A 72089-nucleotide genomic window follows, 5' to 3' on the forward strand; every position below is an offset into this window, starting at 1 on the left:
GTATCTTCCATGTTTAATGGGCTATCCAACTTAAGGACAACCAGAAGATAAATATGGATTTGTCTATTGAGAGGCAAATTTAAATGATCAGAATGATGCTTCAGATCTGTAGTCAATTTTCTGGAGTTTTCCTACCTTCCTTCCCTCCCTCCTTTCTTTCCTTCCTTCCTTCTTCCCTCCCTTCCTTCCTCCCTTCCTTCCTTCCTTCCTTCCTTCCTGTCGCTTGCCACAGCTTGCCGCTTGCCGCAGACCAGCGGGACAAACGACACGTACACTTCAGAGGTTCAAGAAGCAGCTTCCGCTTTATTCAGATAACACCCTCAATATATAAACAGTCTCAAGCATAAGCAATTGTAACCAGATATGTCCATCCAATCCTATTAAAGGTCAAGCGATCACGAGCTCAAGCATACATGTAAGATATATCTGTCCACATTCTAGGCAGCTGAACTAATTATCAAACAGCCAATGGTAAACACTTCCTGTTTTTCTCCAGGTGCATTCAGCACGCCATTTGGCTCTCTGCCAGTCGCCATCTTTGGATGCATGTGGCATAACCCTGGGCCCCGGGTCTAGCCCACCACACTTCCTCCTTCCTTCCCTCCCTCCCTCCCTCCTTCCTTCCTTCCTTCCTTCCTTCCTTCCTTTCTTCCTTCCTTCCTTCCTTCCTTCCTTCCTTCCTCCTCTTTTGGTGGTGCTGAGGATTGAGCCCAGGATAACATGAATGCTGGGCAAACTCTCTGCCATTGAACTACACACCCAGTCCCATATAGTAGATTCTAAATCTTATTTTTCATCAAAATTACTAAGTAAAAGTTAAATGAGTTTTGTTTTTCTGGTTTATATTATTCTCTTGATCTTCATCTTTAGGCCATTTTTTTTTTCAGTTCAGATTTGTTGGTTTCAAGATAATTTTTATAATTTATTCTATCTATTCTGAGAACTTCTCTTGCAAGATCATTTTGTTTATATTTTAAATATCTGTTCAGCATTCCCTATGTTCCTGATCATAGTTTCATTTCATTAGCTTTTTGTCAGTTATTTTATTGCTTCTAGTGTCATATTTTTAAGCCTCCTTGAATTATTAATTTCTTTACATTCCTTATCTTACACTATTTTATATTATGCTGCATAATCTTATCATTTATTATTCCAGATCTTATTTCTTAAAACCAGTACTTTTCAATTTTATGATTACAAAGTAGATAATCTGTAAACTTCATTTCTATTTCCTCAGTCATATTTTTATGTTAAAAATGTACCTCTTTCTTCTAACTTTTGTCTTATATGATGAATTTTTATTGTTGTGGAATATTTTAACAAAGCACTCACTGGTATCTTATCTTTGTTAAGGAATTTGAGTGAAGGCTTTTCTGTGATTTGCATGGTCTTCTCAAATAGTGTTGATTGACTTTTATTTTAACCCTACTTTTCTTCTAAGTTATTCTTGGAATACTTGATTTCCATTTACATAAGCCTCGATTTCCTGTTATCAGCAGTGAATGTGGCTTTTCCTTCTTGGCATCCCGTTCACTAGACCAGAATAATCCAGTGGTCCTGAAAGGCACTGCTGTGCTCCTGCTGTTCTATGGGTGTGACCTGTGACCCATCACAGTGAGAGTAGATGGATTCATTTTCTCTTGATCCCAGACAGACCAAGAAGCTCAACATTATATACTCTTCATTTCTTTCATGATCCTCCCCTTTTCCTTATACCTCTTGGACTTCTAGATTTCAAGCCTTTTGGGTTTCCTTCTGTATTACTTCTTGTAGGATCTCACTGCTTTTCCTCTTCTCCCAGGAAAGCAAAGTTCTTTTTTCTTGAGATTTAATATCAGTCTTTTTTTCCTAATCCATCTTCATATATGCTATAACCAAAAGCAATTCTTTCAATCTCTGATATGCTAAACAGCACCATTTCATAGCTTCTGGGTTTGTTATGCCTTTTATTTCTTTGCTTATATTTCTTTGTTGATTCCAGTCAATATCTCTGATAGTGTTTAGGGGTGGTTATGCTCTAGTTTCTATCTTTGACGGTTTCTCTTTCTTTCATTTTTATTGTCTCCTAATTCTTACAGGAATATCAAATAAAGAAAAATAAACAGTTTGTAAGGTTTGCTTCTGGCCATCACATTAGAGCAAGGGATGAGATCTAATCTTCATAACTTGTAGCCAACATCTCCTTTGAGCCCTAATCTTTGGAACAAGCACACATGTTCAGAGATTTATCCTAAAAGCCTCAATCTTCTGCAATACTTCCCTAACCATCTCTCTTAGGACTAGGCAACCACATTAAAGTGCTACTAGAAGAACCTTTCGGTTCTACAGAAGACAGACTTTAAATGACAAATGAAAGAGATCTTAAAATGTTTAAAAAGTGCTAAAGAAATGCCACTGTGTTTAAACTGTGAAAAAAATCAATATATTACAACATACACTTGGATTTTCAGCACAAATGGTTTAAATGCCAGGGGAAAAAAAGGATGGCCTTATCCCAACTTGAAATGTTGGGAGTCTGACTGTAGTTCCTTCAGCTCTTTAGCTAGTGTTTCTTTTTCTATTTTGGTAGATTCTATTCTCCTCCTTCAACTTCTGTTATCTAGTTCTCACTCTGTAAAAACTAGCTCTAAGTTTGAGATATGAAAATTATGTTGATAAATACCTTCCTCAGATATGGGTTGACTCTTCAACTACCTTGGCTTATCTGAAAAAATAAATCTCAGTAGATCCACATATATTCATCAAATGCTTTTAACTTTTCAGGTACTTTCTAAAATGTTGCTAAAAAAAAAAAAAAGAAAAAAAATACTATTTAAATTGGAAAAAAAAAAAAAAAGAAAGAAAATGAAGTTTATACTGCTGTACTAGTTTTCCAGGGCTTCCATAACAGAGCATCATACACTGGGTGGCTTCAACAACAGAATTTTATTTTCTTACAGTTCTGTGGGTTAGAAGATAGTGATATCAGGAGGGTGTGCTTCCTCTGAGGGCTGTGAGAGAAAGATTTATTCCAAGTTCTTCCTTGGTTTGCATGAGGCCACCTTCTCTCTGTGCTTTCACATTGATTTCATTTTGTTTATACCTGTTGGCAAATTTTTTTCTTATAAAAACACCAGTCATATTGGTTTAGGGCCCACACTAACTACCTCATTTTAACTGTAATCACCTCTAAAAGACCCTATTGCCAAATACAGTAAAAATCTGAGGTTTTGGGAGGATAGAATGTTAACATGAGAATATGAAGGGGGTGCAAAATTCAGCAGGTAATACAACATACTATTTATTGCATTAGTTGATTTGATATTGCCAACAGCATAGTACCACAGACTGGGTAGCATACCAGAGTAGAAGTTTATTTTGGCTCATTATTCTGGTCTCTGATTAAAGTGTAACACTGGTGATGGTCTTCTTGCTGTCAAAGTCCCGAGGTGGCACAGGTCATCATAAGAGGCAGAGAGTGTGTAAGAGACATATCCAAATAGACTTTTATGAAAGATATATTTTTGAGATAACTCATTAATCTGTTAATCACATGGATGGATTAACCCATTCATGAGAGAAGAATCCTAACCAGCTCTTAAAGGTACTTCTTAATATCACTTCGTGGGGGTTAAAATTAAATATAAGTTTTAGAGGAGACATATCATATTCAACACATAACAGTATTCCAACATATTAAGAGAAAAGACTATGGAACACATCTGCCAATATCTGAATCCTAGCTCTTATTCTACCTCCTAGTGGGATTACTCTCAGCAAGATTTTGTTTTGCTTTTTATTTTATTTTTTTTTCTTTTTTAGCTTTTCTATGCTTAATAGTCCACATATATACATTGAAGATGTTATAGCAAACTAAAAGGAATCCCAAGTCAGGAAAACCTATGAATAGATAATACTAGTTATGTCTCATAAATGGTTTAAACCTTGCTTGATTTACAAACACAAGTGAAACTTGAGTTGTTCCTTATAAATGTCGGTATTAAATGAAACATAAGGCTAATCCATCAGAAGCTGCCAATTAACTTATATAGTCAAGAATTTTCCATCAGGATAATAAGAATAAGGCAATTGAATATCTAAGCAATTGTTATACTTTGGATTTTGAGTTCTCCAAAGAAACATGAGTTGAACACTTGGTAGCGTATGGTGCTATTGGGAGGTGGTGGATTCTTTAGGAGACTGGGCTTTATGAAAGGAAGGTAGATCATTGGAAGCATGGTCTTCAAATGAATATTGGGACTCTGACCTTTTCCTGTCTTTCTCTTTGTATTCTGACTACCACTACATGGCTCCTCCTATGTTGTATGGCACTATTACAGGCCCAAAGACAACGGGGCTAAGAGAACTTGGTTCTGCAGCCATAAACCAAGGTAATCCTTTTCTTTTTTAATAAAGTTGATTCATCTCATGTATTTATGACAGCAATGGCAGGTTGTCTAGCACAATAATCAAATACTTTATTTATTTTACTTCTGGGTAAATTCTATAAAATCCTCCCCTTACTTTACCTAGGCAGAGCCTCTAAACCAGGTCTGGTTTGAAACTGTCCAACTCATGAATCACTGTGTGCTCAAACAAACTCTTTAAAATTTTATTGTGCCTCAGTTTAGTTTTTTACAAGGGAAATAATTATTTTATAGGCTCATTTTTTAGATGAATGAGTTAACACTTGGAAAGTGCTTAGAATGAACAGAATGTAAAAAACAATATCCCCTATATGGTTCAATTATAGATATTTTTAATAATGAAATAAAGAGTAGGGAGATGTAGTATACAACATATAAATCAGGCACATACCTGATAGAGCAGTAATTATGCCAGAGTTCAATAAAATTTATTTTGACAAAAATAATCATTTGAAAAACATTTAAGCAAAGACATTTTAGTGGTAGCTCATCAAAAGCATTAAACTCCTTAAACAGGTTCTGGTCTAGTAAAATAGAGTGCTCTTTGCCTTTCCCACTGAATTTAGTAATAAAACAAAAACAGAATGCAAGAAAAAGCTGTTAAAGAGAAAAAAAAGTAATTAGCAGTAGATGGGTTGGGACAGATCAGGATTGAAAATATACAGACACAGAAAGGTAGACTACCTATAGGCAGCAAGGAGAAGGTTCTCCAAGAAAAAAACAAGGAAGATATAAATGCCATCCTCACCTGGAGAACATCCTGTTTCTGTCCCTGACAGTTTCAACCACAATGACTCTTCCTTAGCTACCCCTAGAAACAGTCAACCACAAAAATCTACCCCCTACCCCATGACTTTCTCTTGTGACAACAAACCCTCACATCCACCCTTACATTAATAAAGTCTTGAAAACTACTCGCCCTGGATTTTTTGAAGAAGACAAAATAGAGAGTTGATTGAACTCTTTCTGAATCCTACATTTGCATGTCCTCTCGCCAATCACCAATAGGGACAGATTAGCCCATAAAAATCCTAGACTTGGTATGGGGGCTGGCATGAGAGAAAATGGAGTTAAGAAGGAAAAAAGCAAAAGAAAATTGCTTGGGACCCATCTCTCTTTGGGAGCTTTGCTTTCTTTCTATTACTCTAATAAATTCTTATACTTAGTTCTTCCTCTGATGTCTGTGGGTTTCATACTTTGAAGTTGCAAGACAAAGAAACCCACCCACTTACCTTCTGTGCTACACTACCACACTGATGACCATGATTGTACCCAACCTTAACCAACTAAAGGCTGTGTGTATTTTAGCCCACTGGGAACAGTTGTAGAAGAAGACCTCTTGTTTTGACTTGAGGGGCAGAAAAGTGACCTACAGTATTCAGAGATAGTGGGGAAAACATCCTGGTTTTCTTTTGCTTTACTCCCTCTTGCTTCATTTTCTCTCGTGCCAGCACCCAGACCAGTTCACTCACAGAGTGGGTGGGGACAGCCACAGTGAAAGCAAGGCAGCCACAGGCACCTTCAAGGGAGTGAGGCAAACTTTCCTTTCTAATAGGGGAGCTGTGGTCCCACGTGTTTGGGGTCCACTGCCATTGCTCTTCTCACTTTGTATTGACTCTGCTGGGCCCCAAGGTGACTACACTCAACAGGGAGTATGTGGCAGAGAAGGGCAAAGAAAGTCTCAACTGTTTTAATAGGGGAATTCCGGGAAACTGAAAAATAGGGTTTGATCCAAATTACTGAGGAACTCAGAAAAATGATTCCATAAAGTGATATGAGCCACCCCTGAAATGAGCATTATGGATTTTACGCCCAAGCAACACACCAAATTTTTGAAAATTAAAGAGTAGACCTCTGTCCCAGATTGGCCAGTGGCTATTATATTCATGGAAAAAATTTGAGCAATAAAGGCAGTGACAGTAGAATTGACATTGAAACCAAAATAAACAGAAAACTGATTTGTTTTGTATATCCAAACATGATTGATTAATCAATATTAATCAATACTATCTGTAGAAGATTCAGTCTCACAGCATAACATTCAAAATGTCTAGGATGCAATTTAAGATGAAGCAGCTTTTTTAAAAAATCAAGAAAATCTTGACTTGCAGGAGAAAAGTTAGAAACAGTTACTAAGGATGAGATGGCACTGATGTCAGAATTTACAGTGAAGAGTTAAATTGGTTGTTAGAAAATGCTTCAACAAGCAATTATATGCATAATTGAAATTAATGGAATGATAGAAAATATCGGGAACAAAGTAGACTGTAAAGAAGATCTAAGTGGAAATTTTAGAACTGAACAATAAAATAACTTCAAAAGTACAACCTCATGAAATAAAAGCATATTTTAAATTTAGAGTTAATACATGACTTCCTGCAGGTGAAGAAGGGCCTGTGTAATCCTTGAAATTGAGTTGTGTGTATATCAAATGACTATTGCACCAAGGAGGTGGGTGCACTGTTGAAGATTCTGATGCCTGGACCACAAACTCAGAGATTATGGGTTTAAAAGTCTGTGGTAGGGCCAGCAGAATTAGTGGTTTTAAAAAACTACCTAGACCATTGTTAGGACCAGCCAGGTTTGAGAATCCTTGGTCTAGTGCAATCGCCTTAGTCTTCAGAAGAAAAACCTGAGGTCTAACAGATTTCTCCTTATCACCTCCCCTCCATGCCACCTAGACTGTGAATGTTATTTATTATCAGTTGTTTTTTGAGTAGGCCAGCATAGTAACCAGACTTTAAATCCTATTCATAATTATCCTGTACTCCACCTTTTATTTTTCAGAATGATTTTTTTGAATTATATATTTATTTTTCAGAAAGATGCCAAATTAACTTGATTTATTGACTTTGATTAAAATGTTGGGGAGAGGTGGATGGGGTACTTGCTTTGACATGGAATTTGGGGAGATGTTATAATGCTCATTGATTGAGATAAATTAAATTTAGAAAATATATTTCTAAAAATGAAAATTAGTACAAAAAGGTTCATGATGAGCAAAGTATAAAAAATTAAAATAAAATAAAAATTGCCAAGAGTTGTGTGTGAAGTCATGTTTAAACTGAATCTCCTCACGAGGGAAGGGAGACCAATAGAATCACAGGGAGGACAGAAAGGAGAGGGAAAGGGAGCTATTAGGGATTGAAAGTGATCAAGTTGTGTTATCACATGTATGCATGTGTCATAATGACTCCCACTGCTATGTATAACCATAATGAAGTGATTAAAAAAAAAAGGTCAATCTCTTTCAAAATATCAACATTTGCCCTAAGTTTAATGCATTATATATTACAAATGAATGGTGCATTGAAATATTGTTTGTCTTAATGAGTTCTCTAGTGAGCCTTTGGATTTTTTGCTTTGAGAGTGTGTGTTGATTACCTCATCTTGAACTTTGTCTTGAGCAGTGTACTTGTTAGAAGACCGAGAAGCTCCTGGCCATGAGAGGAAACAGTTTAAATCATTGGTAAGTGAATATTTTGCTGTATTAGCCATCATTTAAAGTTTGGATGTGAGGTTTTTCCCAGAAGATGACTTGTGAGACAATAGGAGAAAATTCAGAGGGGAAATGATTCCGTTGTGAGAGTCTTAAACAAATCAGTGAATTAATCCCTGATGGGATTGACTGAGTGATAACTGGAGGCAGGTGGGGTGTAACTGGAAGAGGTGGGTCACAGGGCACATGACTTGGGGTATATATTTGTATTTGGTGAGTGGAGGTTCTTTTCTGCCTAATCATCAGTAAGCTGCTTCCCTCTACCACACTCTTCCTCTGTGAAGTTCACCTCACCTTGAGCCCTAAGGAATGGAGCTGGCTGTTATGGATTGAGACCTCTGAAACCATGAGCCCCCAAATTAGCTTTTCCTACTGTACAATTGTTCTGGTCAGAACTTTTGCAGCACAGCAGCAAAAAAGCTGACTAAAACAGAAGTTGGTACCGAAAAGTGGGGTCATTGCTGTGACTAACCTAACCATATGCTTCATAAGTTTTTGGAGCATTTTGGAATTATTCAGAGGAATGATGAGGTGTTTAGTAGTATAAGCTGGAAATGTTTTAGATTGTTGTAAGTGGAGCTTAATGACTCATTCTGGTGGGAGCTCAGAAGGCAAAATGCCAATAGGATCTTGGACAGTGAAGACAAGGATCAAGAGGGTTTAGAGAAGAAGGAGGACACTATTGGTAATTGGACTAGAGGCCATTCCTGTTGTGGTCTGGCTGAGAAGTTATCTGCATTTTGCCAATATCCTGAGACTTTCTGTGAGGCTGATTTTAAAAGTGATGGACTTCTTAATCTGGTGGAAGCAATTTCTATCAGCACAGTATTCATATGGTGGCAGGAATATTGCTGGAGGCTTTTAGCCAGGTTTATTGTGATATTCAGGAGCAGAAAGCACAGCAGAAAGATTTGAAAAACTTGTACTTGAAAGTTGGGAGTAAAACTGGGGCTAAGAAAGTTGCAGTTGTGAGACGTTACTGACACTGAAGAAATACTAAAGGCTTTGCCCAGAGACAATGGGAAAGATGGCTTGAGGGTATCTCAGGAGCTGACAAGTTCATATCCATCTCAGGCTCAAGGAAATAAAAGTAAAAATTCTCTTGAAGATACCAGTGAGGTGCCTTTCTTTCATAAGGGGATTGAGGAAGTTTTTTCAACATGCTCAGTTACCCAAGCACTCAGAGACTTTGCACCCAGAGTCCTTGAAGGTTTGGCTCTTGCTCAAGATGGCGACAGAACTTGGCATCAACTATGTGGTGCTGGCTCTGCAGCAATGCAGAAAGCTGGAGTCAAGGGATCAAAGAGACTTCCACCAGTAGTTCAAAGGTAGGCCTGGGAAGCCAGGCAAAGTGCAACAGGGTCAGAATCCCTGTGGGCAACCCTTGAGAGGGAGATGCACTGAGATGTGAGGAGTAAGTAGAAGCTATTGTGGAGATGCCCAAGATTAAATGCCAGTACCTTGAAACATCCGCTGAGGAAGGCTGCAAGAATTAAGCTGAGACCCAACAGAAAGGCCACATGGGTTGTACCCAACAAGGCCATGGGAGTAGAGCTACACAAATCCTTTGGACAGAATATCACCATACTATATACCCTAGATTCTGGACATGGAGCTACAGGACTTGTTTGTCCAGCTTGATATAAGTCTTACTTTGGTTCTATCCCTTATTTCTATGCCCCTATTTTTCTGAATGGAAATGTTTACTCTGTACCTTTATATATGGAATATTTGTAAATCACTTGGTTTTTACAGGAGCTCACAATAAGCTTGCCATGAGTCTCAGAGGATACTTTTGACATGAACTTTGGGGAGATTTTGAACTCTCAATACTATGGGGACTCTTGGAAATGGACAGAATCTATTTTCCACTGCAAGACAAGTGTGAGCTTTCAGAGGCCAGGGGTATTACTTTGGGTATATATTTGTATTTGGTGAGTGGAGTTTCTCTGCTGTCTAATCATCATGTGAGCTGCTTCCCTCTACCACTCTGCTTCCATGATGTTCTGCTTCACCTTGAGCCCCAAGGAATGGAGCCAGCTGTCTATGAACTGAGACCTCTCCTCTGAAACTGTGAACCCTCAAATAACTTTTCCCCCTCTACAATTGTTCTGGTCAGATCTTTTAGTTGTAGCAGCATAAAAAGCTGACTAAAACACCAGGGCATTTTTTTTTTTCTGAAATGAGAGATAGTATTTTATTTAAGGTTACTTTTTAATAAACTGCTAAAGTGATGGTAAAGCTCTGAGCATTTGAGTTATTAGAATAATAATTTCTAAAGCAAATAATGTAATAGGTTGTTTCATCAGCTGGAGAAGAGAAGAGGGACAATCTGAGAAGGGAACAGAAGGAGGAGCATCATTTTGGGAACAGGAATTGCTAATGTCTAGATTGTATTCATTTGAAATGTAGATTTTTCTATCTTTCTAAGCTTTCTAGTGAAGTCCATATAAATGCTTATGTAAATGGGTTTTATTTTATTTTTGTGTTGTGCCAAAGAAGGAAAAGTACCATTTTCTGTCAGTGACAACAATAGCAAGAAAATGAGAGAATACTTAAATTGAACAAATTCAGCAGAAGTGGGAGCTTAGAGCCAGAGAAGAGTATGAGAATATCAGCCTGCTAGAATTCTCAGAAACCTCATGAAAGACCTTAGACTTTCCAAGATGTATAAAGAGTTTATTCCAATGTTCCCAGGATCTTACGCTTCCAATGACCATAGGTCATGTGTCAGTGACCCCTTGTATGACTGCTCAGCATAAGTAGACAGTGTCCACATTTTATTTGTTGGTAATTTTGTAGATCCTGGACATTCTCTGTGTTATCATGCAGCATTTATTAAGTGTTTCTTCTCTAGACATAATCTTATGAACTCAGTTTGGTTATTGAGAAAATTTATTTTTAAAAAATGGAAAGGAGGTAAATAGACTGGCAGTGCTTTCTTTTAACACCATTTTGGAATAACATCCCACAGTAGGTTGTCCAGAGTAATACATTTTCTTTAACACACGTGTTACTATGTCTTAGAATTCCTGGCCTTAGGGAAGCTACATGTAAATTGTCAATTTTTGTCTGGTAGAAATGCAAAGAATAACTGTCTGAAAAAAGATAACCCAACATTCATATTTAATTGTCCTGCAGCACATTAGTTAGTTTCGGGTTAAACCTAGCAATGTTATCCTAAAGACAACTTTGTAAATTCCCTATGAAAATCTAACTCGTCAGATCTCTTTAACATCATTAGTTCCCTCATTAATGAACGAACTGAATAAAATCCTTGACATATGTTTATTAAAAAAATTCAAAGAATAAAATTAAAAAAATAAAAGAGCTCTTGGGCTGATCTCAATACCTGAATTGAGTTTAGTGTAAGAATGAAGATGACAGAGGAAAGAGACTAAGGATGAATCAGGGAATATTATCCAAGTTTAACAACACAGGGAACATTAAAACAAAGAAGCAAACAAAAACATTTCTCAAGGATCTGTGAAAGATCTAACATTTGTGTGTTGGAATTCTAGAAGGAAAGAAAAGAAATATACAAATAAATAAATACGTAAAAACAATGGCACCAAACGACACAACACTTACTGAAACAATAAATTCAGTAATTTCAGTGAACTGCAAATGGAATAAATACAGATCTATGTCCACTCATATTGTAATCAAAGTATTAAAAATTAACAATGAAAAAGATTTCTGAAAACAACTAGAGAGAAATAACATTTTACATACAGAGGAATAATAATTTGAGTGAAGTCATAGTTCTCATCAGAAACAATGGAAGCCAGCAGGAAGTGGCTTGGGTATTTCTAAGTGCTAGAAGAAAACCATTGTCAATCCATATGTCTATATCCAGTGAAAATATCCTTCAAAAATAAAAACGATATGAGTACTTCTCAAATGAAAGAAAACTTAAGAGAATGTATGGTCAGTACACCTCCTCTAAAATTCTCGCTAATAAATATTCTTTTGACAGAAGAAAAGTAATACCCAGACAACTTGGAACATTAAGATGAAGGAAAAGCAAGATAAAAAATAAACTTTGATGTAAATCAAATAGACTATTAATCCTTTTGTGTGAGTTCTTCAAATATATTTGAGAGTCAAAAGAAAACTCCTTCAAATCACCTGATAGATTTTCAGTGCATGTAGATATAATACATAAAGCAAGAACAAAAGGAGGAGAGAAATGGGAACTATCTGGTGGTAATGTAGATTACACTTGAAGTGGTAAAGAAAAATAAAATAAGTAAACTATTTAAAAAATTAAGTATTATATGTAAAACTGAAGGCAACCAATAACACGACTGATAAAATAAAATTTTAAAATTTCAAAATACCTAAAAGAAGACAGGAAAAAGGAAGCATAGGCTTAAAAAACATAGAGAGAGTAAATATGCAGGAAATAATCTTTTAGTAAACTTTGACACCTGTTTATAGTGTGTATTATCAGCAGTTACCAATATAAGGAAACATTGTCTACAAATGTTTTCTTCAAAAAAAATTTAGAATATCCTAAATAATGGTCAATATTGAATGCCTTTCCCCTAAAATCAAAATTGTTTTTATTCAATATAGCTATACATATCCTAGCTATTATAATAAGGCACAAATATTATAAAGAAAGAAGCAAAACTGTTATTATTCATAGAATGATTATGTATACAGATTATTCTATACAATTATGATAGCTAATTAAAAATAGCATTTTCACAGGATTCAACACTAATATCCAAAAATCCATTATATGTGCATAAAATAGCAAGAAAAATTTAATAATGTGTTTAGAATATGATACCTTTTGTTTCAAGAACTAAAATTTTCCCCAAATTAATCTATAGATTCAATACAATCCCAATTAAAATCTTTTATTCTTTTCAGTAAATGATAAACTGATTCTAAAATATATGTGGGTATTTAGAAACCCCATAATCATCAAAATGTTATTGAGAAAGGAGAACAAATGGGGAACTATACTACCTCACTTTTAAAACTTCCCACAGTAACCAATACAGTATACTATTGAGTAAAGATCAAAGTATTCAATGACAAAAAGATCAGTACAGAAAATAATGTTTATTTATAACTAAACCATTAAGTTGACATAGTATAAGGGAAAGTTAAATATTTTTGGTTAAATAATACAAGAAAACTAGATTAAAAAAAACTTTAGTCCTTTTCTGATCATTATATAAAAAAACCGAGATGAACAATACACATAAATATACGAACTAGAACTATAAGTCTTCTAGATAAATACAGAAACACTATGCCATTCTGAAGTAAGCAAAGATTTCAGACAAACGATAGAACAGATTAACAAAAAAGGAAAAATTAGACTTTATCAAAACAGTTTATTTTAAAAAATGAATCAGTAAATCAAATACTTAAAAACATTTCCAATGCATATGTGGCAAGGAACTCAAATTCGTGTCACATAAAGACCTCTAGAAGGTAACATATAAAATAAAAATAATCCAGAAGAACCACAAAGCCTAACAGCATTAGTTCTTATAAATGCAAATTGTAACTACAATCTAACATTTTAGGACACTATAACTCAAATGAACTGCAACAAACAAAATATAAAACGGGTAAGACTTTACAACTTATTTAAGTCAAAATCTGACAAAGACTTTGTAAGTAACCAAAAATCACAAACTTCCCTCAAAAATAAACACAGTAATTCTCCAAAAAATATTGTAAAATTCAATTATATATATATATCCATATATATAATATATATATATATGAAAGATACAGTATTATATGTATGAATAAATAGGATATGTCCCAGGAATAGAAGTCTGGTTTAACTTTAAAAGGTCGATCAATCAATGTTTCACCACATTAGCGGGGGAAGGGAAATTAAAGTCATTCAAATATCTAAATAGATGCAGAAGAAGCATTTGACTAAATTCAGCATCTATTTATTATAAACATTCTTAGCAAAATAGTAATGGGATCAACCTGATAAAAAGAATCTATACTAAATGAGAGTAATAAACATCGCACCTAATACTGAAATATAGAAAGCCTTCCCACCTAACTTAGGGAGCATAACAAGGAGACTACTTACCATTTCTATTTAAAATTGCACCCAAGTACCCTCTAGTGTGATGAAACAAGGAACAGATTTGCAGTGCACAGATTGGAGAAAGGAGAGCAAAATCATCTATGGTTGCAGATTATATGACCACATACACAATCCCAAGATCTGTCCAAAGCGTTATTAGAATTAAAAATTGAAATAGACAAACTTAGTATGTGTATTAAAAATCAATTGCATTTCTACATACTAGTAATAAGCAGTTGAAAATAAGTCTTAAGTAAATAATAAAATCTACACTATCACCTAAAATATGGAATATTTAGGAAAATATTCTTTAAATATTGGCAAGTTATTTACATTAGAAATTACAAAACATTACTGAGAAGACACAAAGAAATGGAGAGACACATGTTATTTATATACTGGAATACTCAATATTGTTGATACATCAGTTCTGCCCAAACTGCTTTAAAAACATGATGGAATTTAAGCCAAATTCCAGAAGACATTTTATTTCTTTTTTTTTAATATAAAGATTTTAATCAAAAATTAATTCAAAAGAGATCACTTGACTCATTTCACTTATATGAGCTATACTACAAAACTTTTAGAATAAAATTTAGGTGAAAGTCTTCATGACCTGGAATTAGGCAAAGACTGATAGACTTAACACTAAAAGTATAATCCATAAAGAAAAATAATCATAAATTATACTTCATCAAAATTAAATACTACTTTTGCTCTGTGAAAACATTTAAACAAAAGAAAAGAAAAATTAGAGTGGATGACATATTTTCAAATCACAAACAAAAAAAATCCTGCAAAAAAGATGTGCATCCACTGTATAAAAAAATCTTCTTAAACTTCAACAATAGGACAATAACCTCTCCAGCTGAAAAAATGAGCACAAGACTTGAAGAGACACTTCACCAAAGAGAATACAGAGAAGGCAAAAGTGCATATGAAAAGATCTTTGTTATCATCAGTCAAAAAAGTACACTAAGATACCACTTTAAGATTAACGCTTAAAAAGAAAAATATCAGGTGCTGTGTCTCTGGAACTCTTCAATATCCCTGATGGGACAAAGCATGGTGGATAGCATGGTACAACCACTCTACAAAACAGTAACAGTTTCTTAATAAGTTAAAAATACACTTATTATCCACCAATTCCACTGCTAGATATTTATCCAAATAAGATGAAAAACTACATTTATGGAAAACATTATACACAAATACTTATAGCAGAATCCCCAAAACCTGGAAACAGTTGTAAATAAAACTATAGTACAACCATCCAACAAAATACTCCTCAGTTATAAAAAGAACAAAAGTATTGATATATGCAACCACTTGAATGGATAACAAAGACAGTATGTTAAGTGAAAGAAGCCAGTTTCAAAAGGTATATGCTTTATGATTCTGTTTATGACTTTTTTCAAAAAGAAAAAAACTCTAGCAAAGAGGAACACATCGATGCCAGAGGTCAGGGGTGGATGAGAACGTAACTGCAAAGGTAGAGCCTAAGAAAGTTCTTGGGATGGTAGAATTGTCTATAGCCTGACTTGGCTGGTGGTTCCATGAATCCACACTTGTGTTAAAACTCATAGAACTGTACCCCCTCCAAACTTGCTATTATCATAAGTTTTTTTTTAATTAAATTTAAAATGAAACAGAAAAACCCTCTCAGTGTCCCATATCCCCCTAAAAATAAATAAATGAATAGCCAAGACAAATTTTCAAAGGAAGAGCTCAGTGGAAGGACTTCCTCTACTAGTATCAAGATTTACTACAAATTTATATTAATCAAAATAAAATGACATTACCCTAAGATTAAACAGACCAGTGGAATTGATTAAAACCCAGAAAGAGGTATACATATATATGGACATTAAATTTATGAAAATGCACTTTGGCAGAGCAATGGAGAAAGGATGGTCATGGTAAATAAATGGTGTTGGAAGAGCTTGGGTATCTGTGAATAAGAAAAATTAATTACAAGTTATACTGTAGGTCTAAAGTGACAAAACAATAAGGCTTTTAGAAGCTAACTATAAGAGAATAGGTTAATAACCTCAGGGTAAGGAAAGATCATTTTAAACAAAATAATTAATAATCCAGATAAGAATATTCATCATGTTATTTATATAATGACAAGAAAGTGAAAACAATCCAAGTGTTCAATAATCTTTAAATCATGAGCAGAATATGTATTATCATACAAGTAACATTTTCAAATAATATTTAAGAATGTTTATGATGTAAAATTAAGTAACAAAAGCCTGATACAAATTATAAAGTTTTTTTTTTTTTTTTTAAGATGAGAAACATTGGAAATAAATATACAAGATCCTATTTCTGGTCTATCAGTCAGGTTCCTGAGAGGGTATGGTTAGCACACTTAGACTGGGTACTTTGACAGAAGACATATTCTATGGAAAGTCATTTTCCAAGAACTTTTTTTTTAATGGAAATGGGAAAAATTAGAATAGCCAAAACAAATTTGAGAGACAAAACCAGAAACTTTCCATGAATTGAGTAAAAGATGTACTATAAATTTACACAAGCCAAAGCAATGTGATTTTGGCATAGGGCAGACATAAGGATCAATGGAATGGAATAATGTCCAGAATTAGCCATACACATAAATTTGTGAAGATATTTTTTTACAAATGTTTTATAGAACCTCAAAGGGAATTGAAAATAGTGATAGCAAACTGCTTATGCATATGAAAAAAAATTAAACTTCACCTCTTCCTTCATGCCATACAAAAATATTTAAACTGGAACTAGACCTAAATACAATCACTAAAACAATAAATACTTTTAGAAAAAAACCAGGAGAAAGCCCTCACTCATTAGTACAGGGGGCAATAAACAAACCAACCCCAAAACAACAACAACATCAACAAAATACCTACATAGGATACAAAAAGGATTAAACCATAAGAAGCTGATAAATTTGGATTTATCATAATTAAAGCCTTTGCCCTTTGACAAACATCATCAAGAAAATGAAAAGGTAACCCAAGGAATAGGGAAAAAGATATTTACCACACATACTAGACCAGGATTTTATAGACAGGTTTTATTTGTAATGTTTTTCAATAATTAAAAGATAGCATCATTTTTAAATGGAAAGCACTTTTGAACAAATACTACAAAGCAGGAGATATACGATGAACCAATACGTACATAAAAATCTCCACAGCATCAATCATCAAGAAAAAGCAAAATTAAAATATTTTGAAACATCTCTACATACTAGGATAACTTAATATTAACAACTGCATGTGTCGGTGAGCACAAGATGGACAGGGGTTTCTCATACATTGCTGGTAAGATTATTAAATTGCACAAGCATTCTGGAAAGCAGTTTGACAGGGTTTTTTAAGTTAAAAATACACAATTTTAAAATTCACAATTCCATTAATCTGATCAAGAGAAATGAAAATATATGTTCATACAGAGACTTTGACTAAAATGTTCCTAACAATTTTATTCATAATAACACCAAACTGGAAAGATCCCAAATGTTCATCCAGAGTACCAGGTAGAGATAGAGCTCAGTGGCAGATGCCTGCCTTGTATGCATGAGTTCTGTCCCTAGCACTAAATAAAAAACTGAGTTGAATAATAAACTATGGTGTCTCTTATAATAAAATATTATGCTTGTAATATGAATTTTCAAACTTCTTTTTTTCTTCCACCTCATTCCCACAAATAGGTGGTGAGCACCTTTTCCAGGTAACCAGATGTATCATCAGTATGACAAACCTGGCTCCTATCACAAATTGCCCTCCCTTCCCTTTCTGCTCCCCGCCTGCCTGGTGGAGCGCACACCTTTGATGTTCCACCCCGATGCTGTATCTCTAGAAACTGTAAGTGGATTTTGTTTTTGTTCCTGAGCTTCTCTGTGTTACATCTAACTGATCATCTCCTAAAAGGCAAAACCAAAACCAAAGAACTCACAAATCACTTGTCAATTACAGGGAACAAACTACTCAATATCATAAAGATGTATTTCAAAAGTAGCATGCTGAGAAAAAAAAGCTAGACCCAAAAGATTTCACATACTGTATTATTCCATTTATATAAGGTTTCAGAAGAGGGATCACTAAGTAATCTGTGGTTGCTTGGAGCTGGGGATGAGCAGGTATCAGCTGCAGAGGGACACAGGAGAATCTTGAGGGGTGGAGGAAATGTTCTGTATAGTGACTGGGCTTACACAATCACATAAATTTGAAAAAAACAAAAACTTTATAAAACCCTACATTAATATGGACTTATTTTACTTCCATATAAAGTACATGTAAAAAATTTTAAAAATATGTGCATGACGAATTCCTAAGATCTTTTTTTGATCAGCCTTAATTTTGTCACTTTTTTGTTTCTGACTTGTTCATGTTCTATTAATCTCCCATAACGTTAAAAACTTTTCCATCTTTGAAGCTTTGATTAATTGGCCTCTCCAGTGATCGATCACGCTTCAGTCTTTCGGTTCATAGATACTATTCTGACTTGTCTCTGAAAACCTCATGTTAGAAAGTCCAATATTCTGGCCAAATGGCTTCGGTTGTAATTGTGGGATATTTGATTCCAGTGAAAGTAGAGGCTCAAGTATGAGGGATGTGGTGTGGAATAGTTTGACATTTCTTTTATGTGATTTATGGAAAGCAGTTGTTTTTGCATTGCTTCAAATGTTTAATGTACACCCAGAGCACTGGGTGAACATGTTACAGTGACGTTAGTCTGAGGTTGACTGGGAGGTTTTAAGAAACCTCCCAGATGATTTGGATGCAAGTGTTCTTTTGACCATATTTTAAAACATCAGAGTTTTGGAAAAAAAGTTAACTTGGCCCCTTCGGAGGTAGAAAATGTGCATGTGTATGTGGTGGTGATCAGGGCAGGGAAATATTCATCTATTGGCAGAGGTTTGGTTCCAGAACAAACCACCCCCAAAGATACTAACATCTCTGGATGCTCAAATTTCTGTCTAAAATGGCATATAATCTACTTAATCTTCTTTTATACTTTAAGTCATGTCTCATTTACTTATAATAATATCTAATATAATATTAATAGTATATAGTTATTATGCTGTATTACTGAGCAAATAATAACACAGAAATAATCAGTTTGTATAAAAACAAGTATAAAAACAACCATTGAGTTTCCTGCAGGTGAGAGATAGGGGTTAATTTCATTTTGTTAAATGTGGATTTCCAGTTTTTCCCACCACCATTTGTTGAATACTCCTTTTTCCAGTGAATGCTTTTGGCACTTTTGTCTAGTATGGAATAACTGTATTTATGTGGGTTATTTCTGTGTCTTCTATTCTGACCCATTGGTTTACATGTCTGTTTTAGTGCCATTAACATGCAATTTTTGTTACTATTGCTCTGTAGTATAGTTTAAGGTCTGGTATTGTGATGCCTCCTGCTTCACTCTTCCTGCTAAGGATTACTTTGGCTATTCTGGGTCTCTTATTTTTCCAAATGAATTTCATGATTGCTATTTCTAGTTCTATGAAGAATGTCATTAGGACTTTAATAGGAATTGCATTAAATCTGTTTAACTCTTTTGGTAGTATGGCTATTTTGACAAAATTAATTCTGCCTTTCCAGGAGCATAGGAGGTCTTTCCATCTTCTAAGGTTTTCTTTAATTTCTTTCTTTAGTGTTCTGTAGTTTTCATAGTAGAGGTCATTCACCTCTTTTGTTAGTATTTTAATTTTAAAGTATTTTACTTTATTTTATTTTTTGAGGCTATTGTGAATGGGGTAGTTATCCTAATTTCTCTTTCAATAGATTCATCACTGATTTTGATTTATGGGTGTTGATTTTATATCCTGCTACTTTGCTGAATTCATTTATTAGTTCTAGAAGTTTTCTGGTGGAATTTTTGCGTCTTCTAAATATAGAATCATGTTATTAGCAAATAGTGATAGTTTGAGTTCTTCTTTTCCTATTCATTTCCCTGTAATTTCTTTCTCCTACCTAATTGCTCTGGTTAGAGTTTCAAGGATGATGTTGAATAAAAGTGGTGAGAGGGCATCTTGTTCCAGTTTTTAGAGGGAATGCTTTCAATTTTTCTCCATTTGGAATAATGTTGACCTTGAATTTAGCATATATAGCTTTCACAATGTTAAGTTCCTGATACCCCTATCTCTCACCCTGCATGAAACTCAACTCAAAGTAGATCAAAGACTTAGGCACTAGAATAGAGACCCTGTGACTACTAGAAGAAAAAGTAGGTCCAAATCTTCACTATGTTGGCCTAGAATCTGACTTCCTTAACAAGACTCCTAAAGCACAAGAAGTAAAATCAAGAATCAATAAATGGAATGGATTCGAACTAAAAAACTTCTTCTCAGCACAGGAAACAATAATGTGAAGAGAGATCCCACAGAATGGGAGAAAATCTTTACCACATGTACTTCTGATAAAGCATCAATCTCCAGGATATATAAAAACTTCAAAAACGAATAACCCGAGCAATAACACCCAAAAAACAAATAACCCAACCAAGAAGTGAGCTAAGGAACTGAACAGACATGTCACAGAAGAAAGTATATGATCAGTTAACAAATATATGAAAATAATGTTCAACATCTCTAGCAATTAGAGAAATGAAAATCAAAACTATTTTAAGATATCATCTCACTCCAGTCATAAGACAATTATCAAGAAAGCAAGAAACAATAAATGTTGGTGAAATGTGGGGAAAAAGGTACACTCATACATTGCTGGTAAAACTGTATATTGGTGCAACCATTATGGAAAGTAGTGTGGAGATTCCTCAGAAAACTTGGAATGGAACCACCATTTGACCCAGATATCCCACTCCTCAGTTTATACCCAAAGGACTTAAAATCAGCATACTACAGTGATACAGCCACATCAATTTTTATAGCAGCTCAACTCACAATAGCTAAACTATTCAACCAACCGAAGTATCCTTCAACAGATAAATGGATAAAGAAAATGTGGTATATATACACAATGAAATATTACTAAAAAGAAGAATAAAATTATGGCATTTGCCAGCAAATGGATGGAGATGGAGAATATCATGCTAAATGAAATAAACCAATCCCCCCCAAATCAAAGGCCAAATGTTTTCTCTGATATGTGGATGCTAATTCACAGTAAGCAGGCAGGCAGCTAGTGACAATAGAGTTACTTTAGATTAGAGAGGGGAGGGATATAGGGGTGGGAAAAATAGAATGAATCAGACATTATTACCCTATGTACCTATGTAGCTTCAGACCAATGTGATTGTACATCATGTAAAACCAGAAGAATGAGAAATTTCACTCCATTTATGTATGATGTGTCCAAGTGCATTCTACTCTCAGATTTAACTAATTAGAACAAATTTAAAAAGTGAAATAGAAAAAAAAAAACAACCATTGTAGGTCTAACAACCCAGTACATGTCAGCAACAATGTGATTTTTCAAAAAATATTTTCTACCTATGGTTAGTTGAATCTGTAGATGTGGAACCCACAGAAATGGAGGGGTAAGTGTATGATGCTCCCTGAATTCATATCCCAGCTCTGCCATTTTCAAGTTGTAACATTGGAAAATCATTTAGAATTTTGATCATCAGTTTCCTTATTCATGAGTTACACCTGTTTCAAGGTTTGTTGTACTGCTTAAAGGTGTGATATTAAACCTAGAACTGTGCCAAGCCTATACCACACAGATGTGACTTCATTCTCTTCGCCAGTTTATTTTCAAGACAGCACACGTATTCGTAAGTTTTATGCAGATATTTATGTAAGTATCTAGATTAAAATATATGCTTTCTCTATAGTTAGTGGCTAAGTTTCAAACTGAATAAAATTGATTAGCCCTTAGTTCTCAGTAGTGTCCAATTGTTATCTAAATGGCTAAGATTTAGAGGGTACAGTGTACCTAAGAAAGACTTTCTTGTCCTATCCCTCCCTCCCTTCCTTCCAACAGGTCTGGATAAAGATTTAAAAATCATGGTCTACACCTCCTTGTTTCCAGCTAACACAGCACCACTGATGAGGAACGACGCTACCGCTTTTCTGTTTTTGCTGGCATAACCGCAACCAGCTAAGGATCTTCCACTAGGTGTGGGTCAAGCCCTGGAAACAATTCACAGATATTATTTTATCTACACTGCCTCGTTAGGTATATTGAAACCCACTAAAGCGATTCTTCATTGCCATGAAATAAGTTTATAGTAGAGTTACAAATTCATCTTAAATTTCTCAATTTGGACTTTCCTTTGGTTTCCAAACACTTTTTAAAAGTCTAGGGCAGAGTATTGTTGCCATTACTAAGCTCAGATCTCATTTCAGTCACCTTCGGGTGCTTGTTTATTTCCTATTTATTATTATTTGCTTTCGATTCACATTTATTTTTCACCATCCAGCAATCTGCCGGTACGATACCAGTCAGGTTTATCTCTCATCAGTCACCAGGCACACATCTTTTCTCCCAACCTCCCTGCTTTGACTCATGCAGTTTCTCCAACCTGGGACAATCTTTCTGCCAGTTTAAATTCTTCCCATTACTCAAGACCCTGTTCAATCTCCACATTTCCTCTAGGAAACTTTCTTCAATTACTCTAACCTCCTCTGAACTCCTGCTGTATTTATAGATGGATCACAGTGCAGTGCTCTAATTAAATACAGAATGTCAGAGCTGAAAGGGACCTTAGAAATTGTTGAGCCCAATGCCTTTTTTCACAGAGAAGGAAACAGAGCACCAGATGCAATTTAGGGAGAGTAAAAGGACATTCTTTAGAGAGTATATAGAAACAAGATTTGGGGGGTGTGACACAATGTTAATGAATTGGGCATGAGAAGAAGGGACAAAGGTGGGGTACAGTTTGAGAAGAGTAATCAAGGTTATACTCATACAGGGGATAAATGGGATGAAAGTTAACAAGAGATGCACTAGTATATTTGAAAGGAACATTGACATTTTGGTGCTGATCTATATGAGCCGTAGTGGCAGCAATTCTGTAGACTTATGCAGAGGCATGGGTGATGAGATATAAGCTTCCTGGATAGGGATAGTTTTTGTTTTTGTTTTTTTATTATACTTCAGAGCAGATTTTTAAATTTGTTTATTCCAATTTTCCAACAGAGATTTATTGAAGAGTGAGATATAAACAGAATCTGAAATTCATATTAGAATCTGAAGAAGAGGAAAACACAAAAGAAAAAGTCCCTGAACATAACATCATGTGGTGCAAAGGAAGATGGTGAGGTTGCTGGGACTTGAAGGGGACCCTCCAGCATGGTGTTAAAAGGAGGAAGACATCAGACTTCGAGTGGATGTTTAGGTCAGTAAAAATTCATTGAGTGTGCCAGGCGCAGTGGCACACATCTGTAATCCCAGTGGCTCGGGAGGCTGAGGCCAGGATTTCTAGTTCAGAGCCAGCCTCAACAAAAAGGAGGCACTAAGCAACCCTGTCTCTAAATAAAATACAAAATAGGGCTGGGGATGTGGCTCAGTGGTCAAGTGCCACTGAGTTCAATCTCCAGTACCCCCTCAAAAAAAAAAAAAAAAAATTCATTGAGTGTGGCTCAGAAGGAGAGTGATGAAGACAAAAGTCCATTTTACTCTGTGTATTACAGGGGATATTGTTGATCTGGTACAACTGAAGCACACCTGACTGTCCACATCACTTTCCTTCTGTCTCATAAAATCACTTTGCTGGGTTCCCTCCACCTCTCAGCTCCACTGTCTAGTCTCTTTCCTGAGTCTTCTCCTTGTACTAGATCTGTTTAGGAATTGAATTTTTCTCCTCTAGTTGTACTATACTCTTTTTCAGACATGATGTATTTCTATTACTCTGACCCATTGGTCAGATCCTGCAATACATATAATCAGAAAAATGAGAGATTATACTCTATTAATATATGATCTATCAAAATGTATAAATGCATTCTACCATCATACATAACTAATTAGAACAAATAAAATTAAAAAATAAAAAAAGAATTAAAAGATGTATAATGAAATAAAAAAACTCTCTATATGCTGTAGATCAACTCTTTCATATCTTTACACCTGAATTCACCTCTACACAATATTTTACAATTGTTCCACCCACACACCCAGTTGCAATACTCTATATCCTCAGTGAGCCTTGATACCCCTTTCCCAAAAACCTTGCTGTCCTTATTAGTTTAGTAAGATCACCTCCATCTCTTATACTTAGAAACCCAAAAATTACCTTGGGTTCCCCCTACTTCTTAATTATTATTATTTATCTATTTATTTCTTATTAAATTAATATTATCAATTATTCAACAGTCTTTTCATATCTAAATTATATCTTCAGGGTCAACTCTTACCATCATCTCTGGTGTTCGCCTAATCCAAGTTTCTTCCTGTATTTATCCTTCTATAGCTTCATATCTGCTGTTCCTGCTTCTACTGTGGCCCCTCTGTAGTATCTTCTCCACAGAGCTATCAGAGTGACCTGACATAACCTTAATTATAGGACCTTACAACCCTGCCTAAAATCCTTTGGCAGCTAGCTCCCATGGCAATGAGATAAAAGACAGATTCCCCACTATATCCTGAGAGGCCTGCATGATCTGGCCTATTGGTCTGCACCCCACTGTCCTCACTAAGCTCTTGCCACAGAGGACTCCTCCCTGACCCTAGAGTAGCTCATAACTTTCCTGTCTCAGGACTCGGGAATATGCTGTTTTCTCAATCTAGGGAGTTTTCTTTTAGTGTTTCTCACAGCTGACTTATATGTTAGGACTTAATAACACATTGTCTGTTGGAGACAGTGTCCCTGATTTTTTTTTTAAGGTTGGTATCCTCCCTGCCACTCCATTCTCCACCCAGATTTTCTGTACCCCATCACTGTAGTTATGAGAATCTGCAATTGCCTCGATTATTAATTAATATGTACTCCTGATTATGATATAAGCTCCATGAGGGTATAGGCTCATCTTTTTTTGTTTGCTATAACATGAAACAGATCCTGATACAAAGGAGTTGCCTAAAAAATACTTATTAAATGAATTAGAAAACCACAAACTTTTGTTTAAGCAGAAATCATGCCAACAAAATTTCTGGAGGTGTGGAAATCTTCAGATTTTTCACTTGAAACATGAAACTAAAAATGGAAATCACCCAAGTGTCTTTGTGCTTCTTTTGTCTATTCTAATGAGAATCTAATATCTTTATATTTAAAATAGACAAAGCATCCACTAGTTAATATTAAGGTTTGTAGTTAAGTGAAGAGTACTCAAGGATGGAGTGCTATCCAACGTATGCAAGGCTTACAAGAAAAACTTTAAGATTTGTCATGTTGAACTGCAAAGTATTTTATAGGGATTTCATAGTTCATTTAAAGTAACACAAGTGACTGTAATTTTCTTATATACCTCTGATTTTCTAGCCCAGTAAACATAACCTTTTCCCCAAAATTTTTGAGGAGTTTGTATAGCCCTGAACCTGTGACTTAACTGGATGCTGAAGGGACATTGCCTATGTTGGTTAAACCAGGTCTATGGGGCCAGCAACCTCCATGGAAAGAACAGGTTGTTCAGAGACCCATCTCACTGGCAGATCAGTACCCTCTGATGTACTGTGGGTGAGGAAATCTCTCCCCTCTCTCTGGGTTAGCTTTGGTATGAGAAGAGAAAGTGAAGAGAAAAATGGTGGGGGGATAGGGAAGAATATAGTTACTCTATGTTAGGTAGAGGGGAGTGAAGTGAGGAGAAGGGGGATGGGGTAGGAAGGATAGTAGAGTGAAACAGACATTACTACCTCATGTACATATATGACTGCATGACCAATGTGATCCTACAATATGTATAATCAGAAAAATGAGAAATTACACTCCATTTATGTATGACCTATCAAAATGTATAAATGCATTTGACTGCCATGTACAACTATTAGAACAAATAAAAAAAAGATTTTTAAAAAAGGATGATTACTAAAGAACTAGGAGGGAAGGAGGAGGGGAGAGAGGGAGATTGAAGAGGTACCAAAGCACAGTTAGATAGGAGGCAGAACCCTATTGTTCAACAGCATGGTAGGGTAACTACAGAGCAATTTATTATACATTTTATAAAAGAATAGAGAAGAGTTCTAAGGTTCCCAACACAAAAAAATTGATGAATGTTTAAGGAGATGGAAATTCTAATTACCTGATTTAATCATTGCACATTGTATCCATGAATGGAATGATCACAATATACACCATAAATATGTATAATTTTATGTCAATTAAAAATAAAACTAATTTAAAAGAGTTAAAAAAGAATTTATTTAGGTATGTCAATTGTATTGTGGGTTTTTAAAAATGCTTTACCATTAAGATATACTGCTGACTATGGTTTTAATTTGAACATATTTTATAACTAATGACATTGAATATATCTTCAAGTGCCTATTAGCAATCAATATATATTTATTTATAAAATTTCCTATTTATATCTTTGCTCATTTTTTAAATGAATTATCTGTCCTTTTATTAATCATATATAAGAATTTGTTTCATCCTTTCTGAAATGTATTTTTATTTTTAATTGACATAGTAATTTTACGTATTTTTGGAGTAAAGTGTGACATGTCAGTCCATATGTACAATGTGTAATGACCAGATCAGGATGATGGACAAATCAATTAAGTCAAACATTTTTCATTTCTTTCTGTTGGGAACTTTCAAAATCTGTTTTCAGATATACAATTGATTGCTGTCAATCATAATATCCTACTGTGTTGTGGGAAATTAGAAATTATTCCTCCTATCCTGATGCACTTCTGTACACATTAACCCTCCTCTCTTCATCCTCTTCTCACTTACAACTTACCCAGATTCTGGTATCTACTATTCTACTTTCTTCAATAAAATCATTTTAGTGTCCACATATAAGTGAGAACATACAGTATTTGCCTTTCTGGGCATGGTTTATTTCACTTAACATAATAATCTTTTGTTCACTTGTGTTGCTGCAAATAATACGATTTGAACCCTTGTCATGGTTGAATAATATTATATTGTACGTTGTTTTGGTCAGTTTTTATTTGCTGCTGTGACCAAAAGACTCAACAAGAACAATTTTAGAGGAGGAAATGTTTATTCATCAGTGATGAGTTCAGAGATCTCAGCCCATAGATCGATTTAGATCAAATATTCTGTATTTGGGATTCAGTATTTACTGAGAGAACACCAAATATTCTTGAAAATAGACTAAGTCTGAATTTTTGCTTCTGAAAATGCAAAAATATAATGACTTATAAGGGTGGGGAGAGAGTGAGAGATGATATATGTGTAGTTGGAGAGAGAGGAGAGGGATAAGATAGAAAATTATTTGAAAAAAAGAGAACTATTTGACTATCACAGTTTTGTTTGTTTGATTTCTTCACTGTGCATACTTTTGAATTATATAGATTATCTGCTTTTCTGGAACTTGTAATTTATACAGTTTTGAGATATTGGGACCAGGAAAGCAGTAGAGAAAATATGATATATAATTTTTTGTACAGAATTTGTTTTAAGGCCAGAAAAATTTATGAAATGACAAATGGGAAATAGTCATCAGAGATAAATAAAGGTCCAGGCCCAGCGTGTAAACAGGAAAGAATGTGCGAGTTTATAAAAGGGGTGAAATAGTGTTTCTTGAATTTTCCGAGTTTGAGTTTTATGGACAGTGTCATCATAGTTAAGTAGTCAGCGATAGTTCCAGCTTTATTTCTACCAAATTATATGTAAAATATGTTATTCATATCCCCTTTGGATGATATTTTAGAAGAATTTTTTTAATAAAAATTAAGACAAATTTCAGTCCTCCTAATTTAATATACCTTACAGGTTTGTTAGTCAGTTTGTATCACTGTGAGAACATATCCAAGAAAATTCACTTATAAGGAGGAAGGGTTTATTTTGGTTCATGGTTTCAGAGGTTAACATCATGCCTTCTTGGTCTCCTTTGCCATTGCATCTGTGGTGCGGCAGCACAGCATGGCAGGAACTGTGTAGCAGAAGAAACTCCTCAATTCATGTTAGCCCAGAGGCAAGAGGGAGAGAAAGGAAGGTGCCCTTTTTAAGGGAATGACCCCACTGATCTAACTTCCTCTAACTAGGCTCTACCTCGTAAGGTTCCCAAATCTTCCAATAGTAAATGATCTGGTGACCAAGCCTTTAACACACAGCCCTTTGGGGGATGATTATCCAAACTATGGCATTCCATCTGTCACCCCTAAACTCTCTTTTCCGTCTTATAAGATAAAATGTCCATTTTCCAGAGTTCTAACAGTTCCAGCATTGCTCAAAAGTACAAATTGAGAGTCTCTTCTGAGACTCAAGATAAAATGAGCTTTGAGTCCTTGTAAGAATCAAAGGGGCAAGTTACATAATTTCAAGATACAATGACACCTGGTAAACCTTCCCATTCTAAAAAGGAGTAACAGGAAATTAATGAAGAATTGGACAATGGCAAGACCAAAACCCAGCAGGGAAAACATTAAAACCTGTATCTCTGTATCCAGCATCAGGACACATAATGGCATAATGTGAACTTCAAAGGGCTTGGGTGGTCCCATCCCTATGACCTTGCCGACTACAATCCACATGGTCACCTTTATTGGCTGACTCTGCTTACTACCTGCAGCTTTCCTTGGCAGACACTTCACATTTCTGGAGTCTCCAGCTTCCTGGGGTCTTCACTGCAGCTTTGGCTTTACTCTTACAGCTTCATGAATTGCCCTGCCAGGGGATGCTTGCAGGAAGTCCAAAACTGCCAAATATTACTTGGATCCTAGCCTTTCTTTGAAATCTTGGCAAAAGCTTCCATGACCCTATATCTCTTGTATTCGGCAAGCCCACAAAACTAGCATCATGTGGATGACGCCAAGGTTTGTCACTTGCTTGAGTAGTACAGTACCCAGGTTCTCTTGAACCAAGTCTGCAGTGACTTCTGAGTGCCTTGACAACTAAACACAGTGAAACAAAGTCTTGAGAAGTAATTCTCTGGGACCCCTACGGCTGTAGGTTGCTGTGGGCTACTCTTCTCAAAAAGATTTTGAAATGAGTTTACACATTTATACTATTGAATGCAAGAAAGGTGGTGTCTTTCTAGTTCCTGGGATGCCCTCATATGAGTGACTGCTGCTTCTCTACCAATCACAGCTCTAACCCTACCTTGTCCCTCCTCGTCTCTGATACCATTCATTCAGATACATAGTTAGAGAATCAACACTGGCTTGTTGATGTCATCTGGCCTAGAACAAAGCCATGCTTAAACATTATCCAGAATCCGGATATTGGACAGTAACCTATCAAACAGGTCCTTTTGAATAACTTTTTACTGAGGCACTTCATGGCTCTTATTGGTATATCTTCTCCTTTGTTTCTTCTTTGGCTGAATGGCATCAACAAGATCCTATTGAGGAAATAGAAGAGATATTTGGAAGAAGTGAAAGAAAAACTTTAGTCCTATTTAAATTTTGATGAACATATTCTGCTATTGTTTGTGGATAGTAAACAGAATATCAACAACAGATATGTTAGTCAGATTTCTATCACCAGTACAAATACTTGGGATGAAAAACTTAAAAGGAGGAAATATTTATTTTGGTTCATGGTTTCAGGATATTCAGTTCATGGTTAGTTGGCCTTAGTGTCTTTGGACCTGTGCAGAGAAAGAACAAGGAAGATACACATGGCAGAGCAAAGCTACTGACCTTATAGCAAATGGAAAGCAAAAAGAGGAGAACCTAGTGGCTAGAGTCCCAATGTACACTTCTAGTGTACAGCCCCAATAACCTACTTCCTCTGACAAGGTCCCACCTCCTAAATTCCCTGCCCCCCCCCCGCCCCCCCGCTCCCCATAGAACATCAGTTGGGAACCAAGTTTTCAATACATGAGATTTTAGGTAACATTTATACTCTAAGCCTTAAGAATACATACAGATTAAATAAGTAGATAATCTTGAAGAACATTACCATATTCTTTTCCTCTTGAGTAGTTTTTATGTCTAACATATCATCATTCCTTCCTTGCTGAGCTTTAAAAACATTCCTTAGTTCTTTCCCCCTACAACTCCCAATATTCAGATGTGTGTCTGAGGGCCCCAGACATTCTACTTTTCCAAAGTCACCAGATGGTTCTAATTTTCCTCAAAAATTGGAGTATACTAGTTAGAGGCAAATTATTATTTAAAATGGAATTTACCCCTCACAAGTTGTAATTTCCAAACATCTACAGAACCTTGAGTAGCTTAGGAAGCAGTTAATAAGAGGGACAACCATCAAGAATGGGACAGTTTTGATGTCCTGTAGCAGGGGAGAAGGAATTATAATGCTATGGGTTCTAAATAGCATAGTGCCCTTTCTGTGAACAGGATGGCCTTGCCAACAACTACATAGTTAGGAAACCGTTTCCTTTCCTTTGTAAGCTGATTGTGCCTTTTCTGAGAATTGTTTGTCCCTAGGAACTGATCTAATAGTTAAGGTCTTGATGCTTGCTTACAAATTAATCCTGTGTCCCATCCATATCTGCAAGAAGAACTCGAGGTTTCCTTATCTGTGTTCACCTGTGTTTCATGCATTTCCTTTCATTTCTCCTTACTCTTCAGGAAAGGCCGGTGCCACTCTCTCACTCAAATGAGGTTGTAGAATTAAATGATTCAAATCCACATCTGCAGTGCTACTACATATTTAAAACTCTCAGTACATTTATTTGCTCTGATTTTCATTTCCAACAATAGTGAATGGGTGTATTCATTTCATTTCCCCACAGTCATAGTCATTTTGAACATGGTAATTATTTTAGACTTTGACCATGAGAAGTCATGCTGTGATTGGGTTTATTGCATTTTTATTTTATTTGCATTCATTGACTTCATGAAGCTGAAAATTCATTGGCCAAAATATCTTCAGTGAAGTCCCTCTTTTATCCTATGTACCCCCCTCTTTTTAAAGATGGATTTTTTTTTTACAAAACTCGAGGAATACATTTTCATAAAATCTGATAACACTTCTTCACAGGTATTTAAAACGTAGTTTTCTGTTTGCCATTGTTTTTGTAACTTTTTAATACTTATAGTGGGTGTTTTGGGAGCACTATTTTTATACACTTACACCAACTAATATGTTATTTTATTGTTCCTGTGTTTGAGTCAGTTCTTTAATAGACTAAAATTATGCAAATGTTCACATGCAGTGTGTGTGTGTGTGTGTGTGTGTGTGTGTGTGTTTGTGTGTGTGTGTGATTCCATGGATACTTTTGACCTTAGAAAAATTTATGCTGGCCGGGAGTGGTGGCCCACACCCATAATCCTAGTGACTCAGGAGGCTGAGGCAGGAAGATTGTGAGTTCAAAGGCAATCTCATCAACTTAGCAAGGTCCTAAGTAACTTAGTGAGACCCTGTCTCTAAATAAAACATAAAACAGGGGTAGATTTGTGACTCAGTGGTTAAGCACCCCTGGGTTCAATTCCCAGTACCAAAAGGAAGAAAAGAAAAGAAAAAATTATGCCAATTTGGAATTAAATTTAGTAAATAATATGAAAAAAGCAACAACAACAAGCAGTCAGTGAAAAATATTTACAACGTGTGAAAAAGGGTAGAGCTCAAAAATACATAAAAATATATTTTATTTCAAAAAGAGAAATGTAATAATATCCCAAAAGAGAACACTGTTGCTGAGATATAAATTAGCAAATGGAAAAAGAAAATTTTTATTCATCCATTTAATCATTTATTTAATAAATATATAACAAATGTTCACTACATGTGTACACTATGTTATATATCAAAATGAATATTGGTATATGCGTAGGTTCCCTGATCTCACAAAGTTTACTAAAAGTCATTAACCCTTGATATAAATTTTTAACATACTTGAATTTCATCATTCCAAAATTAACTATTCGTCTTTTAAAAAATAAACTCAGAAAAAGAAATAAGACCTAATGTACAGCATGGTCACCATTCAGGGGAAATGTTTTGGTTAAATCTTTCTAGCATGCAGTTTTTTTTTTCTTTTATTTGTATAATTAGTTACACATGACAGCAGAATGCATTTCAATTCATTGTACAGGAATGGAGCACAACTTTTCTTTTCTCTGGTTGTACCCAATGTAGAATCATACCATTCAAGCAATCATACACGTACCTAGGGTAATGATGTCAGTCTCATTTCACCATCTTTCCCACTCCCATGCCCACTCAGCCTCCCTCATTCCCCTCTGCCCAATTCAAAGTTCCTCCATTTTTCTCTTGTGTGCCCCCCAGTCATTATGGATCTGCATCCATCTAACAGAGAAAACATTTGGCCTTTGGTTTTTGGGATTGGCTTATTTCTCTCGCATGCAGTTTGATAACATCATTCAAAATAATTTAAAGTCATTTGGTTTTGGAAATATATATAGGATAATAATAAAGATAGCTGCAATTATATGTAGATTGCATAATTATAGCTATTAAAATAACTATTAGAAATACATGATTGTATCTATTTACTGTATTATTCCATTTTGCCTTCCTATGCTAAAATACTCTTTAAAAGTAAACAGGCTTATTTATTCTAAATAATGTAGCTAAATAAGCCTGTTTATTGTGAAGCCTGCCCCCCACAGCATTTTGCTACATCACATCACAGTGGATTGCAATGGTGGGAAGCAGGCTTATGAAGAGGAGATGACATCTCAGAATAGGAAGCCAGAGAGAGACTTTTGCAACAATCCTTTCATGAGACTAGCCAGAATCCCAGGAGAAAAACCTTAATTCCTTTAAAGGTCACTCCCTTACCTGATCTAAAGACCTCTTGTTAGGTCCCACCTCACATCATCTTCAACACCCCACCCTCCCTGGGGTCCAGGATCCAATACATGTATCTTTGGTCAAGGTGGTGTGACATGGAGGAGGAACACCTAAACATAGTAGTCACATAGATACAAAAAGTATTTACAAAGACAGATGCAACATGACCTCACCCACACACACCGAGGATCACAACTGAGCACCATATGTGATAATCTACCCTTGGTGAGATTATGGATTTGTTTGTTCATTGACTACACAGCCTATTTTTTCAGTAAGCATTGTGTAATAAGTGATCAAATTTGGAGAATTTATTCTCCTTATTGTTCTTAGTTTATTGTTCATATTTTGAAAACATAATCAGATGTTTGAACTCAGATAATCAAGGTCACTACTCATTAGCAATCTCAAACTATCTAGGCAGTGAATTTATTCCATATAAAAGCCTTGATTTTTTTTCTCTGATAATCCATTTTTATGGAAGAGTGATGACAGGACTAAAATTAGTGAGTCATTCAATAGTGTAATTTTAAATTATTAAACTAATGCATTAGTTACAATGATTCTAAGTGATGTAGGTCTTCCAATGTCAAAAAAGGAAATCATATTGGATTCCCGTGGCATAATATTCAGAAATCTCTCAAATTATTTAATGATTTGTCTAACCTTGAATTCCAGAATGAGAGACATTAACCATGTAAAACTACGTTTTTGGAATCTGGACCTTACAAAATTAAAGGATAATATATGTCCAGCAGTAGACAAAGGTAAGAGTGAACTCATTTTATTATATTAAAACAGATAGGCTAATTTGATTCTGTCATAATCTGTCCCCTGAAGTTGTGAACTGTGAGATGATTTAAAATTGCAGTTGTTATCTAATATCCCATAGCTCGATTTGTCCATGCTGAATGAGAAATGAATGATATCTGAGATAGAGCAAAAGGGAATAATGAAAGCCAGGAAGAAATTACATGATAATTTGCCATACTCTGCTTTATTTATTTTGTTTTTATTTTATTTTAGTAGAAACTTATTATCTTCTCCGCATAATTCATCGTCTTAGACATATTCTTGTGACTGGACATGAAAGGGGCTGCAATGTTGTATAATGCTGTTCTTGTCTTTAAGGAAAGTTGTTAGACTTGATGCTGTTTTGAGTATGTATTATAAAAGAGCAGAAAATTCACCAATCCACCAATGACTATTTACTAGACTTTACTACATGTTCACAGTGATATATGAAAATCTGCCTTTGGGACTTGGTAGACGATTCATTGGTTTACCAAAAGACATTTCTACTTCTTATCTCTCTTGTCCATCTCCCACCATACAGTATCACAGTGTGAGATGGACTTTCTCATTCCTTTTTGTATCAGGGGTGAAAATGTGACCTCATTCTGGACCCATGACATTTTCTTTGAGTTTCTAGTACATTTTTTTCTTCTCAGTGATACACACTCTCTATTCTAAGAAATAGGATGATGTGTTGGCCTACTGCAAAATACTTGAAAAATCATGTAGAAAGACACACAAGAGGAATAAATGAGAGCCTAGTCCTTTGAGAGCTATGCAGAGTCACTGAGCCATTGAAAACACTGCCCACTCCAGGCATTTTCATGTGATACCTAGTTGTTGAAGTTACAACTCACCTGTTTTCATTCCTTATATCTAAACACTGCCCTAATTGATCACCTTCCTTCATATTTACTTATTCAATAAATATTTGAGCATCCACTGGAAGTGAGGCAATTTGCTTGCCTCTGTGTTTGTGATGATTATTAACAAAACTTATTTCTCATTTTAGGAGTATTTAGGTGAGTATGTGTTAATATGAAAATGGTCACTGTGGAAATTAGGACAAGAAGAGAATTCATTATAGACAGACAGCTCATAAAGTGAAACTGTGCCACTTTACAGGTGCCCAGCTAGGCAGAGAGGTGGAGATGGATTATACCGACTGAAGACAATTTGTGCTCAGGTTTGAAGGTCCTGAACAAGAAGGAAGGTAGTGCATTTTCAGAAGTGGAAAAAAAGTAGCGTGTTTCTTATGATCCAACTTGGATGATGAAAACACATTTATTTAGCAATAGGAAACAATACAAATTAACATATTTGCAACATAAATGACATGGAGAGTTAGAAGAGAATTTGGGTTCTAAGTGGTATTCTAGATGGAGATGAATGTATTCCTCTACTTTTTTTTAATGAGAATCTCTTAACAGGACAGCAAAGAAGGAAAAAGTAGAACACGTTCATAAAAGCAGTGGTAACAGGATAATGTGAGCAGACAACAAAATATTATAGATGTTATAATACTATGCACCTAACTCTGAATATATCAAAGTTGTTTTTACTTTAACTACTTAACTTTATAAATTTCTTCATCATTGGAAGAAATAGATTGGAGGCTTGGAGAGGTAAGTTTTTACCTGCCAACTGATACAATTTTGAATGTAACATAACACAGAAGAGTGCACTAATCTTAAGTATACATACATGGTTCAAAAGTTTGTTTTACTAAAGCAAACATGATGTAAGCATAGCCCAGGTTGAAAAAATTGAATGATAGCAACATCCTTCAGAATCTCTGAATTTGAACTTGAAGAAATTCATAATTTCTTTTCATTTCTTCTTCTTCCTTTTTTTTTTTTTTTTGGCATTGTAATGTTGCATTTTCTCCGTCATGGTGTTTTGTGTAGCAAGAGTTTATTCATTATCCTTTATATGTAATGTTCTAGAGATAAAATATATTGCAATTTATTTATCCATTCCACTTTTGTTAGGCATTTTGGTTGCTTCTAGTAATGGATCACTGTAGTTTTTGGCGATCACCGATAACAAACAAAGCAACTGTTAATATTACCATAAGTATATTTCGTGCATGGAAGTAAGCATATATGTTGGGTCATTATATCACAATTTCTCGGTTATAGTGACTGAATACCTTCAACTTAGTATGAGCTACCAAACAGTTTTCTGAAGTGCTATTATCATTTCACCCTCATATCAGGAGGATTTGAGACTTTAGTTAACCCATATCTTTCTCAACATTTGTGTTGTCAGTCTCTTTAATTTTTGTCATCTTGAGATGGCCTTGAGGTGGAACCAACATGTTTTTAATTTGCATTTCCTTGATGATTAGTGAAGTTCAGCACCTCGTTTGACTAATGTCCATTTGGGTATATTCCTGTGTGACACTCTTGTTAAAATATTGTTCTTATCTTCTTTTGGAGTAGTAATTTTCTTACAAATTTTAGACTTTTTATTTTCCATATTCTGGATAATAGTCCATTGGGGATTTACATGGTATTAATACTTTTTTTCTTTCTCTGGGATTTTTTTTATTCCCCTTAATGGTGGCTTTGAAGAGCATCGTTTCTAACTTCATGGCAGTGTAATTTATAATTATCTTTAAGGTCAGTACACAATTTAGTATTACTTAATAATGTTTACATGAAATATTGAAAGATATTCTATTTTGTCTTCAATAAGTTTATTTTTATTTTCATATTAAATTTATAATCCACTTGGAATTCATTTTAGGGTATGCTGGAGGTTGGTGTCAAAATTCCTTTGTTTTTCGACATGATAGTCCATATCATCCAGATCCATTAATGAAAAGTACAATCCATTACTCAACTATTATCATCAGGCCAGCTTTCTCACAGTTTGTTCCTTCAGGAATGAGTTTATTTTCACATATTCTTTTCATCGTTCTCTGTGGCCATCCTTGTCTTAGAGACACATATACTTAATATTTATACATTTTTAAATGTTGGTATGTGCAATTCTAAATTCTTTGTGTTTATTACAAAATTTCTTGAATATTTTTGGAATTTGGGTTTCTATTTAAATATTGTTTTATATAATAATGAAGAACAACCAAATCAATCAAACAACAGTGTTATGTAGGAATTAGTATTACATTGAATATAAATCAATTTGGAAATAACTGACATCTTTACAATATTCAATTTTCTGACTCATAAAATATTATGCTGATGAATTTTAATTAATCTGAATAATGTTTTACGGTTTTCTTGTAGTGATTTTCAACATTATTTGTTAGATTTAGCTATAGATATTAGATTTTTTGATGTTGTTATAAATGGTACTGAGGTTTAAATTTTATAATCCCATTAGCTGATTTCAATAATCTTATTGACTGTATTGTAAAAAACTTATATTTTGAATTCTCTTTATTTTATATGCAAATAAGCATCATATCTGCTTTTTTAAAACTTGGGCTTTTTTAAAACTTGTTTGCTAATCCTGACAGCTGTAATTATTTTTCTTGCATTTTTGTATTAGTTACAATTTCTAGTGTAATAATATTGAATAGATGTAGTCACCTCCATCATCCTTGTCTATTTTCTGATTTTTAAAATTAAAGTTATTTACTATTATTTGTTGTACTATTAATTGTAGGTAATTTTTCATCATTTTGAAAACCTCCCATTCTATCCTCACTTTAAGACTTTTATGTTGAATGAATAAGGTTCTATCAATTCTGTTTCATTTAGTATTTCGTTGTATTAGATTCATGTATTTCCTAGATAATCATGGTTTTTTTTTCTTTTTCTGTGAATATAGTGAAGTAAGTTCATTGCTATTGAAATGAAAAGTTTTAGAATTAGAGATAGTGCTTTCTTAAATTTATATCTATTTTTATCATATGCTTTTTACAAGTTTTCTTAGATAATCATATGTCTTTTTTATTCTGTGAATACTAATAACTATTAAAATGCTAGAAACTTTTAGAACCAAAGATACTTTGAATTTTGATTTGACTTGCATTGGATTTTTGTATCTATGGTTGATAGAGAAATTACCCTTAATTTTCCTTTTGTGCTGTATCATTTCCAGGTTATGATCTATTATACCTTGAACTCATCAAAAATTTTGAGAAATATTTACTCCTTTTCTATATTCTGAAAAAACTGAGATTAATTTGGTATTATATTTTTATTAATGTTGGAAGTCAGTGAAGTTGTAAATCTCCTGTTTGAAAACTTTTCTAAATATGGATTCCTGTATTTAAATAGAGACAGGCTTTCACAGATCTAAGTTTTTTTCTTGTGCAATGCTGGTAAATTATGTCTGTTTAATTTAAATTTTTAGAGTTACTGTCATAATTTATAAATTATCTTTGCTTTTAAACATTTTAAAAATCCATACTAATATCTATTTTTTAAATCCTAGTGTCTTTGTGGCTTTTTTATTTTCTTGAATGTGCTTCCCAGAAATTTATCAGTGATATTGGATTTTTCAAATGACTGTTATTTTTCTGACTGATCTTTTCACACACACACACACACACACACACACACATGCACACGCACACAAACACACATACACGTATAATAAACAGGTGATGGAAATATCAGTCTAAAGAGGAAATAAGCAAAATGTGGTTTGATTCCGAGGATGTGATGGATCAGATTTAATCTTGATGTTTGTAACACTGTCCTTTTCGGTGCCAGGAGGTTAGTGGCTTAGGAGATAGCATCTTATCTATGGAGTCACTTGTCTTTCTTGGCTTTGTGAAAATGTTTTCATTTCCATGCAATTGCAAATGTCAGTTAGTGGCTTTCAGTTTTCGAATCAAAAGGAGCACAGAAAAATCAGTCATACGTAAAAAAGTAAATATAACCTTAACAATATGAAGAAGCAAACCTACTTGAGACATTTCAAGAGATAGGTCAGGAGACAAAAGGAATGGAAAGATAGTGTTGCTGTTCTCTTCTTTGTACACTGTGGGGAAAAAAATGGCATGTTTGGGTCAAGAAATAGAGGTTTAAGTATTTTATTAAGTCTCTCTCTCTCTCTCCAGTTATGTCTCTCTATCTAGAATTTGAGAGAATACAAAGGGAAGAAGGTCTTATTTAGAACAGATTTCCCATCATTTGTGGTATTGTATCAGTAGAGATAATTTATTTATAAGAAACCATCATATATATGAATAAACAGTGTGAAGGTAAAAGAAACCCTTAAAACATCAAAAAGAAAATAGTCCAAAGTGATACCTTTAAAGCATTTAAGTGGAGTTTATTTGCAACAGGGAGTATAATTTTATAATTTGGAGTACCAATAAAATATAAAACTGTATTAGCACTTGAATACAATTCATTCTAATGTTTTAAAAGTATAATTTAAAAACAGTCGTGAAAAAGGAAAAATTAGAAGCAGAAATATGCATGAACAAAGTTAGGTTGAAAAGACTATTATCATTTTGCAATAATTGCTTTTGACAACATAAAACAACACTCATGCTCAAGGTGATATTTTCAGTGAAAGAACTATGTGAAATACATTCATTCTCTTCTCATTAATTCTGCCTCCCAATTAACTTATAATTTTGTGTTCTAGAAAAGCTAGTGAAGTCAAGTTTTTTTTTTCCTCTTTCCATTTTAGTATCAGTAGGCACAGACCTACAAAAGAGAGAAACTGCATGTTAGTTCATTTAAGTTTCTTGGCACAGCAAGCAAACTAGCACCCAAATGAAATAAAAATAAATAAACAACCTTCATATGGAATAAAAACCAGAATTTGGTTTAATAGTTAAAGGAGAAAAACATTCTTTGCTGAAATCTGTAGAAGTATATTTTGTTTTTAATAAAATTAGTCATTTTAAATGTCAACCTATGTAGGGTTTTTCTTGGTATATAAAATGTATTCTGGAATTATGCAATTAAGGAAGTTGAATATTAATCTCATCACAAAATTTTCTCATGGTACCCATGGAAAAATATTATGTGCTGCTTGAGAAATGTAAATTGAAATGGCATCATGTTCAATTTTCTGTTGTTCACCAGTGCTGATTTTTATTTTATTCTTGCCTGAATCCCTTCAACCTGATTTTGTTATAGCGTTTTCAAAAAATGGTTTACATTTTTAGTCACAACTTCAGTTTTGAATTTTAAAATACATTTTTGTAGAGTCTTCTGCATTTGCAATGAATAAATTATTTTTCATTTTTTTCCCTAGCCCCTAGAACTGCCATTAAGGCCCTTCATAGATTTCTCTGATCAAATAGCTGTATTATTGAAATAAAAGACAGCATTTACTATCATGCACAAGACTATATTTAGTCTGCCATCCTCCCCTCCCTCCCTCATTTCTGCATGGCAACCCTCTTCTCTCTCTCTGTCACCTAGTGACTGTAGTTAGCATAGCTTCTTTCTTGCTGTCTTCTGAATGCACCATGTAAAACGCTTTGCACTGTCATCCCTGAGTTTCTGCAACCTGCCCCAGATTCTCATTTGACTCACTCCCACTTCCTTCCTGCATCAGAGGAGACTTTTCCTGATCACCTCAACCCACCAATGAATGGACACATACTGCGTGAACCCAGCTACTTGGTCTTCCTTTAACGTGCTTTAACTTTTCCTATAACTCCTTTCCACTGACATTCATATTTGCTTATTTTAATCACTGCCATTTTCTTCCTGTTGACAAGCAGACTCCTTGAGAACAGATGACGCACTTGGTTCACTGATTTTTTGAAATGACCAAAACTAAATGAAATCTTTGGTTTCCCCCTTGCGTTTCTTGTTCTCTTCCATCTTCCTCCCACCCCTTCTTTGCTAATTAATTCAATTACATCTCTAATTCCAAACTAAATGGGAATAGGGCCAGTTTGGTGTATAGACTAAAATAGCTTTCCTGAGTCAAACCCCACCAAGACATATAATTGACCTTTCTTTGATCCATAAAAATATGAGCTTGCATTAGTCTGATAGTTACCTGTTCATTGGATGCCCCTTGATAGGCAGCAGTTGCACAAAGCTTTTAACCTCTCTTAAATCACTGAAATAATTGTCTTCTGATAACTGTATTATATTGCCCTTTAAAGAGTGTCAAGTCTATAAGAGGAGCTCAATCCATATTTACTGAAGATATATTTGATTATATATTTCCTGATGTCCATACAGTTAGAAGTGACCTTTTTATTGTTTATATCTTTTCATGTCATGAAATTTCTTTTTCTAATAGCATAATTTATTCTTCAATTTCTGAACATAATTTCTTCACTCAATGTAACTTAGACATTTTTGCTATTACATTCAATAATGATGCAATGAATTACATATTGCTAACATTTTTTAACACACCTTTGATTCTCCTTTGTAAGGCCTAATATGCACTAGATCATACTCCTTGTATTTGTGTGCAAGCTAAAATACATGTGTACATATGTGTGTAGTGTAGTATGTCATACATACCATGATGTAGGTGACTTGTAGAAAAGTGTAGAAATTCTGAGTTGTTCAGATTCAGATATTGGAAAAAACAAAATCATCATTATTATCATTATTATCATACTGGGGATTGAACACAGGGATCTCTACTACTGAGGTACATTTCCAGTCCTTTGTATTCTGAAACATCTTCTTTTTAAGTTGCTGAGGGTGGCTTCTAATTTGTGATTTTCCTGCCTCAGTCTCCTGAGTTGCTGAGATTATAGGCCTGGGCCCCAGACAAAATTAGTTTTTGAATTTGAACTAAGACATTACAAAAAAGGAATTCCTGAGTGGAATAAATATTGAAATTTATTTATACTATGTGTCTCTGTTTGTGTGTGTGTCCATATTATCTCCTAAAGCAGTTGAGGTAATAGACCTTAAATATAGTGTTGCATGGTACAGCTTATAACTTGAGTTTAGTTATTATGCTGTGTTTAGTATTTAAAATGTGGTAACTAAAAAAAAAATGTGGTAACTATATAACTATCTATGCCAAAAAAAGTTAGAGGCAAAGATGCATTTTCCTTTGTAAACTGGAGCCTGCTGTATAGTTCTACCAACCCTTCTGTACTATTAGCCTGCTCCAGGGTCTGCTCAGTGTAGGAAGAAATTAAACCATCACTCTTAGCTTGTGGCCTTCCCTCTTTATCATATATTTTACCATAATGGTTGTATTTTTTTTTTAGAAAAAAAAAACACTTTTTTAAGCTTTTTGCTTATTTCTAGAGTTAAAGTATTTATTCTTAAAAATAATAGTTCTTGCTCGGGCAGTGGGACATGCCTGTAATCCCAGAAGTTCCAGAAGCTGAGGCAGGAAAATAACTAGTTCAAGGTCAGCCTTAGCACCTTAGGGATGCCCTAGGCAACTTAGTAACACCTTGTGTCAAAATAAAAAATGAAAAAAGGCTGGTGATGTGGCTCAGTGATAGGTGTCCCTGGGTTCAATCCCTGATATCAAAATAATAATTATTGACCCATGTCCCACATGGGTGATGACAAGGGTTCCTGTCAGAGAGATGGGCTGGCTGTGAACTAACTGCTAAGAAATTTATTTATCATCAAGAAATGCAGGAGACAGAATTATCTTTAGAACGGGGGCATGACAGGATGAGCCATTCATAAGGGTCTGGCTCTTCCCACATGGAGGAGCCCACGTTTTCTTTATGGTGGTACAGATCAAAGGGGAACCAGTAGGAGCTTCTTCTGTGACAAACAGTGTAGGGTGCAGTTAAGTGAGCCATTTTGCTCTAGCAGGTCATTGGCTTGTCCAAGGCCTGCAAATTCTGGCAGCAAACCACTGCACGGAAACCACATAATCCAGGCAATCTGGAACAATTTCTCAAGACTGTCAGATTCTCAAGACAGATTTCCATGTCTGATAGCTCAACCACGCCTGGTTTTATTTGCAGACTATGGATGACACTCTGCTAATAATAATAATAATAATGATAATAATAAAAATAATACTTCTTTTAAGAATAAATTTCATTGGATAAGCAGTATAAAATTTTATTTAAAATATTTTCTAATGGTATTTTAAAATTATTTTAATTGTAATTAATTTGATCATTTTTGAGTTCGAACACTTTTATACATGCTTACTGAATTTTTGTCAATCTTTCAAAAATTGTCTACTCAACTTCCAAGTTACTGTACCTGAGTGATTTTTGCCTACTACACTTTATGCCAATAATGGAAATGAGTTTTTTAAAAGTGAGTTTATTCATAAGGCAGTAAAGTGTATGGAGAAAGGAGAACAAGTCTCAAATCTACCCCCCTAGGGAAAGAGTTGAAGGGTAGTTAGGGAATTAAGAAGAAACATGGTCTAAGCTTGGGAGAAGGTGATGGAAGGAGTAATAGGTGATCTATATATGGAAAATCAAATTTTGTGGATCTTCATGTTCAGAAAATGGCTACATGAGCATGACCTGAACAGAATTTTGACCCTTTAACATCTAAAATTTACTCAAGGGCATTTACACAAGCCCACATGAAGGGACTGGTGACTTCAATTGGTTTGAGTTAACCAAAGCTAACTCCAAATTCCTGAATTTCCCCTTTGTAAAACACAAATTTCTTTAGAATGTGTCGCAAATATTTTGTAGTGCATTGCCTTTTAAAAATGCTGTTGGTAGGTTTTCTTTAACCTATTCAATATTTAAATTTTCATTAAGTCAAGTCTTTTTACTTTGTAACTTCCTCACTCTGCTGTGGCATAGGTTTGAACTAGCTCCTCTATCTTCCTTGTGCTTTGTACTTGTCTTCTTGGGCTTCCATAACAAAATAGCATAAACTATATGGATTAATCAAAGAAATTAATTTTCTCACATTTGTTAAGACTAGAAATCTATGAGTGAAGTACAAGCAGAGTTGGGACTTCTCTTCCTGGCTTGCAGAAGCTGACTTCTTACTGTATCCTCACGTGACTTTCCTCTGTGAGTGCATGGAGACAGAGATCCCTGGTGTCACTTCCTCTTTAAGGATACCAGTCCTATCAGATTAAGGGCCAACCCTGTGGTTTTCATTTAATTAAAGTTGAGGCATAAAGGTCTTATCAGTGAATATAGTCATGGAGTTGGTACTTAAACATATGAATTTTGGGAAGTACAATATATAGCCTACATATATTCACCTATACATTTTGGTCTTGTTTTTAATTTGATATTTATTCCACATGGGAATTCTTTATCTGTAATGCCTTAGGTCAGTAACTAATTTTATTTTATCTCAACAGCTGCAACTGAATAATCCGAAATTTCTCCACTTTTATAAAAGCCATCTATGCCACTAACTTTTCTAATATCACTAAATTTTCTCTTTCATATGCACATCTACTTCCTATCTTTCTTTTACTTAATTGATCTGCTGATTCCTTTAGAACTACTGTCTTAATTATTATTGTAGTATAGCTCTTAAAAGACTTTCTCATTTTATAAAAATGTAATGAATTTCATCATTCTCATTCCTACCCCTTATTATTCTAGATGAACACTTGAATTTAATTAGGTTCCCTTAGTCATATTACAATAAAAATAACCTTTGTTTTAGAAGAGTAGTACTTTCCTTTTACAAAAATAAAGGAGATAAAGGGAAATGTGGAGAGGAGAGCTGTATTTTCCTCTCTCTCTCTCTTTCCATGTTATTTATGTATCTATATTTCCAAATTAAATTTTCATTTACAATTGCTATCTTCCCAAGAAAGAATACTCCAGGAATAGGTGACTTTACTATTGACTTTTACAAAAGCAAATTTTATTACAGGCCTAAACATGGGAACTCCAAACATTGAATTATGAGACTCAAAAGCTTGAAAGATGGTTGAAATTTGCGAAGAGTAAAGAGAGATATTAAGCTTCTGGGGTTAAGAGAGATGGGAGCAGGTTATGAAAGTTGAGGAAGAATAAGGAGCTCAGTGAGCAAGGGTTGTCTTGTTCTGCAGATGAGATTTCTCAAGAAATAGTCGCCTGTGGTAGTCTCTGCCTAGGTCAGGTGTCCCCAGGCACAGTACCCAGAGAATTCCTTCAAACCCGTATCCATATAGCAACACTAGGGAGAGTAGTGACAGAAGCGAACTTTGATCTAGTACCTACCATGTGACAAGTAATGTTCTGATGTTTTGTGTGTATTAAATCTTATCTTCACAAATACTTCTGAAAAGGATATTCTTCTTATTATTATTCCCATTGTACAGTTAAGGAAATAGAGACACACAGAAGCTGTATAAGACAATTAATAATTAAAAAAACAAGAATTTGAACCTGGGTGATTTGATTAAAGTCTAGGTTCTTGGACATTACTCATTTGTATCTTTATCCTTTCTGCTTTCTTACAGCAAAAATGGTGGCTATCTTTCCTGACTATGATGGTCAGTTTTATATGATAATCTGGCGAGGCTGCAGTCCTCAGTGATTCCATGGTGGTAAGTATTGCTGTGAAGGCATTTTTGTAGATGTGATTAGCATATACATAAATTGACTTTGAAGAAAGGAGATTATCCTTTATAACCTGAATGTTTAAAGATTTTTAAAGCAGAACTCAGATTTCCCTGTCGGGGGCTTCATCTCCTGCCTGATTTCCTAGTTTGCTCTTCCTGGTGATCTCTCCTACAGATTTCAGACATGATTATGCAACCTCAAAATATGCATAAAACAGAACCTAGAAATAAAGATCTTTCTTCTCTCTCTCTCTGTCTCTTGTGTTTGTCTTTTTTTCTCTTTCTTATCTTGCTTTGTCTCTATTTCTGTATTTATGGTGAAACTCCAACTGTTACCATCACTTACCTAGTAACCTCAGAGAGTCCAAAGGATGTTGAACAATGAAAAAGCAATGAAGAAGTCTTGGACATTGAACTATGGTTGTAAAATAAATACTCAATGGAATGTTCAGAAGATAAATTTGAAGACACTATTTATGTGATCATAGAAAAAAAGGGCAGAGAGAGAGGAGACAGAAAGTAAAAAATAATCCAGGAGGTCTAACTTTATAGTAATGAGTTACAATAAGAATTGAAAAGAGATAACAGTGAACAATGAAATTATAAAATAAATTTCCAGAGTTGAGTATACAGGCTTAAGATCAATGAAGCCAATAAGTGTTTACCATAATGAACGAAAAAGACAGCTAGTTTCCTCATTGTAAATAGAAGAGGTAAAGAAAATTATTTACAGAAAGAAAAGGAAAAATGAAAGAAGTGTGGGAAAAGTAAGAGTTTGTTACAAGAGACTGGAATGAAACGGGAATTATTATTTTCGTACTAGCGGTTCAAGTACAATATGTACTGGAAGAATTGGAATTAAGCTCTTGAGTCCCAAGAGAAAGTTGTTTTCTGCATTCTAATCCATAGTTGGTCAATAAATTGTAAAGACATTTAGGCAAGCAAGAAGCCAGGGGAAATGCTTCTAAGAACTTCGTAGGAAGTTTTTCACCCACATGCTATAATAAAAGAAAGGAGAAAAGACATAAGGAAAGTATTTTGTGATTCAAAATACTCAGCCTAGAGTTTCAAGATGGTGGCCTAGAGGGCGGCTGCATTTCACGTTGCTCCAGGACGCAGGATTCAAAAGAGGAGATAGTGAGAGACTTGGGACAAACTCAAAGCCGCCGGGTGAGTCTCTCCCGTTGGGGAGGCGTCCTGGATGGGGCGGTAGCCCCAGAACGCAGGGAATTTGTGAAGTGGAGTTGCTCGGCGAGACGCCCCTCCCCGCGCTGGAGCGGTAAACACGGACAACTGGGATCATCGTAGAGGAGGCGGCTCAGCACAGCACTTGGACTTGGAGCAACCACTGGGGCTCCAGGCGGCTGCCTGAGGAGGAGCTGCATGGTGAGCTGTTTAGACTCAGAGTAATAGCTTCTGAACACTGGGGGGTTGCCCGGAGGAAGAGGAGAAGCGCGGTGGGTCGCTTGGTCTAGGAGTGACTGCATCAGAGCCACAGGCGATTGCCAGAGGAGGAGGCGAGTGGTGAGTTGATTGCACTCAAAGCGTCCGCTCCTGAACACCGGTGGCCTGCCTGGAGGAGGAGCACGGTGGGTCACTTGGTCTCGGAGCCACCGCCCCTGAACACACGGGGGGCTATCCCGAGAAGGAGGAGGAGGAACAGGGCGGGTCACTTGGGCTTGGAGTGACTGCCTAGGGCTACGGGAGGTTGGCAGGAGGAGGAGACGCGAAGTGAGTTGCTTGGACTCCTACTGACTGCGTCGGAAACCGGGCTGCTGTCCGGTGGAGGAGGTGTGTGGGGGTCTCTGGGTATCGGAGCTATTGTACAGGGCTCCAGGTGGCGGCTCAGAGGAGGGGCCGCATAGCCAGGCGATTAGGTGCAGAGTAGGGTCCCAGGAGCAAGGTGGCTTCTTGCTGGAAGAGCCGCACAGAGACACGCCTAGGGGCAGAGCGAAGTTTCCAGGACTGCGGGCAGAGTCTCTGGGAGAGGCAGCCTAAGGAGACTTGCCTGCGGAGGGTGAGGCTCCCAGGCCCAGGAGGTAGGTCCGGGCCCCTGGGAACGTTGCAGAGAAAGACAGCCCAGCCCAGGCGGTAGTTGTAGATTGAGGGGAACCTCTAGGAGGGGAACTGACCAGCGAGACGTTCCCACTGACTGAATCTTCCCTACCGGGAGAGGTTTTCCCACAGGGACGGTAAAACCAGAGACACAGGCACAAACAGGACTTGCCTCAGCCTGCAGCCTAGTTCCCTGTTGGATGACCATTGGTCAACAAGTGGAGACACCTCTGACCACTAGCAGGGAATATACGCCACCTGAGGGTCACCATCCCTAGAGAGGCAGCTTCTTCGTGGAGCTCCGCATTATCAACTTCCTCCAAGACTTCAGGCTACTGAAGGATAAGAGGGGATATACTAGCAATCTTCAGGGACATTATAAGTCAATAGAAGAAATCTGCAATATCTTAATGACCCACTGATTCCTGAACAATATGAGAAAACAAGGGAAGAAAATGCCCCAAACAAATCTAGGTATTACATCAATAGAATCCAACGAAAGCATGGCAGAAGAAATGACAGAAAGGGAGTTCAGAATGTACATAATTAAAATGATTAGGGAAGCAAACGATGAGATGAAAGAGCAAATGCAGGCATTGAATGATGAGATGAAAGAGAATATGCAGGCACTGAATGATAGCACCAATCAATAGTTAACAGAGCAAATTCAGGAAGCAAAAGATCATTTCAATAAAGAGTTAGAGATATTGAAAAAAAACCAAACAGAAATCCTTGAAATGAAGGAAACAATAAACCAAATTAAGAACTCCATAGAAAGCATAACCAATAGGATAGAACACCTGGAAGACAGAACTTCAGATATTGAAGACAAAATATTTAACCTCGAAAACAAAGTTAAACAAACAGAGAAGATGGTAAGAAATCATGAACAGAATCTGCAAGAACTATGGGATATCATGAAAAGGCCAAATTTGAGAATTATTGGGATTGAGGAAGGCTTAGAAAAACAAACCAAAGGAATGAACAATCTATTCAATGAAATAATATCAGAAAATTTCACAAATCTGAAGAATGAAATGGAAAATCAAGTTCAAGAGGCTTATAGGACTCCAAATACACAAAATTACAACAGACCCACACCAAGGCACATTATAATGAAAATACTTAACATACAAAATAAAGACAGAATTTTAAAGCCTGTGAGAGAAAGGAACCAAATTACATTCAGGGGGAAACCAATACGGATATCAGCAGATTTTTCAATCCAGACCCTAAAAGCTAGAAGGGCCTGGAACAGCATTTTTCAAGCTCTGAAAGAAAATGGATGCCAACCAAGAATCTTATACCCAGCAAAGCTTACCTTCAAATTTGACAATGAAATAAAATCTTTCCATGATAAACAAAAGCTAAAAGAATTTACAAAAAGAAAGCCAGCATTACAGAACATTCTTGGCAAAATATTTCATGAGGAAGAAATAAAAAACAAAGAAGCAAATCAGCAAAGGGAGGAATTATCCTAAAGGAACTGTCAAATAAAGGAGGAACCAAGATGTGTCAACAAATAAATAAATAAATAAATAAATAAAATTTTAAATATGAACCAAATGACTGGGAATACAAATCATATCTCAATAATAACCATGAATGTTAATGGCCTGAATTCATCAATCAAAAGACATAGATTGACGGATTGGATTAAAAAGAAAGATCCAACAATATGTTGCCTGCAAGAGACTCATCTCATAGAAAGAGATACCCATAGACTAAAGGTGAAAAGATGGTGAGAAACATACTATGCACATGAACTCAGCAAAAAAGTTGGAGTATCTATCCTCATTTCAGATAATGTGGACTTCAAGCCAATGTTAGTCAGAAGGGATAAGGAAGGACATTTCATACTGCTTAAGGGAAGCATAAATCAGCAAGATATAACAATCATAAACATCTATGCCCCAAACAGTGGCTCATCCATGTATGTTAAACAAATCCTTCTTAATTTTAGAAACCAAATAGACCATAACACAAAAATACTAGGTGATTTTAACATGCCTCTGTCACCACTGGACAGATCTTCCAAACTAAAATTGAACAAAGAAACCATAGATCTCAATAACACAATCAATAATTTAGACTTAACAGACATTTATAGAATATACCATCCAACCAAGAGCGAATACACTTTCTTCTCAGCAGCACATGGATCCTTCTCTAAAATAGACCATATATTATGCCACAAAGCTAATGTCAGCAAATACAAGAAGATAGAGACACTACCTTGTATTCTATCAGATCATAATGGGTTGAAGTTAGAAATAAATGAAAGAGTAAAAAACAGAAACTACTCCAACACCTGGAGATTAAACAATATGCTATTATATGATGAATGGATAACAAAAGATATTAGGAAGGAAATTAAAAAATTCTTAGAGGTAAATGAGAACAAAGAAATATCATATCAAAATCTCTGGGACACTATGAAAGCAGTACTTAGAGGAAGTTTGATTTTATGGAGCGCATTTAAGAAACGAAGTAAAACTCAACAAATAAACAACCTAACACTACAGCTCAAAGCCCTAGAAAAAGAAGAACAGACCAACACCAAAAGTAGTAGAAGACAGGAAATAGTCAAACTCAGAGCTGAAATCAATGAAATTGAAACAAAAGAAACAATACAAAAAATTGACAAAATAGTTGGTTCTTTGAAAAAATAAACAAAATTGATAAACCTTTAGCCACACTAACAAAGAGAAGACGAGAGAAAACCAAAATCACTAAAATTCGGAATGAACAAGGAAATATCACAACACACACGACTGAAATAAAAAACATAATTAGAAGGTATTTTGAAAATCTATACTCCAAAAAAATAGAAAATTTCGAAGACATCAACAGGTTTCTAGAGACATATGAATTGCCTAAACTGAACGAGGAGGACATAGACAATTTAAATAGACCAATTTCAAGTAATGAAATAGAAGAAGTCATCAAAAGCCTACCAACAAAGAAAAGTCCAGGACCAGATGGGTTCTCAGCCGAGTTCTACAAAACTTTTAAAGAAGAGCTCATTCCAATACTTCTCAAAGTATTCCATAAAATAGAAGAGGAGGGAACCCTCCCAAACTCATTCTATGAAGCCAATATTACCCTGATACCTAAACCAGACAGAGACACATCGAGGAAAGAAAATTTCAGACCAATATCATTAATGAACATCGACGCAAAAATTCTCAACAAAATTTTAGCAAATCGCGTACAAAAACATATTAAAAAGATAGTGCACCATGATCAAGTGGGTTTCATCCCAGGGATGCAAGGTTGGTTCAACATTAGGAAATCAATAAATGTCATTCACCATATCAATACACTTAAAGTCAAGAATCACATGATTATTTTGATAGATGCAGAAAAAGCATTTGATAAAATACAGCATCCCTTCATGCTCAAAATACTAGAAAAAATAGGGATAGTGGGAACATTCCTTAACATTGTAAAGGCCATCTACGCTAAGCCCATGGCTAATATTATTCTAAATGGTGAAAAACTGAAAGCATTCCCTCTAAAAACTGAAACAAGGCAGGGATGCCCTCTTTCACCACTTCTATTCAATATTGTCCTTGAAACTCTAGCCAGAGCAATTAGACAGACCAAAGAAATTAAAGGGATATGAATAGGCAAAGAAGAACTCAAACTATACCTATTTGCTGATGATATGATTGTATACTTAGAGGAACCAGGAAATTCCACCAGAAAACTGTTAGATCTCATAAGTGAATTCAGTAAAGTAGCGAGATATAAGATTAATGCTCATAAATCTAAGGCATTTCTATACATAAGCGATGAATCTTCAGAAAGAGAAATTAGGAAAACTACCCCATTCGCAATAGCTTCGAAAAAAATAAAATACTTGGGAATCAATCTCAAAAAAGAGGTGAAAGGCCTCTACAATGAGAACTACAGAACACTAAAGAAAGAAATTAAAGAAAACCTTAGAAGATGGAAAGATCTCCCATGTTCTTGGATAGGAAGAATTAATATTGTCAAAATGGCCATACTACCAAAAGTGCTATACAGATTCAATGCAATTCCAATTAAAATCCCAATGATGTACCTTACAGAAATAGAGCAAGCAATTATGAAATTCATCTGGAAGAATAAAAAACCCAGAATAGCTAAAGCAATCCTTGGCAGAAACAGTGAAGCAGGGGGTATCGCAATACCAGATCTTCAACTCTACTACAAAGCAATAGTAACAAAAACGGCATGATATTGGTACCAAAATAGAAAGGTGGATCAATGGTACAGAGTAGAGGACACGGACACAAACCCAAATAAATACAATTTTCTCATACTAGACAAAGGGGCCAAAAATATGCAATGGAGAAAAGATAGCCTCTTCAACAAATGGTGCTGGGAGAATTGGAAATCCATATGCAACAGAATGAAACTAAATCCATATCTCTCACCATGCACGAAACTAAACTCAAAATGGATTAAGGATCTCGGAATCAGACCAGAGACCTTGCATCTTATAGAAGAAAAAGTAGGTCCAGAGCTTCAACATGTCGGCTTAGATACCAGACTTCCTCAACAGGACTCCCATAGCACAAGAAATAAAAGCAAGAATTAATAACTGGGATAGATTCAAACTAAAAAACTTTCTCTCAGCAAAGGAAACTATCAGCAATGCGAAGAAAGAGCCTACAGAGTGGGAGAAAATCTTTGCCAATCATACTTCAGATAGAGCACTAATCTCCAGAATCTATAAAGAACTCAAAAAACTCTACACCAAGAATGCGAGTAATCCAATCGACAAATGGGCTAAGGAAATGAATAGACACTTCACAGAAGAAGATCTACAAGCAATCAACAAACGTATGGAAAAATGTTCAACATCTCTAGTAATAAGAGAAATGCAAATCAAAACCACCCTAAGATTCCATCTCACCCCAATAAGAATGGCGATTATCAAGAATACAAGCAACTACAGGTGTTGGTGAGGATGTGGGGAGAAAGGTACACTCATACATTACTGGTGGGGCTGCAAATTAGTGCAGTCACTCTGGAAAGCAGTGTGGAGACTCCTTAGAAAACTTGGAATGGAACCACCATTTGACCCAGCTATCCCACTCCTTGGCCTATACCCAAAGGATTTAAAATCAGCATATTACAGAGATACAGCCACATCAATGTTCATAGCTGCTCAGTTCACAATAGCCAGATTGTGGAACCAACCTAGATGTCCTTCAATTGATGAATGGATAAAAAAATTGTGGTATATATATATACAATGGAATATTACTGTGCCATAAAGAATGATAAAATTATGGCATTTGCAGGCAAATGGATGAAACTGGAGAATATCATGCTAAGTGAGATAAGGCAATCTCAAAAAACCAAAGGAAGAATGATATTGCTAATAAGTGGATGAGGACACATAATGGGGGGTGGGAAGAGTTAGTGTTAGGGTTAGAGTTAGGTTTAGGGAAGGGGGGCAAGAATGGAGGAAGGAAGGACTTTATAGAGGGAAAAGAGGGGTGGGAGGGTGGGGGGGAGGGAAAAAATAACAGAATGAATCAAACATTACCCTATGTAAATTTATGATTACAGAAATGGTATGCCTTTACGCCATGTACAAATAGAGAAACAACATGTATCCCATTTGTGTACAATAATAAAAAATAAATAAATAAAAAAAAATACTCAGCCTAGGTAAGGAAGCTCTCTGTGTTTAGTTCTGTTAGGTAGAATTAGAGGAGGGAAGAGAGGTGTCTACTACTGCAGAACCACATTCCCTGACTTCAACAGTAACAAGAAAAATGATTCGGTTGCTTTTACTGTTTTCATTGATTTTATGGTTACATGCAGTTGATATGCCTTTCTTTTGTTCTACCATCCTTATTACCTCCTATCCTGCCCTTTCCCACAACTTTAAGCGAATCTTTCTGGAAACCTGCTTACTAATCTTGCAGGATATTTTCTTTCTTTTATGATTTCCCTCAGTCTGGTCTCATAAGTTTTCTGATAGAAAATCTTCAACTTGGTAAGGGCAGCCTTCACTGATTTCTGATGTTGTAAAAGATATGCTCACACACAATTTTCTTAATATATTTAATGAAAATTTGAGAGAAAAATGTACTTAAGCAAATGAAGCCAATTCATCAACTTAAAGAAAGGATGTGGTGTTGAGGGGCTATTTAAAATGACCAGAACTAATTTATAACTGTGTGCTTTGATTATTTATTAATTTTCTTTAACAGAAAAAAATGTTCCGCTATCTTTATGATAACCTTGGTTCTTTGGATAGAATATGCTGACAGGTTTGCACAGTAGTGCTGAAAAATATTCTTGATACATTTTCATTGAACAAAGTCACTGGTTTATTGTGAATCTCTTTTGTTGTTTTAAAATTTGTTCTCTTTATTGGGCAATGTTCTTCATTCTTTTTTAGTTATTCATTATTTATTTATTTTTACCATAAATCAGATATATAAATTATAGTTCCTATTTTTAAAGGAGAAGTTGCATAAAACCAAATAGCAAGAACCTAATTCTAAGGGAAAAAAAGCCCAGATTTAAAATTAAGTACACATTCTGGTATAATGAACCATATAATTAATCTAAGAACAAAATGATAAAGTCCCTAATCGGACATACATTCAACTGGTTCTTTGTCGATTTGGTTACTAACTCAAGTGTTTCATTTAATACTCTGAGTTAATGAGGGATCTCATTCTAACAAGATGAACATTGTAGAATCTCTGCTTTTAAGTTCAAGGTTCTCATAAGCCTGGATATCATGTACTAACAGTGATAGAGTTGTGTGGGGCATACTGCACAGGGACACATGTGTGCATGCATACCTAGGTGTATACATGTAGTGCGTTTTATATTATATGCACTATATAAGACGTAATCATTTGCATGTAAGTTTGAAAATCTATAAATGGTGGTAAAAGTGCTGTGTAAAAGGCAAAAATGGACACTTAATTTTTGTCATAAGAGGGACAATACAACAAAAATAATTAATGGAAGACAAAGCTGTTAAGAGCAGTACAACATTGTTATACTGAAAGATTACTTAAGAAAGAGTCTTAAAAGTCAGGATTTCACAAGTGAAGGATATGGGTAGGAGATATATATGTATTATACATAAAATTACACATATATGCTTGTGTTAAAGCAGAAATGAGATTTCCCTGGTGGGGGTGGGAGTCTACATATAAACTACAGCTTAATCTCCTGCCTAATTTCCTAGTCTGCCTTTCCTGGCAGATTTCAGACATGATTATGCAACCTCAAAATATGCATTAACCAGAACCTAGAAGTAAAGATCTTTCTTCTCTATCTCTGTCTCTTGTGTTTGTACCACTGAACTTCTCTCAAGTAAGATATTCTTGACAGGAACAAAGGCACTGTGATACCTGCAGAAGTGAACATTAATAGCTTACTCAGGTTTATGAATGGTGAGGTAAGAAAGATCCTTAAACCTCAACAGATGTTATTAATTTTCTTCTTAAATGTGAAACAATCAGAAAGCCATTGGACAGTTGCCAAACAACTTTTTTTTTTTCCAGCAGAGGAAGATTACTATCAAAGCAGTGCTTGATGTCCCAGGGTGCCATGAAGAGTGTGCAAGAGATTGGCGGTTTGAGAGACATTGGCAACATTACAATAGTCTATGAATTCATACATGAGCATTTTAGTTTTCATGTTGGCAACCAGGACAGGGGAGAAAGTTTGTGGGAGACTGAAAAAGAAAAAACTCACAAATATTAGTGATAAGTTTGTCATGGAACCTAAAACAGAAGATCAGTGATATAACAAGGCTTCAAAAATAGGTGAAGGGGAGGATAGTAGATTATGCAACAAATACAGAACCCAGGGACAGAAGTTGGTTTTGTTCAGGATGGAAGAGGGAAGAGAAATGATATACTGGAAACTAAATTATCATGTGTCATAACTGCAGAGGGATTTTACTCAAAATGTCATTTGGTTTTCTACACTTATTTCTTAAATTCAAAAGTTGTGCAAAATTATTCTGTTATTGTTTCCTATCGCCTAAATATCAATGAAAACGTTTATAACTGAGATGTGAATAGGAGTGAAATGATATTGACAGCTGTCTCTGTAGCATGTTATTATTTGACAATGTTCTACAACTTCATTAGTTTCAATTGAATAGGTATTTTAAAATGAAGAGATTTAATGGTTCAGCTGAATATATAGTAATTTGCATAAATTTCACAAAACCCATTTATGTTGCAGTGTACTGAAAATAGTAATTCATTGTTATCTTACCTGTATTAAGACCAACAAAATGTATTTATATGAAATGAGTCATGAAAGAATTAGTCTGACTTGAAATAGTGTGTTTAATATTTTTTTCTTTGTGGATACACTTTGCTCCCAAATACCCTCTCACACATTCGGTAGACAGCATCAGGAATTCTAAGTAGACTTGAAAGGGTGAAGCTAGTCTGTAGCATCACATAAGTAGATTGCCTATCCACTTTGCAAAAGGGTCAACTATGGCACATACACAAGTAAATCATTGCCCATTTCTGTCACCTCAGATACATCCATGGGATGTAACAGGAAATCAATAAGCATAAAAGCAAAACAGTAGGACACATATTTCTTTCAGGCAGAAATATTATTGGAGTGATCTCCTATGGACTGTGTTAATATATTTATATAGTACAGTCATGCATCACTTAATGATGGGGACACATTCTGAGAAATGAGTGGTTAGGTGATTTCACTGAGTGTGAATATCACCGGGCATACATACACATGTCTGCATGGCACAGCCTACTATAGACAGGCTGTGGTATGGCCTATTGCTCCTAGACTATAAACCTGTACAACATGTTACTGAACTAAATACTGTAGGTAGTTGGAGAACAATGGTACATGCATACCTAAACAAAAAATGGTACAGTAAAAATGCCATATAAAAAATAATGACATGTCTATGCACTGTTTACCATGAATGGAGCTGACATCGTTGGGAGTTGCTCTGGGTGAATGAGCAGTGGATGAAGGTGAAGGTCTGTGATATGACTGCACACGCCTGCAGACTTTATATACACTGTGCATTTAGGTTGCACAAATGCATTAAAATATTTTTACCTTTAATAATAAATTAACTTTAGCTGGTTGTAACATTTTTATTTATACATTTTAATTTTTTCACTTTTTGACTTTTAAAATAATACTTAGCTTAAAACACAAATGTATTATGTAGCTATACAAAATTTTATATTTTTCTTCTATAAACGTTTTTCTATTTTACATTTTTTTTTTAAATTTCTTTGTCAAAGATGAAGACACAACCACACACATTAGCCTAGGCCTCTGGAGAGTCAGGATCGTCAGTATCACTGTCTTCCACCTCCACATCTTGTCCACTGGAAGGTCACCAGGGACAATGAAACACTTGGAACTGTAACAATGCTTTCATGTGGAATACCTCTTGAGGCACCTGCCTGAGGCTGCTTGCAGTTAGTTAACTTCTTTTTTAATAAGTAGAAGAAATAAACTCTAATATAATAATAAAAGCAAAATATAGTAAACTCATGAACCAGTATCACAGTCATTGATTGTCATTATCAATTAGTATATATGTTATTGTACATAATTTTATGTGCCATATAGCTTCTATAATTAAACATGATTTATTTTCTGCCAATCTTTTTATGATCATATATCGAACAGGAGTAACTTTCTGGGACCTGTAAACAATAGATTATGATTTGTTTGTTTGTTTGATACTGGGGATTGGAAACAGGGGCAATTCACCACTGAGCTTAATTCCCAGTCTTTATTTATTTATTTTTTAAATTTTGAGACAGGTCTTTTTAAGTTGCTAAGGGTCTCACTAAATTGCTGAGGCTGACCTCAAACTTGCTATCCTCTTGTTTCAACCTCTGGAGTTGCTGTGGTTATCACCCTGTGCCAGGATGGAACTCATACACGATGGCATCAAAATTCCTTTCTTTGCGCCTGCATTAACCAGATTGTTACTTTTCAAACAGTACTTTCTCCAAAGAATATTTGTTAGAATATTAATATTTATTTTCACACTAAAGTAGTTGGGTCTTGTATCCATAAAGTCGGCCAAGAAAATGATATAGAGAACTCTAGCTAATTTAATAGATACAGTTCCTTGGAATCTCAGAAGTTATAGGCATGCATGAATCTTCTGTTGCTTGGTTTTTATAATAAAGTGTTAGTTCTCATTGTCCTCAAAAATGAGATAAAACAGCATTACTGAGAAACTATTCTTTTGACTTTACTACACAAAACATCACTACATGCTGTTTAAAAGACATGTCTAACAGTATTTATCTAAAAAGATAAATGTGAAAAAAAATAAATAAAAAATAAAAAGATAAATGTGAGCAGAAGACCCATCAAATGTGATGGAGAAGGAACACTTAAGAGGAATTTGGTGACTTGTTGAATGCCAAATGACTTTTGACTGGATAAAGAGAGAAGGAAGAATTTAGTGTCTTTGCAGGAGACTGCTGTTGTCATTACCATGATCTGGAATAGCTCCTAAAAAGAAAGATGGAGAGACAAAAATAATACATACCATATTATTAATATTTATTTTGTGATAGTTATATAATTATGGGAATGACTAAAAATCATGAAGTTCACAAGAGAAACTGTGATTAGATATAAAAATTTGGGGGCATCTTCATAGAGTTATCATGAAAGAATCAGAAAACATAACTTGAGAAAAGAGAATCTTGAGTAAAATTCCTTACCTGATCATTTGTACTCAAAATGCATGTGATAAAGGCTCAGAATCTCTCAGCCACTTCTCTTGTTGGTTTCCTCTTTGCCCATGATATTAGCTGCTTATTTCTCTAAGGTAGTATAGTTTTACATAGGGTATGCCTTTTACCTTGAACAAATATCCATTTATTTACATTTGAAAATTTATCCCTGTCAAGATGCAGATCAAGCACAATCTTCCCTGAAACTTCTTCCTTGACCTACTGATTAGAAATCATGCTATTCATCATTTACTTTAAGTTTTAAAAAAATGTGTTATATTTCCAAAGGAACAGACACTTATACTTAATTATACTTACACACATTGTCTCACATGATTGAAACATAAACTTTTGCACAGCACATATTGTACCTTACTTGTTCAAGACCTTATAAGTAATTAAAATGAAAGAGAATAATTGATGGTACGTGAATCATTCCTGTAGAAGTGAACAATTTCCTTATCTTGTACTATCTTTGAACCTTGACTTGACTTTCCATATTTGATCAAATGGCTACATCTCTTTGATTTGAAAATAATTTTGAAATAAGGGGGATTGGTATAAATGCTACTTGATGTTCTTTAATATTAAAAATTAATAAACCTACCATTTTTTTAATCTTGGAACACTTAATCCATATTAGATTAATCATAATTAGAAACAATAGAAAAGGCAATTAAGTATTATAATTCTTTCTTCTGCAAAGCAGAATTCTGAAAAATTTGTCCCAGCATTATTCAAAGTAAAGTCTCTGGCACTTGTGCACCATGAAATGATGTAATAGAAGAAACAAAATGGGATTAATGTGTTTAGTTCATTTATAAAACTCACCTACACAGAACTTGTAACCATGTAAAATAGCATAGGGCTAGTATCTATAAAGGAGAAATTAGTGAAATCATAGTCTCATTAAATAATGAGTCTCATTAAATAATATTCCTCTAAACAAAAGAAATATTTAGTAAAAATACATGGAATCGCTTTTCATCAAATTGGATGATTCCATAGAAATGTCATAAACCTGTTTTTATCTCCTCTCTTCAGTTGAAGGTTAAATTTTTATACTATGATAGGTCTGAACAGAATCTTTGAAAATGGCAAGGATCATATTAGAGGAGGAATTTCTGACTATATGAGGATAGGATAAGCCTTTAAGGTTCTTGAAGAAGTAAAGTTTTTATTCTGATTGTCCAATTAAAGAGGCTTCTATATAAGATTTCTATACAAGTCTTCTACATAAGGCTTCTAATAAGACTGAAATAAAAATCATCATAAACTTTATACAAATAGGAATCAGTTCTTTTCATTAATTATGATATTAGAGGATAAAGAAAATGCTCTGAATATTTATAAAAGTATTATGTTGAAGAAAAATTTGTTTCCCTTCAGCTTAAAACACTGTAAGATAGGCTTTTAATGTGGAAATGGTTTTCTGAAAGATCAGAATATTATTTTCAACACAATTCTCTATAGTGTCTGTAATTACATTTATTGTTTGAGGTTTTAAATGAGCAACCCCTAGATATTGAGACATAATTGTGAAAATAATGAATTTTAACATCCAAATGTCTGTTCTTTTTTGTAAAAATTATTATCAATTGATGAACTGCAAAATATTAACTTTTAAATGGATTTCCTAATATCTTAAAAGTTAAGATATCACAAATTTAGTTATATTCCTGTGAAAACAATATTCTTCTTTTATGAATAAAAGGCATAAGATGTTGGATTTGATTTGGTTGAATTGACTGTTCTTCAGCGGGGTTGAAAAGCATTTTCAATGTAGACACTTTCTTTCAAAGATTTCTCTTTTCTGTCAAGGATCCCTGATCATTAAGAAAATAATAGAAATTTCAAAGTCTAATTTTTAGACTGCCATATAGGCCTAGTTTGCTTTGTCACTATGTTTGAATCAAAAGCTGCTGTTACCTGGAATTACTGCAACAGGGTTGATAATGTTGAAGTCTCTAAGCCAAATTAACAATCACTGCAGGCTAGCATGTTTGTTTCCTGGATGTGAAACATGTATTTAGGAAGCTATGGTAAAATCAATTTATTACATGGAACAAAGAAAACTCCAGTTGAACACAATTTCCCTGCTAGGGAACCATTCTGTGATTCTCTTGATGGGCAGTAGTTCTTGTCCTTCTAACTTTTAAGTCTTTGATGACTTCATTCTGAATATTAGTGTATATTGACCAAAAATAACCTCCAAAGATAAGCAACATGGGGTAGTGAATTTTATTAAAAGTAAATTTAAGAATAGCAGAAATGAGTTAATATGTAGATGAACACATGCTATGAAATATAACCATTTATATAAATTTGAGATCGTAGTGACAAATAGAACAAACGACTGAATTGTAGCTTTGAATGTGTGGGGAATCCTCACCTCCTCAGTAATAAGACTGAGTTTATGGATAATTGTTGGATCTGTAAGGAGTAGATATTATCCTTTGTTCTCTTGAATATGAAGCTGAGCCATTTTACAATCATAAATGTCAATCTCTCTAAGAACAAAGTCAACATAATAAAGAAGAGAGTAGGAGCTGATCAAGACACAGACCAAACCAAGTCCTGGTGACACCATTTCATTTCTTACTAAATTAAGCAAAAGCTGCAGCCATACCTATCTTTGGATTTTTGAAAATTTTCATGAACCAAGAAATTCCAAATGCCTAGCTCCTAAAACTAAACTTTGGTTTCCAGTTGGGAAGCGAGTTTGATTCTTTGAGTAACAGAGTCAAAGTCAGGGTTGGATGGTTTAAGAAAATGGTAATACTGATCATATTTTTCCTGTTACTTTTCCTAAGAATTAGAATACTGAAAAACACTCTGCCAACAGTGTCTAAAGGGGACAATGAGACTTCCAGAACTGTGTGAAGGAGTGGAGAGGGCACTGGAACTTCTGGAGGAGACAGAGAAGCGTGGTGATATGTGCAAGGATGTTGGCAGCAGAGAAAACTCATTTCCAAATTAATTTTGGCATTTCTAGGTGTGTGGTGTCAATCAAGTTACTCTTTACTATTAGGCTGTGGTTTTCTTGCTTTTAAAATAAAGAGGGAATGAAATAATAGCTACATAGTTCTGTTGGTATTAACAGAATTAATGCAAAGTGCTTAACACAATGCCTAGCAATAGTGGGTACTTGATAAGTTGTTAATAATTGTTATTATCATTACACAACCAAAATGTGAGTCCTATCTTTCACTTACAACCTGTTAAGAGTAAAACTATTTCATTTTTCCAAATTCAAGTCTTTTGAACTGTCAAGTAGAGGTGACAATTTTTGCTATATCTATTTTACATAATTGTCATCAAATGAGAAAATTTAGAGAGTCACTCAGAAACCATTCTAAAGCTGAGGCAGAATTAAGATGACCTGAGCAGCTCTAAGTTTTTCAACATTCCATAAGAGTGACACAAAAATATCTTCCTGAAACCCCTAACCTAATTTGTCCCATTCTATTGAATCAGTCTTTCAGGGTTAAAGGCCAGGCACATCAAATTTGAAAAAATCTCCAGAAGCATTTCTGAAGCTTATAAAAGTTTGAGGACTGGTACGTTTTGCACAGATTCTGAACCTTGACCACTCATTACAGTCACCTGGGGAGCCTTGCACAATAAAGATATCCAGGATTTAGCTCAGAACAATTTAATCAGAATCTTGGGTGGTAGGGTCAATATAATCCATATTTACCAGAGATCACCAGGGAATACTAATATGCACCCATGATTAAGAACTCTTGTGTTAGGGGAAATGAAATGCAAATACATTTATTGAGATCACCATATATACTAAGCATGGTGTTAAGTACTTCACATATATTACCTTAACTTTCATTTGTAAATGCACCATATAAAACAGGTGCTACATCTCTGCCCTGCAGATAGGAGATTTGACTCAGGTCAGGTAACATGAAAATGTGGCTAATATGATAAAGCCATCGTTTCTTTTTTAGCTCGAAAGCCCATTCTTTTTATTTTGCCTTTCTGCTGGCTTTTGTACCTATCACCTGAAATCTGTAAAGGACATATAATTTTAAAAGACAAAATTAATTCTTGCTTTTGAAATATATTCTTCATTTATCTGTTTGGGTTTTTTTTCTTTTCATGATGTCTAATTTTCTTTAAATGCTAAATTGGAAGTTTCAAATTAATCTGTAATCAGAAAAACTCAAGCACATCCCATTGACAGTTGCCATCTCTGTATTCCAAAGAGATACAAAAGTTTTGAAACAGTCATTAAAAGAAACCTTCAAAATTTAAACCCTTAGGAATATTGAAAGTTATTCTAACAGCTTTAAAATAAGTAGATTCTTGTCAGATATTTGACAATGCACATAAAATGGTTACTTCTTGGGAACCAAATTAAGGAATTTAGAAAGTGAATGATAAACCACTGTATTACCTTAGGGAAAAGAAAATAAATTTTTTTTAACTTTATGGCTCCCTAAAGGGAACTCTGCATCTTATATTTCAAAAGGCACGAATGTCTTGAAAAGGTAAAAGACGTTTTTATAAAGATTTAACAATAGATTTCTACAAGTTTTTTAAACACAAATTAAAAAAAAAAAAAAAAAAAAAAAAAAAAAAAAAAAAAAAAACACCCAGTGGGAAAGGGAGTAGGTAGAGGAGGAAGTCAGTTTTGAAAGTCTGAGTAAAAGTTCACACTGTGAGGAGTTACAGAAAGTTTCACATACATTTTGCCTTTTTTTTTTCAAATCAGTGGGTTCAAACTTCACATTAACACAGCTGCAACACTAACCGCGTGTCTATTAATACTGTCTGCTGACCTCAAAGACTGCAGTTGCCAGCTTGCTCTGATACCTATAATGCAGAAAAATTGAATCCATAGAATTCACACATTAAATTTCTGGGAAGGCAGTTTCCTAAGCAAAGTGTTAGAGGTCAGAGTCATCTCAACTCTCTCCATATGTTGATAACTATGTGCAGGTGTAGGCTAGGAGATATTTTCTGCCTCATGGTCAAAACAATTTAATGAAAAATGTAACTCTTTGAAAGAAGAAAAAAGATTGAAGGGAGAGTGACATGGAAAAATTACAATCTATTGGCCTATATTCGAAATGCAGTTAGAAAAAATACAGTAGAATAGACCTTATTTTATGTTAAGGACTGAAATGTTGCTGGGTGTATGAGTCTAGTGGTAATGGTGAGCATTTTGATGCTCAGGATGCTTGTTGATCATTAGGTTACCCTGGCTAAGCATTACATATCATCCATTTAGTCCAAGTGAGAAATGAAATATTTTATGTCTATAATTACTTTGTCGTGTGCAGCAACCATGATGAATTTTAGTTGTATTTTAATTTTGATTCACTGTGGTCATTTATTGAAGATCACATACAAGCAAAAGTATGATGTAAATCATTGATTCTCAAACTTAAGCATGCATCACAATTATTTGCAGGGTTTATTAGGTTACCTACTGCTGGGCTCCATCATCACAATTTATGATTTAGTGGTTCAGATTGGGGTCAGCAAATTCCCACTCCCAAGAAATTCCTCATTGATGTTATTGCTGCTCTGGATACCACAGGTCTAGTAACAAGGCTGTAAATAAAGAGGTATTTGAAGGAAAGCTGCTCAGTGTCTATCCTGAATCTCACTGAAACCTCAAAGATGAGGAAGCTAAAATTCTGAAGGATAAAAAAGGCTCACAGTCATATCAATATTAAAAGGTCATGTCAGGACTGAATCTAGTTTTGTCAAATTCCAAAAACTTGGAGATGTTCTTTTGTCCTATTTTGGCTTATAATTATCATTACTTTATGTTGTACATGAGGTTATCAATACAGTTTTCTTTTTCTTCTCTAAAGGCAGTTTTGTTAAACATTGAAAGTCTATAGCATCAAATGTGTATAACATTTCAAACACTATTTTGTTGGGTACAGAATACTAATCAGTTTTCAACAACTGATTCTAGAAGCTATAGAATACTGATTCCAAATCACAAAGAGTAAATGGATATTTTGGAATTTCACTTAAATTCTTATCATGATACCAAAAAGTGTTGGTGGAGGTAGGGGAATAGAAAAGGGTAAAAAACAAACAAACAAACAAACAAAAAAAACTGACACTAAAACTTGTCTAATAAACTAAGTCTGATTATTCAATAATACTATCTAGAAGGAGCAGCATGAATAAGATGGAGTTGGGCTGAGAAGCAATAAATGAAATAATCTGTGTTCTAAATCATATTATAGCCCAAACTGACTTCAGGAAATAGGGAACTGAGAAAAGAACGTAGCAATTTCCTCTATAATTTCCTCACCTACTTCTCCGTGATGCAGGGACAGGGGAAACCAACTTGAAAATGTGCAGTGACACACTCCATCCTCTGGCACCATCCTGAGAAGGAAACTGAGAGTTCCTTTTTCTTCAGTCTCAGGATAATCTTAAGAACAATGCTTTCTAGGTGTTCTAGTTTTCTTAAAATCCAGGTTTTCAAAATATCAGAAGATCAGGAATTCAGGATGAAAGAGACTGAGATGGAGTCTTTTGGATGCTGAAATTGCATAGGTGTTGTGTAGTTGGCACTGCAGTCACCACTTTAGGTAGAGAGTGACCTACACAAAAGATCCCTCTTTGCCAGGTCTATTAAACACAACAACAACAATAACAAAATGCCCAGATATTGCCTCATATTGGGAAGAAGATACACACATCCACTGGACGATTGAAATGGAATAGAAGATCACAATTAACAACTCCCTCAATTCCGTATTTATATCTATAATATGGCAAATCACTTCAACAAAATTTGTGTTACTTCATACCATTTGATTTTTGACAAGAAATTAAATTAGATAATTGTTCACATGTGGTACCACAACAAATTGTAAACAAATGGAATATTTGAATATTAACAAACAAAAGTGATATATACAAACATAAAAGTGACTGTTATCTACAAAATACCTTATTTTGGGGGGAAAGGTAAACTTTAATGCATGATACTAATGGAGATAACATATTGGAACAATCCAATAGATTTTTTTTCTCTACTACATGATTTTAGGTCTATATAACAAAATAAATGGAAATATTAAAGGCAAATAAAAATTGGAAAATAAAGAGATAAAGTTTTACATTTTTAATAGATTCACCTATATTTGAAATAAAATTGGAAAATGATAAAAAGTCAATAGAAATATGGGCAAAGAGTGTGGACAGACAATTGAAATTCAACAATGGACATGATCTTTGGTGAATAATCATAGGAAACTGTCCTTATCCTGTGCAATCATCAGAGAAAGGCAAAGTAAGCAACCACACGCTCTACCTATTTACCACATATTGTGCCACCTTAAAATAATAAAACCCAAAGGACTTTTATGATTCTTTTCCTCTTGTGGTGGAATTATAAATTATAAAAGCTTTTCATATAATAATTTGGCAGCACATGAACCTATTCACTCAGTAATTTAACTTTTAGCCATTTATCCAAAGAGTTCAATTCTCATCAAGGACAAAGGTAAAATTACAAGGAAATGAATTGTGATTCATTCCAAATAAGCATATTAATTTGTGTGCATCTATAAAATATCTCATATAATTACAAAAATGTTACAGGAAAATACTTATGAACAAAAGTGTATTTTTAGAGCTATCTAATGAAAAGGAAAATTTCAAAATCATATGAATGATATTACTCTATTTATATACAAATAAGTAGTTGATACAAGACGTCAGATTTGCTCCATGAACTAATCACCTCAACTTCTTAAAATTTATTAAATTTTTAACAAAGAAAGGAATGTTCCAAATCAGTAATTAAAAAAAATTAACTATATTATTGGAAGAAAGTTGATAGAAGAGGATACCAATGAAGCATGGTATAGAAAAATGAAGTATATTATATTCTTGAACAGAGAGTGATGGCAACCCCCACTCACTTCTCTTATAGTTTCACATGGTTCAATAGCTCATAACCAGGTATTTTCTTCTCAGTAAGAGTTTTTTGTTTTAAAAAAATGAGTAAATGATGTAGGGCATGTTTTGACACCCTAGAGTAATCTGCCATACGTACGTACCTGCTTGACCTGTAGAAATGTCAAGTATAAAGACCAGGTCTCCACCATTTCCCCCAAAGTGAAAACAATCAGGCATTGATTCTCAATATGGTGCTGCTTTGGTCTCTTTTTATCTTCATATTTTTAGAAACAAATGGAAATCAACAATAAGAAAAGCAATAAGCTAGATGTGGTGGTGCATGCTTATAATCTCAGTGTCTCAGGAGACAGAGGCAGGAGAATCACATGTTTGAAGCCAGTCTCAGCAACTAAGTGAAATCCTAAACACCTCAGCAAGACCCTTGTCTTGTCTCAAAATAAAAAAATAAAAAATAAAAGCTGGGGATGTGACTCAGTGGTTGAATAACTTTGGGTTCAATCCTTGGTACAAAAAAAAAAAAAAAGAAAAGAAAAAAAGAAAGAAAGAAAAGAAAAAATAAAAATAAAAATGCAGGCATAACTAGATTTTTTAAAAAGCATTAAACATGACAAAAGATGAAGGAATAAAAATTAAAGATTACTAAATACGTAAGATACTTCAGGGAACAGAAGAAAACATCTAACCAGTATTATATTCAGAACAAAAATGAAATATTCACTAATTCAACAGCATCAGAATTAAAAATAATAATTTAAAAAATAAGAATTATCTTTGGGAAATATATATATACTGTCTACTTTCAAATTAAAAAGGAAAATGATAGAAATATGTGCTTTGGATTTTATTTTCCCAGTCTTAACCTCAAGGTTAACAAGAAATTTTTTTACAGATATAGTAAAAGTATTTAGTTCTATGACTTGAGCTCAAAATCTGAGGCCCTGAACTTGCCATTTTGAATTCTACATCTCTAATATAGTCAAAAGTGTCCCAACCAATCCATAGTCAACCAAATCTAATCTATATTTTTTATTCTACAAATGGTCTAAAGTTTTCTAATTTTTGTCTGTTATAGGCATTTGGTCTTGTAGATCTGCTTTTCGTAGACACTTGATTTGATATAGAGAAAGGGTGAATAAAATTACCAAGAAAAAAGAGTCATTACATTTTTTCTACAATGAATAATAATTACACAGTGTGACAGTACTGTCAGTTGAATGCTAAAATATACTTCCTTTTACCAGGTGACTAGAATGGTGACTGAACATAGGACCACTCAGAATAGCAGGATAATATACTTCCCTGCCTTACTTGAAACTAGGCATAGCCGGGGATCTCGATTCTCACTATGGACTGTGAGGGGACATGCTGTCACCTTCAGATCTGTGCTTGGCAACACGGGTGAGTCTTCTTCAGATTCCTCACTTAGAGTCTATTGATGATGTTTGAATTTTTTTCTCCTAATATTCTTGAATGTTATAGAATGTCCTTACCTATACGGGGACTAGATTGTACCTATAACAACATTTCAGTGATAATGCAGGTTTTTCCCCATTTCAACCATCCTTTTACCATTTCAATAGAAAAATATATGAGAGAAGTACTGAAAAACATGGATTTAATATATTGATATTAAAATGTATTCAAAGTACCAGTATCATGCCTCATGCAAAATGAAGCATTAGCAAGAGTTCATATATAAGATATAAATGTATATTTGTGTGTATGTATGTGTACATATGACTTATTAATTTCTAATCATATCTTTAAAAGAATATATAGTATTGCATGTATGGAAAATATATGTGTGAATGTAAATATATATACATCATACATGCATATAATTATAATTTGAAGAAAGGCACATAAATATTTATTATGCAAATTTATAGGTGATTTTTATTTTTTTAATTCTTACCTGCATTTTCTAAGATTTTTTTTTATTAATTTGTATTTATGAGCAATTAAAAATATAAAAGAAAAATGCTTGACTTTATTAGTCTGTTTGTGTAGTAATTAACGAAATTTTGGGAACATCAATATCCATAGATTTGCTACTCTGTAAAAGAATCTAGTTTTAGAAAATCCCAACATAAAAACCAACTTAAATTGAATTAATTAGTTTAACAAATTGATTAACCTCCTTTTTAAAATTACGACACTTCTAAAATTAAGGCATTTTCATGAGCACTTCAAAGTCAAAGCAAAAAATTAAGAAATGAATGGGTGGAAAAAGACATTTTGTAAAACTATAGTTAAAATGTCAATTTTATTGAATGTTAATTAAAAATCACATATTATTTGAATTACACTTACATTATACTTGTTCGCTAATCTCCAGACTTATAAACAGACATTATTGATTTGCTGTTCTTCAGATAGTTCATATTTGGGAAGTGTAGGCTTGTCTGTGTTGGGCAAATGTAACCAACCAAGCAAAGTCACTAAACCCTGAAGAGCAAATTACAATGAACAACGTGCTAATCGGGAGTAATGATTGAGTCACACACATTACCTACTGAGAAGAGTCAATTAAAACATCTAAATATAGCAACCAGAATATAAAAGCCAGATGCAAGTATTCCAGGTAATGAAGGACACATGGCTGAAGAGAGATGAAGATACTCAGGAAGGGAACAGGGAACAACTTTGGGAAGATATATTATTCAGTCAGTATTTATTTTTTCTATATACACTGTCTGTCTACTTTGAAAACACAAACTTGTTTGTTTCTCCTAACAATTCCATGCCATACATTGTAAAATGTCCAGTGAATTTCCTTAATATATATAAGGCAAGCAAGCCATACCTGTGCCTTATGTCTACAGAGGATCTCACTTTCTTACCTCACCCTGAATCCCCATTAAACAGATAGTTTGAAATATTAGCATATGAGCTACTCACAAAGAGTTGGTTTGAAAACCATTTTATTTATAATTGCCTTTGACTGATATTTGACTACAAGTAGAACATGACCTGGTTTTGTCAAGTGTTAATCCTCTTCCATCTACCTAAGTTTCTTCCATTATGATATAGGAAGATGCCAGTATGTTTGGTTATCCCCACTGAATGGGTGAACCGTGTTCTCACTCTTACCTCCTTGGATGTGGAAAAAAATCTTGAAACTCATACCTATCACACTCTATTTCCATGGTATCTGTCTTCTGCCTAAGCTTATAGACCTATCCTGACTGCATGCATGGAATATCTAAAAACTCATCTTCAGGTATGTGTTTAGCAAGTTTATTCAGTTGCCATGTAGTATATTTGCTTCAGTTTTTCCAGATTTTCTGAACCCCTGATCTTACCTGTCAATTCTGGACGGAAACATAGCCTTTATTGAACTGATAACTCTTAATTTATTTGGACTTTGTTCTGCTTTACACCCCTTGTACTTAGCATGCTCTCTTTCCTTCTTAGTTATGGTTCTGTAATAAAAGACTGACTTTTTGAATTCACCGTTGCAGGTAAAAATTGCCCCCTTATCAGTCAAACCACCCTGCATTATCTTCTATCATGAATTAATTTCAGTTTTCCCTTTGTAAAAATTAGGGATCCTTCTATATCATAAAGTTACAGAGACAGACAAACATTTCCTTGCTATGTATCCCTTCTCATCTATGGCAAAAGTCCAAGAAGATACTTAATTTGGACAATTTGTTGTCCTATTTAATGACTTCTCACTTTTTTATTGATGATGACCCATCTGTGACTAGTGATTCATTTTCATTTGTCCTCTTGTCCATTTTTTTTTGGAAATTACTTTAAAGATGCCCTCATGGGATTTTTCTACTTAGAATACTGCCAACAAAAAGTAATAGTAATAATTTGAATACCAACTTTTTTTTTAAGTCTTCCAAGATTCATAGTATAATGAGCTTTTCATATGCTCTTAAATCTCATACCTAAATATATGCACATCCTGAATAATATTCTCATAGGTCATAATATGAGAATATTTCAGGTATTTGAGTGTAAGATAACCTTTTTTTTTTTTTACTTTGAGCCAAAATTGACCTCATTTTTATATAGATACGAGGTATAATGTTACAGTATCTGAGATTTGGAAACTAGATCACTTTAAAACATGGTGACGACTATGTCCCAATCCTTTGAATCTGTGTGGGCCAACAACTTCACACAATGGAGTTTGCAGAATTTCCATCATTGGTTATAAAAGGCCGTGGAAGTTCTGCCTTCTTCACTGATGCATTCACTAGTGGAGTCCAGAGTTGGCATGTTGGAAGCTTGTCTATTTCAAGATCATCATCTTGGAGAGGACACAAACAGCAGCCATGATTGACAGTTTATCTGACTCTGTCCTTTTGCCATCTCAGACCAGGAACCAGACCTATCAGCAAAGAAGTTTTGTTGGAAGGAATTCACCTTGTTCATTTGTTCTATAACCCAGCCATTTGAGACACTCTGAGCTATTCCAATCACCCAAGATAACGGTATGAACAGGAGCCAATCCCACTGTGCTTTTGCTGAATCTTAACCCGAAGAATCCATGAGCATATTAAAATGGTTGTCTTACTAAATTAAGTTTGAGTGGACTTTTATAATACAGTAGTGGGAATAGCAGAATTCATGTCTTATTCCCAAATATAATTTTATGGAAGATGAAATTAATATTTGTCTTAGACTTCTAGAATTCCTTGAGTATCTTGTATGTATTTGGTTGCTAAACCATTTTATGCTAATTCTCCTCTTTCTTCTGTAAGGATGATATCTAAGGAGTGGTAAGTGTAATCGTAGGACTTCACCTTTTTTCTTCGGGACCCTGCACCTCTATTAATACAGATTAGGACAGATTTTCTTTTTAGGCAGCCATATTGTTGGTTGATTAGATGAGGAGTCAATTCAAAGTCCCTAGGCCTTTTATAACTCTTGTCAACTTCACTTTTTACCCTATTGAATGTCCTATTAGATCCAATTCACTATTTCAGGCTTTTGAACTATTTTTGAGTTCTGACACTTTTATAAAATGTATTTGAAAATTTAAAACCTTAGTGTTACCTCACATAAAAAATATCATTTTCTTTTTTTTGTTGTTGTTTTTTTTTCTTTTTTTGTTTTTTATTGTTTGGTTTTTTTTAATTGTAAACAAATAGGATACATGTTGTTTCTCTATTTGTACATGGAGTCAAGGCATATCATTAGTGTAATCATAAATTTACATAAATGTTGTTTGATTCATTCTGTTATTTTTTCCCTACCCCCACCCCTTCCCACCCCTCTTTTCCCTCTATATAGTCCTTCCTTCCACCATTCTTACCCCCCTCCTTATCCCTAACCCTAAACCTAACCCTAACCCTAACGCTAACCCCTCCCATCCCCCATTATATGTCCTCATCCGCTTATCAGCGATATCATTCGACCTATAGTTTTTTGAGATTGGCTTATTTCACTTAGCATGATATTCTCTAATTTCATCCATTTGCCTGCAAATGCCATAATTTTATCATTCTTCATGGCAGAGTAATATTCCATTGTATATATATGCCACAGTTTCTTTATCCATTCATCAACTGAAGGGCATCTAGGTTGGTTCCACAATCTGGCTATGGTGAATTTAGCAGCAATGAACATTGATATGGCTATATCTCTGTAGTATGCTGATTTTAAGTCCTTTGGGTATAGGCCAAGGAGTGGGATAGCTGGGTCAAATGGTGGTTCCATTCCAGGCTTTCTGAGGAATCTCCATACTGCTGTCCAGAGTGGCTGCGCTAATTTGCAACCCCACCAGCAATGTATGAGTGTACCTTTTTCCCCACATCCTCGCCAACACCTATTGTTGCTTGTGTTCTTGATAATCGCCATTCTAATTGGGGTGAGATGAAATCTTAGGGTAGTTTTGATTTGCATTTCTCTTATTACTAGAGATGTTGAACATTTTTTCATATATCTGTTGATTGCTTGTACATCTTCTTCTGTGAAGTTTCTGTTCATTTCCTTAGCCCATTTGTTGATTGGATTATTTGTATTCTTCGTGTAGAGTTTTTTGAGTTCTTTATAGATCCTGGAAATTAGCACTCTATCTGAAGTATGAGTGGCAAAGATATTCTCCCACTCTGTAGGCTCTCTCTTCACATTATTGATAGTTTCCTTTGCTGAGAGAAAGCTTTTTAGTTTGAATCTATCCCAGTTGTTGATTCTTGCTTTTATTTCTTGTGCTATGGGAGTCCTATTAAGGAAGTCTGATCCTAAGTCAACAAGTTGAAGATTTGGACCTACTTTTTCTTCTATAAGACGCAGGGTCTCTGGTCTGATTCTGAGGTCCTTGATCCATTCTGAGTTGAGCTTTGTGCACGGTGAGAGATGGGGGTTTAATTTCATTCTGTTGCATATGGTTTTCCAGTTTTCCCGGCACCATTTGTTGAAGAGGCTCTCTTTTCTCCATTGCATATTTTTGGCCCCTTTGTCTAGTATGAGAAAATTGT

The sequence above is a fragment of the Sciurus carolinensis genome, chromosome 13 (genome assembly GCF_902686445.1).
Source record: "Sciurus carolinensis chromosome 13, mSciCar1.2, whole genome shotgun sequence".
Taxonomy (NCBI): domain Eukaryota; kingdom Metazoa; phylum Chordata; class Mammalia; order Rodentia; family Sciuridae; genus Sciurus; species Sciurus carolinensis.